Raw genomic sequence first — 72,089 nt, 5'->3', positions numbered from 1 at the left:
TTCGACAGTTTGGTGCCTTCCCACTCAGATAGACTGACACAGTGTCAGTCAGATGACAATGCCGTGGTCCCAGGGCCAGAGAGTCCATTTGTCTTTGATGCACACTGCTTTTTTTGGACTTCATTCCTGCAGACCCAGATGAAGGACTCTCTGGAACCCCATCAATACATGTGAACGTATCAGCTGTATGTGGACAACAGAGTTGAATTGCCTATCAGACACTTGCAGTAGCCGTGGACCAGGTAAGGGCAAAGAGATTGGGTTTTACAGTCTAGGAGGGAAACTGGGTTTCTTCTCCAGATGTGGGAGAATCATAGAACTGGGAATCTGTGTTTGATCTAGGGTAGGACCATTAGACCAAAAAGGCCTTATTTTTGTTTAATAGAGACACGGTCTCTGTAAAAAGTAAATTGACATTTTTTGTGTGACAAACGTTTTTTGAAAATGTTGAGTAAACTGTTTTGTTGAGGATCTAAATGTAGAAAACCTAGGAGTCTAGATAAAAGTCAACCCGTACTGGAGCCTGGGACTCCGGCTTGGTTAGTGGTGAAGAAAAAGGGGTACAATATGGCAATGTTTTTAGATAAATGACAACAACTGACTTGTGAAGACCCGTTCAGGCAATGGCTGAAAGGAGGCATGTTTGAGAAAGGCAAGTTGGATTATTTAGAAGAATGTCTCAGAGCAAGTGAGAAGAAAAGCAAGAAGGTGAGGTTCTTAGAATGGGATACCTATAATGCATGGAGAAACTATACACTAGATAGACAATGGATGGAGCCAAAAAATATTAATTGGAAATTGGTGAAATATGAGAGAGAGAAACAGAATGGGAGATATGATACAGCATGTAGAAAGAATGAAATGGAAGTAGGGACATGTTTTGTTTCAAAAGTAAAAAGAAGAGAAACAGATTTATCTATCTGCTCCACCCCCTGTTGAACAAGGGGAGGATCAGGTTATGGAACAAATACTCCTAAATCATCTGCAACCTCCACCGTACACTGGGGCTGGCATACTACATAGGGAGACAGGTGACTCTGGGGTAGTCAAAACTTGTGAGAGAACAAGATAAGATGAACAGGAACATGAATTGATTACATTACAGGACATCATGGACAATGCATGGAGAGCAACTAGACAGCAAATGCAGCTGAGTTATAGAAAAGAAGCGACAGTAGATAAGACATGTGCTTATAATTTACTAGGATTGGACCTCCTAAAAAGATTAAATGTCACAATTCGGTGCACACCAGATGGGGATTTATTTGAGATAGATGAAAACTGCATTGAAGCTGCTTTTATGTACATTATCAGGGTGGGAAAAGACACAATTCCAGTACATAATCAACAGTTAATAGACAGTAGGATATGGGCTACACATAAAAATGATGTAGAGAAATGCACATTGACCCAGTATATAGTAGTGCGCCAAAATACTCCAATACCACACATACCCTAGTACAAAATATCAGCAGAAGGATTGCAGGGCTTACAAGGATCTCTTGAAGGAAGGGATAGTAAAAGAAATAACAGGGAGCCCATGTAATAGTCCTATACTTCCGGTTTTAAAGAATTCAAGTGACAAGGAAGATTTCACATCCTGGAGATTCATATTTCAGGTTAATAAAATAGTGGTACCACAATTTCCTGTAGTCCCCAACATAGTGAATATCCTATCTACTTTGGCACCTGATATGGCATATTTTTCTGTGACTGACCTGAAGAATTTCTTTTCTATCCCTGGCCATGAAGATAGGATGTATTTCTTTAGCTTCTCAGTGGCTGGGTGGAGCTATTGTTTTCAAAGGACTCCTCAAGGGTATTGTGAGTCCTCGTCTATTTATAATCATGTCCTAAAGAAGGAAGTGAATGACTACCAATGCCATCAAAACAACACTATTGATTCAATATATTGACAAGGTATTGTTGTCAAGCACTACTGAAGAACAGTGCACAACAGATACCGTCAATCTATTGAATTGTTTGGCTGCCAGGGGACATAAAAGGCCTCATTATGACCCTGGCGGGCGGCGGTAAGCTGGCGGTGACATCGCCAACAGGCTGGCCGTGTTCCGCCAGCCATTATGATCGTGGTGCAATAGCCATGGCGATTCCGCCGGCCCCTCCACTATACCGCCAGGCTTTCCCCTGGAAGTCATAAACCCAAGGGCAGCGGTGCAAGCACCGCTGCCCTGAGGATTATGAGTCCCCGACCGCCAGCCTGGCCACGGCAGTAAACACCGCAATGGAAAGGCTGGTGGTAAGGGGAACTCGGGGTGCCCCTGGGGCCCCTGCACTGCCCATGCACTTGGCATGGGCAGTGCAGAGGCCCCCAGGCACAGCCCCATCATGCATTTCACTGCCCGAATTTCGGGCAGTGAAATGCGCAACGGGTGCTACTGCACCCACTGCACATCAGCACTCTATTACGAGCCGGCAGCAATGTTGATGTGACTTTTCCGCTGGGCCAGCAGACAGAAAACACTGTTACCGTCCGCTGGCCCAGCGGCAAAGTCGTAAGAGGGAGCCAGAAATACCTTCAGCACTGGCAATTTAATGGCACCCGCAGCCTCGGCGGTCTTTGGAGGCCGAGGTTTTAATGAGGGCCAAAGTGTCTCCTTATAAGATACAATTTTTGCAACAAGAAGTTTCCTACCTAGGGCACCTCTTGTCAAAAGTGTGGAGACAATTGGATACAGAGCATTTAAAATTAATTTTGACCATACCACCTCCAAGCACGCAAAAACAGGTGCTGCATTCCTAGGAATGGCTGGCTACTATCAACATTGGATTCCTATCTTTCATTATTGGCAAAGCCCTTATTGTTTCTAACCTGCAACGACACACCTGGGCCACTGGTGTGGACATCAGAACATAAACACAGCTTTCTTGCCATTCGGCAAGCTCTCTGCAAATCTCCTGCCTTGGGGCTCCATGACCATTCTAAAGACTTTAAACTTTTTGTTCATGAATGTGAAGGGTGTGCACTAGCGGTGCTCTATCAGTAATACAGCAATTACCAACAACCATGCGCTTATTTCTCTGCCACACTTAATAACGTGGCCAAAGCGTTTGCCAAGTTGCCTTACAGTTGTTGTGGCAGCTGCAGTGTCATTGCAACAAGCAGAAAGTTCGATAATGGGACACACTGTTCATTTATATGTCCTACACTCAGTTGATTTAATACTCAATAAAACATGCACCCAACATCTCACAAATTCTATGTTGACACATTATGAGGCCTGTCTGTTTAATCCACATGTGCATATACATAGATGTAACGTTCTCAATCCAGCAACCTTACTGCCTCACCTTGAGCGTGAGCAGCAACACTGATGATCACGATTGCATTAACCGATCAGAGGACCAGACAAATGGAAGAATAGACAAGCAGGATACACCATTTGATGATGATGAAGGGGAGCTATGGGTGGATGGCTCACGTCTTAGAACAGAGGGTGGAACAACATCTGCAGCATATGCAGTTACAACATTACACACTGGGGTTGAAAGTTGCAGAATAGTGGAACAATCTGCGCAAGCAGCTGAAATCATTGCTTTAACTAGAGCATGTGATTTAGCCACAGGCAGGACAGTTAACATATACCCAGACAGACAGAATGCATTCAGTGTCACTCACAAGTTCAGTAGATCGTGGAAGGAAAGGGGGCTCATTACATCTCAAGGGGCCAAAGTACAGCATAGTGTGCTAATAACAAGGTTGCTGAATACTCGATAGTGAGGTGCAAGGCCCACAAAAGGGTAACTGATAAGGTGGGCCAAGGGAATGCTTCTGCAGACAAAATAGCCAAGGAAACAGTAAGAGACACTTCTAGCCTCATGTATGTTACACAGGTACACATGGAACAAATGACTGCTCATGTGACATTGGAAGGTATGTGAGACATGGAAAAGGATGCTTCTGAGGAAGAACAAAAATAATGGTCTCTGACTGGCACACATTTAAATGGGTGCTGAATGGACAAAACAGGAACAGGGTATATTCTTCCGGATAAGTATCTTTACTCAATGACTATGACCATGCACAGCCCTGCAATTATTGGCAGCGAGGACTAGTAAACTGCATGAAAATGTTTTGGATCAACAAGAACATCAGAAAATATGCAACAGAGATATGTCAGAGTTGTATGGTGTGTGCTCAGCATAATATAAGAATATCCACTCCAGTACCTAAAGGACACTTTGAGCAACTAGCAAATGCCATTTAAAACCCTCCAGATTGACTGCATCAAAATGCCTTCCACTAACAAATGTAGATATGTACTGATGGCGGCCTGTGTGTACTCTAAGTGGGTAGAGGGATACCCAGTAAAAAGTAATGCTTGGTGAAGGACCTTGCACCCCTATTTAGCTTGCCTAACTCAATTTGGTCCGACAACGGAAGTAATGTCTCTAATAAGCTGATGGAGTTAATATGCTTTGCTCTGGGGTAAATCAGACGCTCCACTGTGCCCATCATCCAGAAGCAGCAGGTGCGGTGAAAAGGAAGAATGTCGTGCTTAAAAATAAGATTGCAAAAATATGTGCAGAAACAAAATTGACACGGATGGACACTTTGCCGATTGCTCTGGTGAGCATGAGAAATACTCCAGATGCAAAAACAGAATTGATCCCCCACAAAATAGTGATAAGGCGAACAATGGCAGCCTGGGGTGTTCCAGAAAAAGAATTGACAACAGCCATGTCAAATGAACTGATAAGAGACTATTGTTTTGCCTTGACTAAACGTCTTGCTTCTATTTATCAGCAGATGAAGGAGGCATTGCCAGAACCCCTGCAAGGCAGTGGGCACCATTTCCAAACAGGTGACTGGGTGCTGATTCGTAGCTTCCAGAGGTCCAACTATCTTCATTCCCGGTGGAACAGTCCTGAGCAAGTCCTGCTGGCCACAAAGACTGCTGTCAAATGTACCAACAACAAAAACTGGATTCATGCTTCCCATCTAAAGAGGGCACCACCACAAGCAATGCTGCCACCGCCTACTACAACCACAGTGGAGGAAGCTCAACAACACCCACAAACCCTCAGCAACAATGAAGCACCATACACCCGGAGATCACAGAAGAGGAACATCGGAGAGATTTGGAGGAAATCTTTGGGCTAATATCTGAAGAGCAAACTGATCCAGTAGCCACTGCTCTTGCTCAGTCTGAACAAGAAGTGACTATCTACTCTTACAACAGACAAGTACATACTTGGTCTACACTTACTGCTGCTAGACTAAAGACATTAGAGATTGATGAAAGTGATGAACAAGTACTGAATGAAATAGTAAGTGCATTTGGGATTAACTCAGACTGTAGTACATATCTAAATATTGACAAAAATCTCTAGACAGCCTAAGCTGCTACACACTGCCTACATTTCACTAAGGTGTGGATCACTAGACGTGGCATAAGGCGAAAGTAACTCTGGTACCCACTACAAGACAGGTAAGCTTCTCACATTGGTATCAGCGGTGGGATAAGAACTTGCACTTGCCTTATAACTTTGTCATGGGTGCTTTCCACAAGAAAGTGTACTCTAATACTTAGAGATATATACAATTGTACCTAGCAGTCTCAATTTCACTCTAAAGAAATTTTTTCTTAACATTTTTTCTTTCTCTCTAAAACTTTAGGTGAAATAGTTTTGCTTACTTCTTACTCTTTTTTCCCAACTTGTCTATCACTATATCTTCTATTGAGGCTACCCCCAGGGTTATCAAGACAACCTATGAGAACCTTAACTTTAAATGTTTGAGGGGGCTTTGCTTAGAGAGAAATCTAGGGATTGGAAAGAACCCTAACAAAGATTTCCTTTTGAACCTCCTTCTCCAGGATGACCAAGAACAGTCTGGTCACCAGGTAGAAGAGGAAGTAGAGGAGGATTCTGACCAGGTACTTTGGTTGTCCTTCTCTGACAAAGGGAGGGACAAACTCCTCACTATTAGGGAGGAGGATGCAGACAACTACAACATTCTCAAAAATGCACTCATTGATGGTTTGGGGCTCACCACAGAGCAATACAGAAGTCCGTTCAGGAAAGCCAAGAAAGAATCTTCACAAGATTGAGTGGACGCTGTGAACTGTTCTGTGAAAGCTTTAGAAGGTTGGTTACATGGCAATAAAGTATCTGATTACCAGGGTCTGTATAATCTAATTTTGAGGGAGCATATATTGAATAGTTGTGTGTCTGACTTGTTACACCAGTATCTTGTGGACTCAGATCTGACCTTTCCCCAAAAATTAGGAAAGAAGGCAGACAAATGGGTCAGAACAAGGGTGAGCAGAAAAGCTCATACAGGGGGTGACAAAGAAAAGAAGAAAGATGTTGAAAAAGCTCAGGATAAGTATGGGGATAAAATAAACATAAAGATCCTTCTTCAGGTCCACAACACTCCTCTGGGGGTGGGGATGAATCATCTTCCTCTTCTCATACTCTACACACAATAAAAGCCCTGGTGCTGTGTGTGCAGAGATAAAGGCCATAGGCCAGGGGATAAGTCATGCCCAGGTAAAGCTCCTGAGCCTACCACCACTAATGCATCCACTTCAAACTCTAGTGCCCCTAACAGTAGTAGTAATAGTGGTGGGACTACTGGCAATAGTCAAACAAAAGGTGTAGTTGGATTCAATTTTGGGTCCATTATAGAAACTGGGGTAGGTTTAGAAACTCCCAAGACAGTTTCTGTCACACCTGGTGGCATTGGCCTTGCCACCTTGGCTGCTTGTCCCCTTACATGGACAAGTACAAGCAGTCAATTTTAATAAATACTTTTGAGGCCCAGGGCTACAGGGACACAGGGGCAGGCATCACTTTGGTGACTGAAAACATGATGTCACCTGCACAATACCTCCTTGGACAGAAGTACCAAGTTGCTGAAGTCAAAAACTCCACTCAGTCCTCCCCTTAATTGTAGTGCAACTTAGTTGGGGTGGAGTTACTGGCCCAATGCAGGTGGTGGTATTACCTAGCTTACCTGTAGACTGTCTCTTAGGTAATGACCTAGAGGCCTCGGGTTGGGCTTCGGTAGAGTTTAGGACACATCCATCCATGCTGGGTATCCCTGAGGAATTCCTTCCTCTCATTTCCAATTAAATGAAAAAGCAAAGAAGAGAAGGAGCCCTGAAGCCTCAGGATTATCTTCATCCCACAGGTATAAAGGGTATCAAAGTATCTCTTCCTCATCCTACCACTAAGGGTACCATTCCTGTGGTGGGAGAAACCTCTCCTGGGGTGGAACCTGAATCAAGGGAGCCCACAGCTGCCACAGCTGAACTCCCAGAGGTAAATGTCCCTCTCTGTGGAACCACTTACCCAGAAAGGCAAAACTGCACCGTTTTAGTACATTTGGAGTAACCCTCCAGCCCTCCCAGAGAATCTTTAGTGCAGCAGCCCTTCACTACCTCTAAATACATAGGACAGCAGCCCTGTCCTTGTGTGGAGCCTATAGGACAGCAGCCCTGCCCTGCTTCAAACCAAGCGAAAGAACAATCCCATTCGCTCTTTCAGACATTTGGACAAACTTTTTGCCCAGCTATGGCCTTGCTGAGACAGCATCCCTGTCTAGCATTCTCATCCTTAGGACAGCAGCCCTGTCTTGACATATGATCAGGGAACAGTACCACTGCCCCACTTTACACCTTACAAATAGAGAATCTGAGAATATGCACGTGGACTGTTTTCTAGTTAAAAATCTCCGAACAGGGTGGTTTACATCCCCATAGGGAAGTAACCATATGGTGGATGATAAAGGGAGTAACCTCTCTATTGCAGATCTACTCTCCACATGTAGACAATAAAGTCTCAACTCGCCAAGGTTAGCCTTATTGTCCTTTGTTTGGGGGGGTTATGAGAGAAAGTAGCTTCTTTCTAACATGGTTACCCCCATTTTTGTCTTGTTGGTCAGTGTCTGTCAGGGTGTTTTTACTGTCTCACTGGGATCCTGCTAGTCAGGAACCCAGTCCTCATAGTTTGTGGCCTATATGTCAGTATGTTTTACTGTGTTGTCAATAGGCTTGACTGTGTCACTGGAGTCCTGCTTCCCAGAACTCCGGTGTTTATGCTCTCTCTGTTCCAAATTTGTCACTATAGTCTAGTGACTCCATATCCCAATCCAGATTGGCACAATGAACCCCCCTTCTAAGTCCCTAGTGTATGGTACCTAGGTACCCAGGCCTTTAGGGTTTCCTGGAGATCCTTATGGGCTGCTGCATTTCTTTTGCCACCCATGAGAAGCTCATATAAACATTTTTTCAGGACTGTCATTGCAGCCTGAGTGAAATAGTGCAAGCACTATTTCACAGCCATTTTCACTGCACAAGGTAACTTATCAGTCGCCTATATGTCTAACCTTCAGTTACTGAAGGCTAGGTGCAAAGTTACTGTGTGTGAGGGCACCCTTGTGCTAGCAAAGGTGCCCCCACGTTTTCCAGGACCAATTTCCCGGACTTCGTGAGTGCAGGGACACCATTATAAGCGTGCACTACATATTTGTCAATACATATATGTAGCTTCACAATAGTAACTCCGAATATGGCCATGTGAAGTGTCTAAAATTGAGACATTGTACCCCCAATCTGATTCTGGTGTTGTGGGGCCAATTCCATGCACCCTGGGGACTCCACCATGGATCCCTAGTTCTGCCAAACCAACTCTCAGAGGTTTCCACTGCAGCCCCAGCTGCTGCCACCTCACATACAGGTTTCTTCCCTCCTGGGGATTGAGCAGCTCAATCCCAGGAAGGCAGAGCAATTCATTTTCTTTAGGAGAGGAGTGTTACACCCTCTCCCATTGGAAATAGGTGTTACAGGCATGGGAGGGGTTCTGCCCTGATCCTCTGAAAATATTTTGAATGGCACAAACTGTGCCCTCCTTGCATAATCCAGTCAACACCTGTTTAGGGACCCCCAGTCCCTGCTCTGGTGTGAAACTGGACAAAGGAAAGGGGAGTGGCCACTCCCCGGTCCATCACCACCCCAGGGGTGGTGCCCAGAGCTCTTCCAGAGTGTCTCTGGCTTTAGCCATCTTGGATTCCAAGGTGTGGGGACCCTCTGGGAGCATCTGAGTGGCCAGTGCCAGCAGGTGAAGTCAGATACCCCTCTTGATAGGCCCATACCTAGTTAGGTAGCCAATCCCCCTCTCAGGGCTATTTAGGGTCTCTCCTCCGGGTGTTTCCTCAAATTCGGTTTGCAAGACTCCACAAGGACTCCTCTGCATCCTCTGCTTCAGCTTCTGTCCATCAGATCAACCACAGACTGCTCCAGGGATGCTGTAACTGCAGCAAAGTATCCAAGAAGGCTACTGCAACTCTGCAACATCAGCTCCTGCCAGCAACTGCAACAGTTTACAAGTTGTGCATGCTCTGAGGACTGCCTGTCTTCATTCTGCATCAGAAGGACCGAAGGAATCTCTTGTGGAGTGACAGAGTCACTTCCCTGCTTCAGCAGGCACCTCTCTGCAATGACAATCAGTACTCTGGGACTCCTCTCCTGTCGACGAGCATGATCCCTGGAACACGGGTGGTGGACTGAAGTGATCCTGACTGTCCAAAGGTCCAGCTGTCCAAATTTGGTGGAAGTAAGGGCTTGCCTCCCCGAGCCAGACAGTATCCCTGTGTACTGCGTGTTCTGCAGCTCCTAGGGCTTCTGTGTGGTTCTTCCAGAAATCCTTTGTGCACATCATAGCCCACATCCCCAGCACTCTATCCTGCGATACTCAGCTCCCTGAGTTGCCCTCCAGCCGCATGGGATTCCTTTGTGTAGTGCTGCGACAACTGTGTTTTGCAACTCCTTTGTCCCCGTGTCCTGGGTCTCCTGTGGGTGCTGCCTGCTCTTCTGAGGGCTCTCTAAAGTGCTGAGAGCCCCCTCTGTCTCCTCAGTCTGAATTGAGGCACCCAGTTCCCTCCTGGACCCAGGTAGCTCCTTTTCCTGCCAACCACAACATTTGCGTGAGCCAAGGCTTGTTGGCGGAATCCAATGACGAAAACCAGCCTGCATCCAACGATTTGACGTTGGGACATCTCTTGCACCAAGCAGGAACCGCCAACCTTCTTCTTTTGTGCATTTCTGATTTTTCTTCCAACAAGAGCATCCACTTTTGCACCTTCATCCGGGTTAGCAGGGGCTCCTGTTCTTCCTGGACTCTTCCTTGACTTCTGGACTTGGTCTCCTCTCTCCACAGGTCTTCAGGTCCAGGAATCCATTGTTGGTGTCTTGCAGACTTGCTTGGTTTTTGCATAATCCTTTACCAATACTTATAGTGTGTCCTGAGGCTGTACTTTACTCCTGTTTTCCTGGCCTCTGGGGTGGGGTATTTTACCTACCTTTGGTGGTTTCTTACACTCCCAGTGCCCCTCTACACATTACACTTGCCTTGGGGGGAAACCAACATTCGCTTTACACTATTTTAGTATATGGTTTGTGTTGCCCCAGGCACTTGCAACCTATTGTGTTTTTCCATGTTTGCACTTTCATGTCCCTTACACGTTAGAGGGAGGTTCCGGCCAGAGAACCACAACTGTTTGCTGATTGCTGAATGCTTCGTTACAGATGCTAATGCAGACTTCAGGCCTTTGCTCAGGTATGGGGGATGATGTCTTCCCAGGGAAACCTGAAGGGCAGAATTAGAGCTTAACACAATGTGCTCTATTATAGCCTATGTAGGAATTAGTCTATTGATTCTAGTGACAACATGGTAGCGTTATTTCTATGCATTACTCTCCTAGTCACAATTTTAATCTTATTATGTTGTGTCGTTCTGGTTATTGCAGCTCACGCTTTATTATCAAGATGCAGTTGCTTCCTTAAAACCTTACTGAAACCTATACTGCCTCTGTTTGTTGTTATTTATATGAGACTAATGTAACTGAGAGAAACGGAGGAGACCAAAGTGACCACGGCTTCCCTGAGAAACCATTTATGTAATGGGCTTGGCTGCCTAATCATCTCTGCCCTTGGATAGAGATAGGGCACTGTTAGTTCGCCAGAGCAAAACCCAAATTGGAGTGACAGGTGTCACCTGCAGTGGGTCGGACTCAGTCTCCCACACTGCAGGCAATTCTGCCACTCGAAACCCAGTGGTCTCATTAGAATAATGAGAGCCTACATGACAAAGTAATATGAGATCATCCAACCAAGACAATTAATGAGCATATGTCAAGGAAACTGAAATTCAAAGGAAGGTAACTTAAAGTCCTAGGTCTTCTTCTCTAAAATATATTACTACCCATGCTAAAAAAACACAAGAAGATTTTTACCAATTCAGGAAACCTGAAAACTTTCCCGTTAGCTTATGCATTTTCTCCTTCTAGCTACAAAGTCCCCAGGTATAAATTGTTCTCTGTTCTTTGTTTAATTTTGCTGATCCAGCCTGATGCTTTGTATTACTGTGCCTTTTTTTGTCTAGTCTAGTCTACTCTCTCAGACCCTCCTATTTCATTTCTTTGCTCTTTTCCTCACTATTATAGTGCTCCGGAAGGGCTGCTTAGTGACATGAAAGCGTGTTATAAAGCTGCTTAGAAAAGTAATTTAAATAATAAATGTGTAAACCATTAAAATAATGATATTTAATTAATCAACTTGAGAACTTGAACCACCTCATTATAATTCTGCATTCTGCATATATTTTGCCTCAGTGTGACCTTCGTCAAACCGTTGTGTATCTTGTGGAGTGGTCAGTGATGTCAGTTGAGCATGAACACTATGGTGTAGTGAGGGCCTATCCCTCACGTATTTAGGCTGCATACACAGACCCCGCTCTGGTCCTCAGAGACAATACACACACTCAGTGTAGTATATTTGAGGGAAGGTCTCGAGCGGCCTCACCCCCGTTTATTTATAACCTGGTGGCCGAACCCGGCCTCCATGGTAAAAATGGTTGCAAAACATGGGAGAGCCCGAGTGGCTGTCTACATCTCTCCCTTGTTTTAATTCACAGACGAAACAAAGAACCCAAACATAGGAAAACAGTAAAGACAAAGGGAGAGAAAATAAAACATGGAATTTCAGTTACATTCAGCAGGCAAAGTCTCTGAGCAGTTTGCTGGGAGCTGGGTTGGGGTGAAGGCCATACTTTTGGTTCATCTCGGTCCTTAACGCTGAGCTCCTGGGATCTGGCTCATTGTAGCAGCCCCTGACCTGAGGGAAGGCTCGACTTGGTTCGACTGGAGGGAAGGGCCAACAGCCCCATTTTCCCCCTCCCACTCATAGGGAATGTTCTTGGCTTCACTGTTTTCAGCTGGCACCACTCGTTTGAACCACAAGATGTTTCTTGTCACCGATCTTCCATTCCTTCGAGCGGTGACCATGGTTCCTTCCACTCTTCCAACTTCCCACACCTCGGGTTCATATGGAGTCCAGCACTTCCACCCTGGATGTCGGTCTTTCGTGATGACCAAATCTCCAACTTGTAAATCTGAGTGCTTCGCTTGTCGTTTCTCGCTAGCTTTGGTGTTGTTCTTCTGTCTTCTCTTCTGTGTCCCTTCGATGTCCAGTGTCGCCAGTGGCCAGTTCACTTCTGCCGGAATGCAGTCTCACAGAGGCTTGTTGAACATCAGTGCGGTTGGGGAGCAACCTGTGGAGCTGTGGGGGGTTTGCCTGTATGACTGTAGGAATTTGTGCAGACACCCCCTTGATCCACTCCTATCCACATGTGTGGTTTATGTTAGTCATAAACCGCTCAACATCCCCGTTTGCTTGAGGCCAGTGAGGGGTGATCAGCGGGATTGTTGACTCCTGGGCAATAGATGACCTGAAAGTGGTACGGTTGAAGCAACACTGCCCATCGCTTGATTCTCAGTAGAGCGAGTCAGCTGTGCCAACTAAAAGGGAAAACAGCGGCATGTGGTCGGTGACCACTCAGAACACATGCCAGCAGAGGTACAAGTGGAAGTGCTGGCACACCCATCGGATTGCAACTGAGTGTAGCGTGTTTCTGTTGCTGAGAGAGCCCTGCTCGCATAGATTACTGGTGGCCATTCTTGATTCTTTCTTTCTTTCGTGCAGAAGGACTGCCCCCAGCCTGACCAGACTGGCATTCACCACGACTTCCGTTCTCCTCTGCAGTGGAAGTATGCCATTGTGACTTTGTCCAACAGGCGTCCTTAATAGATCAGAAGGCCTTGTCCGCCTCAGGACTCCTTTCCCTCCTAAAATCTGTCTGAGTGAGGTGCTGGAGGAGTTCCGTCATTGTGGCTAAAAGGGTGGATGAATCTCCCACAGTATGTTACCATCCCCAGGAAGCTCCTTTCTTCTGTGGTTTTGCAGAATCGGTGCACTTCGAATGGCTTCCACCTTCTTTTGGGTCTTACTGGAGCCCCTCTTGGAAGAATATATAGCTGATTAAATCAATTGGGTATTGGTAGAAAATACATTTTTTCTTGTGCAGCTGGAGACCAGCCTCAGAGAGTCTTTGGAGCGTTGCCCATAGTCCAGGGTTTCGGAAAAGATGAGGATGTTGTCGCTCAAGCTGAGAAAACAGACCAGACCAGAGAGTATTTTATGGATCGGGTTCTGGGAAACTTCTGCGGAAGAGGAGATCCTGAAGCTTAGCCACTTGTAGCACGTGAGGCCCACGTGGGTGGAGAACGTGATGATGTTGCGGCTTTCCAGGGGTAGCTCCAATTGATGGTTTCTGGAGTTGAGGTCTAACTTGGAAAACCACTTGGCCCCGTTGAGGTCAGCAACAATATCGTCCATGGTAGTGGTGATGTGACACTCCTGCTTGATGGCGCAGTTGGGGAGCCTCATGTCTACCCACAGGCAGATGGCACCCAGCTGTTTTGGCTTCGAGGTGAGCACCAGTGGTGATACCCACAGGGTGGGGCTAGTGACTTTCTCAATTATCCCTTGTTTCTCTGGGGTTTATAGCTCCTGCTCCACCTTAGGTGGAAGTGCAACCTCCTGTGCCAGAGAGCAGTTGGTCGGACCGCAGGGTCGATATGGAGCTGAAACAGTTTCTACTTCAGCTTGGCCAGTCCTTTGAAGATCTGCGGTAACTCCTTTAGCACAACCTCGGCATGTGAGTCACAGATCTGTTGTGCAAAGAACAGGAGCTCCAGGTCCTCTGCTGTGTGACACCCCAGCAGGGTGCCTTTGTCTCCCTCAGCAACGTGAAACTTTGTCTTTATTGAGCAGTCTTCACTCACAATGATTAGTTCGATCCCCCCTTGGAGGGACAGTGGTTCTGTGCCTCCATAGGTGTAGATCTTTGTGTTGCTCTGTAGAAGGGGAGGCAGAGGCAACAGTTTGTTGTACTGTTCAGTGTCCATGACGTTCACTGAAGCAACAGTGTCTATGAGCACTGTTTCCTGAATACCGTTGATGTTTACAGTGTGCATCGGGAATGGCCGCCTTTTCTGCTGTGGTCTCCCAGTGAAGGATATGACGTAGATATCTTCGTCCTCTTCATCCTCGTACTGGTCTCCTCTGGGGCAGACCTCTGGGACTGTCGCTGCTGGGCTGTTATCCGAAGCTATTTGCTGTACCATTGCCGCTGCTTTCCTGGCTTGCCCTGTGTTGTTCTGGGATTTCCCACCTCTGCAGTTTTTGATGAAGTGGTTTGGCTTTCCGCACCTTGAGCAGGTCTCCCCCTTTTCTGGATAGATTCCTAGGACCCTGTGTTTGAGGCTGCAGTTTCCGCAACCCTTGTCATCTGGCTTTTGGGTGTACATCAGACGCTGATGAGTCTGGCACTCATGGATGGCATCCAGGTGCTACTTCTTTATCACAGCTTGTTTCTCTGTCCCCACCATCGTGGAGGACTGGCACAAGGCTGTCACCATGTCTTCAGCGCAGCTCTTTGACAGCTCATCCTATCTGGAGAGAATTAGGATCTCGTCCAGAGAGATACTGGGCTGTTTCAGAATCAGATTGTGCAGCAGGTTGGATCGACATCCCTGATTGTACCGGGTGAGGCGGGCACCGCCGTGTCAAAGTCATCATTGTTGCCTGTGTTTGGCAGTGTCACAAATAGCTTGTACACTTCCTCGCCATCAAAGTGCATCAGTGACCTTTGAACAGCACCAACCACCTCCCTTATGGTACCTCAGTCTTCCCAGGCAGTGACACCATCACGGCACTGCCGTGGTGGGATCCGCCAGTTGGCTGAATGGTGGTAGCACTGTGACGGATGAGTGGACCCTTGGGTGGGCGCTGAGCATGGCTGGTCATGCTGAGGCGATGAGCTCATGGTGCCGTGGTGGGGCGGTCAGAATCGCTCTTCTGGGATGTGTCCTTATGTGGGATGTGTAGTACCTCGGGACCGCCTTTTTTGTTGTGTTATCTTTCTTCTTCTTTTTTTTTTATTACTGCCTGTGACAGAGCAAAGGGTCCTGGGAGTCTGTCCCCTTATGGCAGAGGGCATTGCAAGTCTCTCAGGTTAGTCCAATGTTTGCCTGACATTTTTTCAGTGGTGCATGAACTGATGACCTCTTGTCCCCTGAGAGACCCAAGTGTACCTTCAAGATGCCCCTTTCTCTGTTTTTTTGGGATCTATTGCTGGCTGCCCAGTCGTGCAAGGCCCACTCTGAGGGAAGTCATTGGTGATGTAGGAGGTGAAGGAGCCACACGTCGCCGTTTGGAGGAAGCATGGATGCAGGGTACTTGAACGCCATGCGAGGTACGCAGCAAGCCTGGCGGGCTACGTGGCACGTTGCTAGAAGACAGTGAGTCGCCTTACCACCGGGGCACGGTTGCTGGTTGGGGCCTCTCCTACCGGGAAGGCTAGATGGTCAGTTTGGCAGCCAAACGCCCCTTTGCGACTGGCGAGGCCTTCCTTGTGAGCGTCTTCTGCCAGGAGTGAGCATGCCACTCTTCCTGCGATGCTATGGGTGCAGGCAAAGCAGCGTGGCACAGGTGACCGCTGATGCAGGTGACTGGTGTCGGAGCGGCATTGCGGGTGCTCTGCCTTCGTGGCCAGTGTAGTGAGAGCCTGTCCCTCACATACACAGACCCCACTCTGGTCCCCTGAGACAACACACACTCGTGTAGTATATTAGAGGGAAGGTCTCAAGCGGCATCACCCCCGTTTATGTATAACCTGGCAGCTGAACCCGGCCTCCAGGTTGAAAATGGTTACAATGTTTCGGAGAGCCCGAGTGACTCTCTAGATATTGGACTCTCCTTACATTACAATGGCATTGAACTTGTTATTTTCTTGTGTTATATAAGTTACGAAACACCCAAATCAGTTCAGTGGCACAAATAATACCAGTGGCAAGAATAAGTCAGCTCATTGAAAATAATACTCTAACCATGAAATTCCCCTTTTCATATGGCAAGAAATTGTTGTCCTTAACATATAGGCATTAAAACGTTAAGCATCTTTGATTGTTCTTGGGGCTAAAAAAAATGTAAAATGTAAAAGGAATCCTAAGTAAAAAACAAAATTTCAAAAAAGAATTTAATGACATCAAACAGAATTATTTGTTGAAATGATGGAAAATGTAAATGCTGGAAGTCTGCTTTTACTGCACCACAGTAAATTACGGTCCACCCCACCTCTCCCAAAATTTGCCATGTTCCCAATTTGTAATTGAGCCAACCAAGGTCACAGGGGTGTAGAGAGGGCATCAGTGTGGGTAGTAAATACGGGGAAGAGTGAATCGCTCACATTTGTTTGAAGCTGCAGCTGTTCTTTGAGCAATTAATTACTATGCTCCAGGCATGAAAAATATTTTGTTGTAAAAAAGGGAGAGTTAGAAAATCATTTTCAGAAAATAGCACTATTATACTGCGATAATATGATGTGCGGACCAAGCAGAAAAGGCAATGCTGTGCTTAATAGCAACTTCACAGCAGCAAATGTTACTGCTCACAAAATTATCAGAGATTTGTTATTTGGGAATGAATCCTCAAATCACGCATTTTTCCTTGTAGGGAAGGAAATTATGGACACAAATGAGAGGGTTAAGCTGCTTCATTTATGTAGTTCACATTTTTGCTAGGCCTCTGAATGCTGACTTTTTACGTTTCATTAAAATGCGGCTGGAGGCTATCACATTTGTTCTAATTAGTCATTTTTACAATTTCTGCCAATATGTCTTGTTACATTGCTGGTCATTTAGCTCCTCTTTCTATCCTGATGTACTTGCACTTTAAATGCCAACTCTTCTTTTGCTGCTACAGAAAATGGGCTCTCGGTCTACACCGAAATATCACTACCGGGCATAGAAAGAGGAGTGTGCCGCTGTATGCCACATTAAAATAATGTGTTGGAAAAATTGATTTAAATCACTTATCGGTAGCACAAGCAAGGGTAAAGGTAGCTCTAGAGACAAAATCGCTCCTTACAGAACTGCTGACTTTAAACTGGCGTCTGCTCAACATTCTGTGTTTCTGAACAAAATCACCTAATCTCCCAGTGCCTAACAAAAGGAAAACAAACATTGGCAAAGCCAGTAGGTCTTCCCTATGGACGAGCTCTTAGCTTTGCAATCGGGTGGGTGGATAACAGCATGATTTTCAAAAGTGATATAAAGCAGTCAGTGCTTGCCACTTCTTTCTCTCTGGAAGGGGATTAATAAACAAAGATAGGGCTGGTGGGAGTGGGGAGAAATAATGGAGGGGGGGAGTGGGAGTGAGGAGAATCAACAGAGACAGAGTGGGAAGAAGGTTAAACAAGCATTTGCAGTGCAATGGGTCGCGTTGGCTCAAGTTAGAGCTATTAGCATTGTAAACTCCTAACCGGACTTTTCTTGCCACATAAATTGAAAATGAAAAGTAAAACAGTTTCACATAACTAACTGGACTTTTCTTGCCATATAAACTGAAAAGTAAAAGTTTCACAGAAGCGAGCTAACGGCTGCAATCAGCAAAAACAGACACACAGGGGAAAATAAAAGTTTGCTCGCAGTGAAACCTATCAGCAAAAGTGCATTTATCCATGTAACCAGCAAAAGTGCAGTTATCTATATAACCGTCAAAAGTGCAATTACCTATGTAACAGGATCGATGTGATGCAAAGCGCTCGACTATTGCCCAGCGGGAACATGCTGCGAAATAAAGAGAAAAAGTAGTCCAGAAACCACACAGAAAACATTGAGCCTAATAAGATTTCAGTAGTTGGTTGGTGCACTCGAGAAGGGCTAAACACCGGAAAAGGCATGACGTATGCATGCCTTTCACTAATGAAAGCAAGCAGATTTTAAAAGGCAAGCCCACAAACCAATGAAAGTGACTGACGTGACATGGGTATGGTTAGAAGCCCAAAGAGAGATTACAAGGGACAGAGTGCTTTGCTCTCGCCACCAAGAAAAGCACTGTGAGGTGGCACTTTTTTCAGATCAAATAGTACCTAAATCACAGCGTGAGCAGAAGAAGGCCAGAGGAGGGACACAAATCAAACATATTAATCTATGCTTGGTCCATGCATAACTGAAAGATACGCAGTGACGCATGACAAGTGCTATCGAATTAGAAGACAGCAAAGAAGAGTGACAATGATGTCAATGAGTGGTAAGCAATTTGCGGGGTTCAAGACCATTATTAAACACAAGAGTCTCGCAAGCGAGAGCACATGCACTAGTGCATGCTTATGCAGGCAAGACCTAACAAAAAATCAGGATTCATGTGACATTTTATGTGCAAGAACTCAGCTAATGTTTATGCTTCTAGAGCCAAGCCAGACCACTAGCTTGGTTCTAGCTGGTCCCTTTTCTGAATTCTCTGGCTTGGCCTTCTCTAAAGGACACAGACATACCCCACCTTGATGCCCCCCAAAAAATACCCGCAGGTTGCCTTCCGACACCAGTTCATCGCTGGTGCCCAACTGCCCAACTTACCAATCCAACCTTGCTTCACAGTGTAACCATGGTAACTGCTGGCCGTGATCTTACAGAGACAGTGAGAGGACAAATATTTTGCCACATGATAGATGCCACTATATGCCACACACTTTTTGTTTAGCTCAACTCTCAACAATGCACCCACACACACCAACTCAACTGCATATACCTTAGTGTCACAAATTGGATTGCTAATTTGTGCCATCATGTTCTACCTTTAACTAAACAAAATGTGTGTGGCATATAGTGGCATTTATTATGTGGCAAAGTATTTGCCCTCTCTGTCATGACAGGCACCTAGTTTGGTTTCGATTGTGTGTGCTTTGTTAAACAGCAGCAGTAGTGGAAACATATGTATGCACTAGGGTCTCCATTACGAGCAGGTGTGAGTTTGTTTAACCCCTTAGAGTTTTTTGCTGGTAAATATCTGCAGCAAAATCCTGCAGCTATTTAACAGGGTAAAAGACCCAGAAAATACCAAGGCATGCGGATTTTGATGCAGTAAGCACGAAAACCTCAAGCTGTTCTCTACTGCAGCAGAAACACTTGTAATCGGTGCTATCCCCAGCATATAGTTTTTGATCAATTGGGAAAACTAAGGCACCAGTACTAGGCCACTTGTAAATGAGGCCTAAGTGGATGCTGGAGTGCACGTTAAAATGTGTGCAAGTACTACTTTTGGAAACAATAGGATACTCTGTACTCAGGGTTACTTCAGTAACTCATTGAGAAACTCAACAGGTTGATGTTTTGACATTTATAAAATGATCATGTTAGACTCATAGTACTGATGCATAAAAACTGCTTGAAGATGCAGCCTGTGCTATTTTGGCACTATTTGTTTTACATTTTCAGACATACATTATATGGCTGAAGTAGATGCCTATCCACATTATAACACAGAATGTGGTAAATGTCTTTGGGAATTCATTTGCAAGCTGTTAAAATATGCTTTTATATTTTCAGGGACAATGCCAAAAACACAGTTGAAACATGTAAAGCGATCACGGAACTAACTAATGGATTGTATATATTCCGTAATTCCCTATTTCAATTCTGCAAAGCTTTATTTTACTTTGGCAACACCCCCTAGGAATTAATCCTTTTCAACTACGATTAGATAGCTCTAGGGTAAACTGCTGCGTTTGACATGATTAATCGTCATCTGGTCCCTCCAATTTTTAAAAATATTTAATCTTAGAAGTACAGAATAAGGAAACAGCCACAACGTTCATTTAAAAGCAAAGACAACTCTCGGTTCATGGGCTGTGCCACAGACACCAAGCAGAAGGCTGCGTGGGTCAAAACAGGTTCAGACCTAAAAAGGGCCAAGTCAGCCTTTCATCGTTATGAAGTAGAAAAAATCCTGTCATCATTAATTGGATAAGAACCCCAATTATCCTCGGACCAGGAGCCAATTCATTTTGTGGTGTGCACTTTATAAACTGTAAATCCCAATCGCTGTTAATATTAAAAATACTACCCCCGGGCGGACGTTTGATTTTCGGGTGATATTCAATGTGTACTTTTGCCTGCTGTTCTTTCAAGATAAATGTAAGATAAAGAGAGAACGGGGGAGATGCAAAGTTCAGTGTAATGATGGCTTCATCTGCGCCAGGGATGACGAGTTGCAACCTACCCTTGCAGTAGTGCTGTAACTGGAAATATATAAATGCAGGTGCTCACTTTTTCGAGTACTTGTTTGCTCCTGAGAAGTGCCAGTACTATCCCTTTTAAACGTATGGCAGAAGTGCTGATATGTATAGTTACTCTCCCTTGGAAATTAAAAAAGCGTATGTACTCAATACCGGACAGTATTGTCCCATTTGAAGCACTGACTTACAGTGGTATCATACTTGCATCACTCTCTGCCCTTTTAGGTCACGTGAAATATTCTCTACAAGACTGCAAGTCTGTCAAAATGCAAACATGCTTGAGACTTAGGCCCTTATTTATACTTTTGTTGCGCCGCATTTGCGTCATTTTTTGATGTTAAAGTGGCGCAAACTTAGAAAATACAATTAGGGCCATATTTATACTTTTTGATGCAAAAATGCGCCGGCGCAGTTTTGCGTAAAAAATAATACCGCAGGTTAATGCCATTTTGGTGCGCCATGTGGGCGTCAAATTTATACTTTGACGCACGGCGGCGCAAACCACAGGTGTGAGTCATTTTTTTTACGCACACCGCAGCGTCAAGTCGTAAAGCAAAATAACGTTAACGGGGCGGAAATGACTGTGGGTCGATTTACGACCCGCAAACCAGATATGTGGCGTTTTCTGATGCAATTGCATCAAAAATCCCCGTGAACACAGCCATGACAGCAGAGGAGAGCCAAAATGGATCCCAGATGCCTCTACAGACCCCAGGAAGATGACAACAGACCAGGAACCAGCCAGGAGGACCCACACAAGAACCAGGACACTTTTAAGAAGAAAAAAAAGTGTCGCTTTAGTGCAGAGGAACAAGAAATTCTGGTTGAAGAGGTGACGGAACACCAGCACCAACTGTTTGTCACCTCAAAATTGCCAATTAGTAGGAGAGAGGTTATATGGCAACAAATTGTCGACAAGATCAACAGTGTGTCAGAAGTACGCAGAACAGTCATTGAGTGCAAGAAACGCTGGCATGACTGCAAGCGCAGGACCAAGGAAAAGATGGCCAGGAACAGGAAGGCAGCACTGCAGACTGGAGGTGGGAGTCCAGCACACCAGGAGGCCCTGGACCACATGGAGGAGATGGTCGCAGCCGTCATCCCTGAGGAGATCGTCACAGGGATTCAAGGACAGGACAGCGCAGACTACCAGGAGACAACGCACATGCAGGGTAAGTCGCATGGAGAATTAAAATGCACTAATGTCAACTACAACTGGGGGTGGGATACTGACCACAAAATGCATGGAAGTCATCATATACATGGAGTGGCCTGGGTAAAGGGGGGTGGCATGGGGGCATGGCCTGCACAGACAGAAGCTGGGGCACACCATTACACTACAACAACAACAGTCCCATGGGGGCATGCTGCCATGCCAACGATGGAGCAAAGGTGAAGCCACGCCAGGAGGGAAGGGCACAACGTCAAACTGACATCCTGGCACACGTCAGCCACTATACCCCCTACATTAACTAGGGCCCTATTAACAACCTCTAGCCATACCGACAACTGGAATGTAACTGCGACAACAGTTACCACTACCACCTCCGCTCTGTGTGCAGCTCAAGTAGCCAATGGCAGTAACTTCCCCATGGATCATACACACCTAAATTAGAGGGTTGAGGATGACAGCTCCTGTAATCCCCTGAAAAAAGACAAAGGCCCCAGTACTGTCAAATTTCAATGCCCATAGTTGTCGCAAACATCAGCCAATGTCAACAACAATAGGAGCTACACAGCACTAAGGACATACCCATGCAGCATATGTCAGGGTCCATCCTGTGCCTGGGTCACAATGTAACATCCCAAATGTCATACTGCTCATACAACAGCATTGAGGGGGAGGACACATGTAACTGGTCACTGAAATACACCTGCACAGTTAAAGGAGGAAATAGGACACTGATACGATTATCAGGGCAATCCAATGTACCACACATTTCCAACATCAGCTGTACACATTACCAATGCCAACATCCATATCGTGCCATAACAATGCTATGCATAGGATATGCTACATGTCAACTACATTTAAGTGAATGTGAAAGATCAGAGACTGGGGCAGGTCCAGATTGTCAAGTGTGCTGCCATTGCCAATAGAACACCCACAGCCAGTGAAAGGCCTCACCATGAGAATGGATGTAGACGGAGGGTTGAGTAGGATAAGAAGGTGGCAATTCACTATTTGGCCTAAAACAATACTAGAGGAGATGATGCAGAGAAGTCCAATAACTTAATACTATACATGTGACATGCAGGTGGGCCATAGGCCTCGGAGAATGCCCATCTGAAAGACTGGAGCAATGAACACGAAACAAGATCACAATGGGAATTCATCACCAGGCAGGCATGTCACATCACTAACACCACAACACAGACCCACTAATTGTACCCCGTTTCATTGCAGAGGAAGATGGATCTCCTGCACATATGCCTGTCCCAGAATACCCTGATGACATGGATGACGAGCTGACAAACATTCTCCAGGAGACCATTCAAGAGGTCCTTGGAACCCTCCAGACCCCACCTTCAGTCACAAGGAGGAGCACAGAACAAGCAGCCATCACAGAGGACCCACCCACCACCCCAATTGTAAGACCTGCCAGCTCCAATACAGCTGAGGACTCAGACGACACAGGCACCAGCTTTGAGAGAACTGTAGTTGGGGTGCAGCGGGAGCTCGCCAATGAGGTGCGGTTAGGGATGCAAACTATGGCAGCCAGCCTTGAGGGGGTGCGTTTGTGCATGATGTCATCTGCAGAGCAGGCAGCAGCTATGCAAGCGCTAACATCTATCTTACAGGAACAGCAAAAAAGCCTGAAGGAAATCAGCACAGCTGTAATACAGTTGACCCAACACCTACAACAGAAATCCTGTCAACGCGTGCACAAATTCAACATTGAACCCCTCAGGGCCGACCTGGCTGCCTACCATCGTGATGTGGCTGCTATTCTTACGAATCAGCAGATCCTCCTTGCTGCAGTACTGCCCTTAAGACCTTCACAGGTAGCAGTCACCGGGATGTCTGACTCCACGTCTTCTAACACTGAGGTGTGTGATGCCCCTTCACAACCACCACCAACAAGGACAGAGGAGGCAACACACACATCAGAAGAAGAAGACATGGAACAGATCACATACACACGGAAAAGTACCCGGAAGCACTAGTCCCTGCCACATGGCCAACTATTACCAAGGTCCTGCGTTTTGTAACATGCCAGTCTTACAACAACTCTACTCAATGACTGTTCTGCTAACCACTGTATATCTTGTCAGTCTGCCCAGTGATTGTCTCTCTCTTACTCATTGGCAAATCCTGTCCCTCTGCACTGTCTGAAACATCACCCCAGCATGTCAAAAGCATTTCCTTAACCCCTTGTGTAGGATCACAATGCAAGATGTCACTATAATGGACTCACAATCATGGACAATGTACATATAGCACTACAGCACTTTTCAATAAATAGCACTTACACAACAAATCTGTCTCTGGGTAATGTGACACATCAACTGTGCAGTAGATAACTGAAATGTGCCTACTGTCAAATTACGTAGCTTTTCAATACAACTGTCCTGATATTATGTAGTCAGATAAATCTGCACAGTGTCCAGGATTACATCATACTCTGCCCTTCCTGAGGGTAATATCTGATGAAGTGAGAAACCATACACCATCATGCTGTGTTGGACAGAATAATGCTTCCTCAAGGGATATCTAAGTCATAAAATAGTGGCAGCAAAATGTTGTCACCATGCAATACTAACACATTTAACAGTGCACACAAATCTAAGCTAACACTACAAAAACTGCATGAATGAAGCTGTCTGGGTTTACATCCAAATAGGTAATCATGCTGAACAGTGTCACAAATGATCTATGTGAGTCATGAAGACAAGACTACAAGAGTGCTTACGACAACTCATCTTATAAGGGTGTCCTTGAACATCACACTGCAGTCAGACCTAAAACTGTTCCCCCAATACCAAGTCTGGAAGCACTGTTTGTGATGTAGAAAACATACTTATCGACAGAAAACACGCTGGGATCCATATTACCTGTGATTGGTGGTTGTAACGAATGGTGGAATCTTTGCAAGGTAGCTCTGGGGTAGCTGCCAATCTTACAGCTCAGTTTGGATTTGTTCGTAGCATAGGACACAAATGTAATAGAACAAAATTCATGTGCACTAGTGCCAAGGCCATGATCAAGCAGCATTTAACACATACTGTATAGGGTTAGCTATATATTTATTAAATGGTAATCACAGAAGAGGAAACTGAGGGAAAAGTCTTACCTACCCTAATCTACCCTGACTACTCATTACCCACATCTGTCCCTAACTCACCTAAGCTAAACTTACTTATCACATGTAACAAACGTTCTAAACATCAACCCCCCTTATGAGACGGGACACATGGAGGACAACACATACTAACCTAAACACATACTATACTATCCTAAACAAATATATATATATCTTTTTTTTTATTAAACACACAAGAACCCCAACATAGCCCCCCACCCACCCACACACTTAATAAGTAAAAATAGAAAGAATCAGGACCCCCTAACCCCCACCCACTAACACTAACTAAACTAAGAGACTATACTAACCTAACACTAAGCCCACTAGGTATGAGAACAAGGAAAGAGGAGGGAGGGAATCATGTCCATTGGCACCAAAGTCTAGAGGTTGGCCCTCCGGAGGGTCCGCTTTATGGACTTCACATGCCTGTTAATATGGCGAACATCCCGGCTCAGATTACTTATCTTCCTCAAGACACGGTCCATCTTCCGTTCCATTTCGTGGAATGCTGCAGGGTCAACTGTTGGAGCTGGGGCAGTCTGTGGAGCTGGGGCAGTCTGGGTACCGGTGGAGGAGGTTTGTGGGCGTGTGGAGCCAAGGCCAGTGGGCTGTCCTGAAGCTGTTGCAATGCTGGGGCCTAAAACTACAGCAGACGTAGGGACAACAGTCCCAGCTGTGGGTGGGGCCACCTGGGTAGAATTGGTGGTTGTGCTGGTGGTGGCTGTGGTGGGCAAAGTAGGGCCACCCTGTGGGAAAGTCCTCCATGTCCCGGAGGCCCGTTCATGGCGGTATCGACCGGCCATCCTCCTGAACCCCGACTCTACTAGCAGGATATGCTGGTATCTCATGGCCCACCGCTGGAACTCACGGACCTGGATGGGAGTCATGTTTGCAGCTGTGAAGACAAATGCAAATAATTTACATTAGGAACTGCATTGTGTGAAATCGCACAAGATGTCAATCAGACAATACATCTACTGTACTTGTAACAGCTCATATCACCATACAGATCATTGAATGTCCATGAGGAAGTACTTGGCAGGCCAGCCTACAAAGGTCACATCACACATAGCACATCCAAAACGTACAAGATGGGTAACAACTGGCATTGACTTGCCATCTGAGTTCTGCCAGTTATCAGCTAACAATCATGCTGCATATCCTCCGCCAATACCTGGGCTACAAATGTCAGTGTACGGAACGCAAAACTAAAGCCACATGGTCTGCAAGTTGTAACTGGACTTGCCAGTATAGTACCCATGTGTATATCTGAGTGTGTATACTAGGTTCCGACCAAACAGTCACTTATTCACATGTATGTGTAACATACTGGTAGCATCAGTCCTAGGTACCCTATTCACAAACCCATGCCTGTGTTTGGGGGGGGGGTGGAGAAACAACTAACAATTCCAAACAACATGGACACCGAGGAGTGTATAGAAAACTCCACACGTGTTTGGCTCTACACACACACCACAGGTAAGGTCTATCAACAATTAGGAGTCTGCAAAACCTTGACCAATCATAGCGCCACACATGTCAGGACATGCAGAGCTTGGTACACAACATATACTTCCAGTAAGGCATGACTTACACCAGACACAGAGTTGCAAGAACACCCATGATCATGGTTAGCATGCACACCTAAGCCATTGCACTCAAGTTCCACATACCTGTAGCACGACATGTGGGAGTACATGCTGCTAGGAAGTTCGACCTACAGTTTAATAAGTACTTTGGTGAATAGGGAAGCAGAAGTCTGTTGGGAAGCGATTTGCGGTACCAATCTTGGAGAATGTGGGTCTGACAGGCAGACTAAATCTGAGCTGACTTCCAGTGCGACTCTTGTTGATACAAGTGTCATCCACATGACTCACCCCAGTACTCATTGTGGGGCCTACAGGAATGACCTACAATCCCTAGATAATACAATAGGATAAGCATTGGCCAACTCAAAACTTTTGAGAAACTGAAATTCCACTCATGGAACAAGACAAATGATTGGCGAGCGCATCACACAGTGCTATGTGTTCAACACACACGAGTCCATCACACATCACCAGCAAACACAACACATAACAGACATATCAACACTTACTGGAGTGGTCGGGGTCCTCAAATGTAGCCACCTCTCCCACAGTGTAGGTTGCCGGTCCACCTGTAAGGCATGGAAGGAAGAAATGTGCTCAAAATCTGTGCACTGACCAACAATTTCAAAGACATATACAATGTGTAAGCTGAATAACGAAATGCCATTCAGACATGATAATACTGCATCTGATATATCACGGCCAACATGTACATAGCATGGGTCTCCTGTGACAGTTACACACATATCTGAACACATGCAGTGGCCCTAACTATCATGTGGTGGCAAACATGCACCGTCATTTGTGATCAGAAATAATAATGGAGTGTAATCGTCTCATCATGTGCATCCAAGAGAGACATCCAAAGCCTGGTTACTTGAGGACTGCATTACCAGTCAAAAAGCCTATGTGGCCATGACACATTTCATACACATAGGTACAATGTACAGAGGGGCAGGGACTTTTGTAAGCCCTCCTGTTGTTACAGTTTCTTCATTTGATGTGGCCCTGCAATGGTGATTTGCACCAACCATGGAGATGTGAAGCCATGTGCATACCTTTGGACTACCATCCCTAATTGGAATGTGGCACAACTAACTCCAAATACCAGTCTAAGATGTTAGGTGAGGGCACCTTACACCTTTTCACGATGTTTTCAAATCCTGATCTGACATGTATCCAAAAAGATGAAGGACCACAATAATCCCTAACATTCATAGAACTTCAGTGAATGCTTTCCTTCCACACTCACCAGACTCACATGAGACATATGTCTGGGCCACTTTGCTATCATCAATTGACGTTAAGCCAGCACTCATTTTCTGCATCATGTAGTGTTTCTAAAGTCAGTCTAGCTATTGTGTCAACAAAGTTAGCCAATATTTTAGTACATCTTTACTTCTCTGGCAAATGTGACCTATATAGACATGATTGGCTCCTATTTCTTTTGGTTGTCTGACACAAAGGCAGCACCAATTTACTTAACAGAAAAGTATCCTGTAAGTTTTCAGGGCATGTGCTTCCTGACAGCTAGCAATTGTGATCCTTCACATAGTGCATCAAGTACCCTGTATGATTCCACAGCATTACACACAGTCAGCAAGTTAGCTGGCAGATATTGTACAAATCATCTGATGTCACTACAGAGCATTTAATTGTGCACATTTACATGATTAGTACTCACCAACAGGGCCACCAATCACGATTCCCAGGTGGTCAAAGAGTTCCTGCTCCCTGGTGAAGAGGTCAGCCCACCGGTGCTTCAGCTGGTGGTCACTCCTCTGGCTGGCATACATGCGCTGCAGGTGATGCAGCACCTTTCCCCACCGGATTCTGCGCGCCTCAGTGTGATACCCCTGTATCACCCTGCCTCGATCATCAGTGGTAGGAAATGGCTCACAAGCCATATAAAGCCCCCCAACTCCTCTTCACCCATCCTGCCAAGACGTGGCCTACCAGATATCTTGCAAATGAAAAGGGGCATAGGGGTTAAAGAAGTAGAAAGGGGAAAAGGGGGAAAGTAGGGGTACAAAAACAGATGAAAAGTAATCTTAACCACTAAAAGAGCCTAACTATCCCCAAACTAGCACTACCCACAACAGACTCCCACAAACAACAAAAACACTAGAATACTGGACAAATGTAAACAAAACACAGTAGGACACTATACACTAACAATATTTATTTCACAAAATGACAATTGAGATAGCACACAGGACACAAAAGCACAAAATCACTGGACACCACTCAGAAAAAAGCCACACAGTCTAGAAGATTCACAGACTGCAAAGTGAAAGTGAAAGTACACCCACTGTACATAATTTGTAAACAGGATATCCTATTACATCACTTCCTGCATAAAATGGCCGCCGTTTTTCGCGTTATGCGTCATATTTTTTCACGCATACAGTTTGTGCGTCATATTTTTCGATGCACAGGAGTGAAAATTAGCCCGCATCTAAATATTAGTAAATAGTCTGTACAATTATTTGGATGTGGCCTAATTTTCACTCCTGTGTGTCAAGAAATATGATGCACAATCTGTATTTGTGGAAAAAAATGACGCATAACGCTGGCAACGTCAAAATTTCAGTGCATGAACTGGTTTTGGGCATTTGTTCTGTTTTTATGTTATGTTACATTTGGGACACATCAGAGATAGGCTGATGGCAACCACTATGGTGTTGATGGTTTATGTTCACATGTGAGACATCATACTGCAGCGGAGCATGACCCGCTACTTCCTTAACAGGATTTTGACGGTTGGCTGACGCACTAGATGGCCATATGTGTGGCCTACATATATGTATTGCACAATTTGGGCATGTTTGGCATCAGGAGAGGATAGCAATGTGACACACATATGTACAATACCTCAATGCCTATGGTTCAACGTGTGTGCAGTGGCAACTAATGTAGTTGTTGACTGAGTGTGTGTGCATCACATGATGCATTATTGAACATATACTTGTATGAATGTGAAGTCAATGTGTCCAAACCTTAGATGCAAGTCATTGTGGAAATGAGAGAGGACATGTGTTAGTCATTCATGTAGCAACATCTGTTATGTGCACTTCCAAGATTTTGGGCAACGTAGACACCACAGATGACAAAGCATGCACCAGATAGATGGCAGATGCTTTTTATATGTCAATGCTCGACATTTTCACCATCCTATGTCCTAGATTTTTGGTAACAGCTTCCTAGGCACTTGTTGGTGAATCACACAGTGAGTCAGACACATGCATTGAGGAAGTGGGTACCATGTAGTTGGCCCAGACAGCCAAAGGTGAACCACAAATGTATGATGACGCCACAGTTGAGGTCATATAACTGAGCCACAACTCTCTAGTGGCTGTGGTGGACCAGCAGACGAGGCAGCACGTGTCCACATATTTCCAGTGATCATTTGCACAGAGGTGTCTTGTCCATGTGTGTGGTCCAATGTTGAGCCTGTATATTTTTAGGGGTTTAATTTGTCACAGTTAGGTCCAGGTCTCATCATGAGTCAGTGACAGCTATTCCTGTATCTACTGAGTATCCTTTGTTGATCAATGTGAGTAAAGTGGATGTGGACATGAGAACCTACATGAGGATGGTCCCACCCTGTCACTGAAGATGTATAATGAGACTGTCAACAGGGCAACCTTCGTGTGCTGAGTGAGATAATGTCTCAGGTGTCATGTTCCGGCAGGTGTCATTACAACACTTGTACACAGGTTAGCCTATGCAATTCCCACTGCATCTGGGAACATCATAGCCTCTGTGCTGATTATTCTTGCAGCTATTCACCACACATGGCCCATCAAAATGTTGTGAGCAATGTAATTCTGTGTGTGAACTGTCAGGGTCCTGACATGTGTGGATTTTTCATGGTCATTATCTTAGGTTGCTGGTTCTGCTGAAAGCCCCGTACCCAATCCCTGCAGTGGGCCCTGGGACACTGTCACACTTTGTCGTTCATGCATAAATGAAACCCAGACAAGGGATGGGCCATGAATTTTGTTATTCACAGAGGATTTAACTAATATGGTACAATTAAAAGGCAGATGATACTATACAATGTATTTGGGTATGCTTTGATGAAGTACATGCCCAAATACCCTCTGAGGAATGCGAGGTTTGCTTATGCAAGTGTGGTACATATGTGGCCACAGGGAAACTTTAGGGTGACGCACAGACAGATGCCAGTCAGGCTGACAGGATGCAGGGTGTATCAGGATCCAGCAATTTAACAAGTTACATAATCAGTGGTCTGACTAAGACTGTTTGGAGGACGAACTAGACAGTTGACATGAAAAACTGTGTATGTCATGTGTTTTTGAAGGTGACAAATGAACCCAAGGGCTGTGTTTAACGGCTTAATTAGTAGCAATGCTTAATGGTGTATTTGACAAAATGGCAACTCCTATGCTGTTCCAGGCATCAGCAGGGGCAGTGCTTGTTGAAATGGGTGGTGTGCATGGAGGTGATCACAGGTGTGGGCTGCATCAGTTTCTCACAAGTCCTATAGGTGAGATTTGCATTCTAATGGCCAACAGACATTTTCACACGGGAAGCAATCTGCAGGTGCTAACAGGGCTTGGAAACTATAAGCCAGTGTATTAATTGACCTGACGTCCATGCAGTCAGATGTTCTATGACAATGGTATACCATAGGAAAGGGTGTAGCACACTGGATTGCTATTGACAAGCTGTGTGTGTAGAGGAGGGAACATCGGGGTACACATCTTACTATTCCAGGGACCTCTTCAGACAGGTGGGTTGTGAACAGGTGCATGGGTGTTTCAGGAGTTAGGAAATGGGCTGACATGTACATGGAATGTCATGTGCGCAATGCTGCTCATATGTGTGGCACTTGTGTTGTTTATGTTCTGCTTATATGGAACTCTAGTCACAGATAGTCCTTGCAAAGATTGGATGCAGTTGGACTTACTGCTGTCAAGGGTCTGGTCAGACATACCTGTTATTGATGCAATAGCACATCCACTGCCTCATGTATGAGGCTTGTTTTCCCCTTATTGAGTGATGGTGTCTTAGTTGTTAGCCATATGCTGCGATGAACCATGTTTCCAACATGTATGTGTGAAATAGGTGTGGTCCTCTGCTATTGCCCTTCAAAGGTGAAATGTACAGGATATATGTCATTTACAGTGTGTGTGTATGTGACCGTTGTATCGTACGCATCAGATTTACTCTGGGATTTTCAGTGTCCTAATCGGTATATTAGCAATGCTCCATGAGGCAACACTCTTAATCTGATAGTTAGAGATAAAGGTGTGCAAAAATGAATAGCCAAACCATGATATGGTGATTATTATAGGTGTTTATTTAAATTAGTTCATAAAGTGGTGAAGGTGATTATATTTGAAAGAAATTGTTCACGATATGTTGCCGCCTACGTAAACCAGCGGCCGTGTTTTGTTGTTCCCCCTCATGTTGCAGGCCACCATCATTCTCTTCCTCCTCTTCAGGCATGTGTGACTCGGGTTCCAGGAGGGGAATGTCCCTTTTTATGCAAATGTTGTGCAGAATAGCACATGTTAGAATGATCTTACAGACCATTTCGGGGAATATAGGAGGCTACCACCAGTGATGGTGAGGCACCGGAACCTCGACTTGATGATGCCGAAGGTCCTCTCGACTATGGTGCGTGTCCTCCTATGTGCGTCATTGTAGGCACGCTCTGCTGCAGTACTCGGGTTGCCAATAGGTGTCTTTATCCATGGCTGGATGCCATACCCCTGATCAGCTGCAAGAGAAAATGAATGGGATCATGTTGATGTAGCTAGCCCCATTGAAATCACCTTGCATGGCAGTAGTTGTGTTGTGTTGTCTGTGACTCTTTTGTGTTATTATGTCGCATCCTAGGCTTGTAGGATGTACCATCTACATTGTGTTGTTTCCTTGGCTGAACGAATGTTTGGCTGCTAACCAGTTGTCAGCAGTATGTTTTGGGATTTGCAGTACAGTGTGCCCTCCCTAGCATTGTGACTTGTGATACAGGTGTCTCTGTGTCTTCATTGGGGGTGATGATGATAGTTCCATACACAGGTTAAAATTGACAGTGTTGTTAACACGTTCATGTCAATGTATCCTGGACATCCCATACCTTTAGACTTATGCAATGGATTAATGTAAACATAATTGAGACGCTTACAATTTGCAAGGTGACATTTAGGCAACCCACTCTAAACGTTGTGATCATTGACGTCTTAACATTAGGCTGTACAGTAATTTCAGATGTGTGACAGGTTCAATGGTGACCTAAGAAACATGGCTAGCGGTGTCACAACCTCAGTGTGTTCCTGTCGACATGTTGATGTTGTGGTGTATGTGTTGTGTGTCCTAGAGGGTTCCTGTGCAGTGTGTATATAAGTAGGTTTTTGTACTTACCAACAAGTAGTCCATTGCCATACCGTCCATCCTGGAAGTGTTGATTGATGGTGCTGTGATGGAAGATGAATGAGGCATGAACACTCCCAGGATATTTGGCCACAATGTTGGTGATCAATCCTTGCTGATCGACAATGGCCTGCACATTGATGGAATGTGTGTGCTTCCTGTTTCGGTAGAGGTGTTCAGTTGCAGCAGGAGGCACAAGGCGTACATGTGTGCAGTCGATTGCACCAAGGATGTGTGGGAAGCCACTAATGAGGTAGAACTCCAGTTTTGTTTCCTGCTGCTTCTGCAGTGTGTTAGGGAAGCAGATGTGGCGGGGTGTGAGTCCAATGATGGCATCCAGTACTTTAGGCAAAAAGGCAGAGAATGACGGCTGTGATATTGCGGCAACCAGGGCACCAGTTGTTTGAAAAGAGTCACTTGCCAGCATGTGAAGTACGGCAAGCAGCTTGGTTTCTGTTGGGATGGTGCGGGGTGTCAGCAAGGTGGGTGCCAACTGTGGCTCAATGTTGCGCAGCAGATGCTGAATGGCCTGCCAGTTCAACCTGTACCTCTGGATGATGTCATGGTCCCTGAGGCCATGAAGGGTTGTTCTGGGGCAGAATATCCTCTCCTGCCTTCTGCGCTGCCTTTGGGGTCCCTACTGGTGTTGTGGTAGGTGCTGTTGTTGCTGCTGGGCTCTGCGTCTGCGTGCACGCTGGATGAGAAGCACCTCCATGTCTCCCTTTTGCTGCTCTGCTGCTCTGCTGTTGCTTCTGTGTGTTCTGATTAAATACAGGTGTGTTTGCCCTATTTCAATGCCTGCCCTGACCCATGCGTTAAATTTTGATGCAAATCGGGCTGTGCGTCATTTTCCGGCTCGGACTGCCGGCCGTGCGTCTTTTTTGCCCAAAAGCATAAATACGACGCATGGCCGTTGCCGCATCCAACAAATGACGCACACGTCAATTCCCTCCCAAGGTAATCCACTGGCCCTCCCAAAGCCCATTCAGAAGCAGAGGAATGTTGGTTTGTGTTTTGTTTTTTACTGTTTAATGTGTGCATGCAACTGGTCCTCTGCGCTTAGTGTCTCATTTGCATGAGAGCCGAGGAGAAAGCACTTTTGTTGCGGCTACAAATGTAACCCTTAGGTTAGTTGCTCACAAGGATGTGGCACTTTTAATGTCTGTTAGAGGCAGATTTTTCCTTCTCAAGACTTGACACAGGGTTTGTAGTTGAAGGGTTGTATCTTTTTTTCTGAGAAAATTACACTATTTGTTTCCCTTAAGAGATTCTGCAATGGGCTTAAGGTAGTGTCTGCATATAATGTGAAAATTCTCTGCATTACCTTTTCAATCTGGCAATTCTCCACTGTATGGTTTAAAAATCACTTTGGGCTTTGACCCCTGATATTGCGGTAGCTATGTTACTAGGTTAGATGCCTCTTGTGTTTCTCACCTAGTGGTTTTTGCAGCACAAGCACTACATTATATCTATTTCTATGGGTGGGCCACTAGGCACGAGTTGCACAGGCATTGAAGCAGTAGCTATCAGAGAGCACCTTATGCATGAGTTAATGTGGAATGGCGAGGTCTGCTCACCAGTACAGAACTTTTTAGCTAATGGCATGAGGTGGTCTGTTTAGGTCTCAGTCTCTTTAAGAAACAAATGGTTCGACATGGACTACTGGAACACTCCCTCAAGTCCTGGTTGTGCACAATGGTTCTGAAGCTTTACAGAACTATGGCCCTCATTACAACCCTAGCGGTCAGTGATAAAGCGGCGATGATACCACCAACAGGCCGGTGGTAACAAAAATGGAATTATGACCACGGCGGAAACTGCTCACACAGAAAGCCACATTAACACACCGACCGCCATGGCGGTATCAACAAGCACCACGGCGGTAACCGCCAACAGCCAGGCAGAAGACAATGTACTGCCCACACTATTACAACAGGCCTATCCGCCACCTTTTCCGGGGCGGTACCAACAACATAAAAAGCATGGCAGAAACACTGCAAAGAAGGAAAACGACTCACCTCTGGAGACTCAGGGAACAACCACAATGCCATGGAGCCCAAGCTGCACATATTTCCGATGCTCATCTACCTTTTTCTGCCTTATGAACATCAACGCCGGCACACACAACACGCAACACCCCCACCTCAACACCATACACACAACCAGATGCACAAACATTACATATTCACCCCGTACCCCTCAGGAATAATGCAAGGACAAAATGGTTTGAAGAAAGTGAATGTAATGCGATAAAATAACATGAATAAGTGCATCAAAATACAAACGTATATACATATTTACAAATGTAGGTACACTGCCCAGTCCTCAATGTCCGTGGGCCACAGGGCCACAACACAAACGCCAAGGCCCCACATCACTCCTGCAACAACACGGATAAAACACTGCAGGGGCATCAGGTCAAAAATACACAGGCACCTCAGAGGAACAGGGAACGGGGGGCACCTTCGCCGGAAGATGGTCCAACACCACTGGTCCTGGAGGGGGCTACATGCCCTGTGCGATGTCCTAGGGAGTGTAAGGCCACAGTCTCTCTAGTGGGTGGGTTGCCCACTGTTTGGTCCTGGGGAGTGCAAGGCCACAGTCTCTTAAGTGGGTGGTTTGCCCACTGCTTCGTCCTAGGGAGTGCAAGGCCAAAGTCACTGTAGTGGGTGGGTTGCCCACTGCTTGGTCCTGGGGAGTGCAAGGCCACAGTCTCTCTAGTGGGTGGGTTGCCCACTGCTTAGTCCTGGGGAGTGCGAGGCCACAGTCTCTCAAGTGGGTGGTTTGCCCACTGCTTGGTCCTGGGGAGTGCAAGGCCACAGTCACTCTAGTGGGTGGTTTGCCCACTGCTTGGTCCTGGGGAGTGCAAGGCCACAGTCTCTCTAGTGGGTGGGTCGCCCACTGGTTCTGGAGGGGGCATTGTGCCCAGTATGCTTCATCCTGGGAAGGATGGGGTGAGTGGATGGCTTCTCCACTGGTTCTGGAGGGGGCCTTGTGCCCAGTGAGATTCATGCTGGGAAGGATGGGGTGAGTGAATGGCTTCTTCCACTGGTTCTAGAGGGGGCATTGTGCTCAGTGTGCTTCATCCTGGGAAGGATGGGGTGAGCGGATGGCTTCTTCCACTGTTTCTGGAGGGGGCCTTGTGCCCAGTCTGCTTCATCCTGGGAAGGATGGGGTGAGTGGGTGGCTTCTTCCACTGGTTCTGGAGGGGGAATTGTGCCCTGTGATGTAGATCTTGGGGAGTGCAAGGTCACAGTCTCTCATCTGGGTGTCAGACCCACAAGACTTGCAGGGGCCAGGACGCACAACAGCCCATGGACGCAGGACTACACACTGTCTGCCGGAGGTGACGGTTGCTCATTGGTGGCAGTGGCAGGGCTGGTGTCGGTGCTGGCAGTAGTGGGGGGAAGCTCCAGCTCATCCCCTGCAGTCTTGGATGGCTGCCCACTGGGGCTCAGAACGAGTCCCAGCACAAGGCCTCCTGTCCTCCCTGCCTGCTGGTGCAGGCCCCTTGCCCTTCCTGGCAGCAGCTGGGGATTACCCCTTGCCCTTCCCTCCTGCAGCTGGTGGTGCCTCCTTGCCCTTCCCTCCTGCAGCTGGTGATGCCTCCTTGCCCTTCCCTCCAGCAGCTGGTGGTGCCTCCTTGCCCTTCCTATATGCTGCTGGTGGTGCCTACTTGCCCTTCCTAGACGCTGCTGGTGGTGCCTCCTTGCCCTTCCTTGATGCACCTGGTGCAGGCACCCTTTCAGTGTTGCTGCCTGGTGTCCGGGATCCTCTCCCACCTGCAGTAGCTGTTGACACTACTGTGGCCGTGGACTGGATGGCTTAGGTGCTCGCCTGGGTTCTGACCACCCTGGCCTGATGGGGGGGCGGAGTGGTAGGGAAGAGGTCAACGGTGGAGAGGAAAAGCTTCTTAGGGACATTGGGGTGGGAAGAGGGTGAAGGTTTGGGAGTGGAGGAAAAGGAATTTGTTGTAGGAGGAGTCTGCTGTGTTTGGGAGAAGGTGCATGGGCTGGATGCTGTTGTGAGGCAGATGTCTCTTGGGTGTCTGAGTGCTTGCATTTGTGTACTTTGGGAGAAGGGGGCACAGACACAGTGGGAGAGGGCACAGGGGATGTGTGCATGGATGTGGGGGTGGTGACTGCCAGTGAGGGGGGTGTAGTGATAGGCGTGATGGTGGTAGTGGATGAGGATGTAGTGCATGCAGGTGTGAGTGTAGATGCTACTGGGAGAGAGGTGGACGAGGAGGAGGAGGGGGACACAGTGGAGGCAGTGGATGTTGGCATGTGTGCATCTGGATGGTGTTTTCGTGAGTGCCTGTGGGATGATGTGTGGTGCTTGTGTTTGCCTGAACCACTCCTGTGTGTTGTCCTGGGTGCATTGTGGTCTGCCTGTGTGCTTGGGATAGGTTGAGTTGGTGGGAATGAGATTGGGTAGAGGAAGTTGGAGGGGGGAGGTTAGAAACAGGGACAATGGCTGCCATCAGGGAGGAGGCCAGAGCCTGGATTGATCTCTGTTGGGCCTCCATGCCAGAGTGAATGCCCTCCAGGAATGCATTTGTTTGTTGCAAATGGGCTGCCAGCCCCTGGATGGCATTCACAATGGTTGACTGCCCAACAGAGATGGATCGCAGGAGGTCAATAGCCTCCTCACTCAGGGCAGCAGGGCTGACTGGGGCAGGGCCTGAGGTGCCTAGGGCGAAGGAGATGCCCACCCTCCTAGGTGAGCGGGCATGGAAAACACGCTGAGGGGCTGCTGGGAGGACAGTGCTGGTACGGAGGTGGCTGCTGTACCTGTAGTTGGAATGGTCACAGAGGTGTCCTCCACCACCAGGGAGCTTCCATCGGAGGAGGTATCACTGTCAGAACTCTCCCCTCCAGTCTCCGCCATGGTGCTCCCCTCTCCCTTCGTCCAACTGGTGTCCTCACCATTGGTGGATTCGGCCTCCTGGGCCTGCGGGATGCAGCTCCCCCCGTCGCCGGTGCCCCTGCTCGTCTGCCAGATGATACTAATGCTCATAAGGACAGGGTGGCAAAACAAAAAGGGGGGGGAGACAAAGGATACACTTAGTCAATGGCGCCAACAACACCACCGTTGGCTTACACCACACACACACACACAGGGAACAGCCCTACGCACTAGGCAATGCACTACCAGTCACAATGCTAGTCACCAGCCCATGGACAGGGATACCTAACGCCAATTGCAGCATACCTGAGACCCACAGACCTCTGCCCAATAGTGGATGCTCCCCGTGCCATAGACACCCAGGGTCCGCACATCCTTGGCGATGGGACGCCATGTACCCTTTTTTTGATGGGCGCTGACCTGCAGAGAAATACACAGAGGAAAAGGTATCAGTCAGACCGTCCTGCCTGTTACATTTATGGCCCACCATAGCCCTCACAACCCCTTACGCACAGACATTGACCACCATACATGCAGCACGCTGTCCAGGGCCCTTCCACCAACCCCCCCCACTACACGGGCCCTCACACACACCACTCCATGCATTCATGCCCCATGCATTGTGCTCACAGTGTACAAACCTGTTGGTCTGGAGGCCCATACAGCATTCAGTACTGGGGTAGGACCCCATCCACCAGTCTCTCTAACTCCACAGCGGTGAAGGCAGCGGCCCTTTCCGAGTGACACAAGCCATGGTCGTTTCCAGACACAGGTCACAGCAGCACTTGCGGTCAGGTAGCAAGTGAGTGAACAGATAGAAAATGGCGGTCACGTCTGCAACGGTGCGTACCGTCACCGCCGGTGTACATTACCATTGGCCACTGGAACCCATAGGGCCCAATGGTATCCAATGAGGAGTTGCACGGCGGTTCTCGATTGCCTCCCACAACGGCACACGTCAGCGGAATTACCTCATTTCCACATGTCCCTCCATATAGGACAGGTAGACGCCATTTCAGGGGGGCAGGCCATGGCACCTAACTGCGTCACAGTACACATAGGCACCATTGGGCCTAGCCAACTATCTACTGTTACAGTTACAACATACAATGCAGTGTAGTGTTTGGAAATATGGAATATTGACCAGCTGCTCGCCATTTTCCCCCTAGATTGCAACCGCTGCAGATAAATAATAGATGGAGACATCCCCCCATGTACAGGCCCCTGGTGAACTTGGCAACAATGGAGGACAGACACATTATCCTCACCTGTAGTCTGGACAGGGCCACAATCACAGAGCTGTGTGTCTAATTGGAACCTTACCTGATATCTGCTATCCGTCAGCCCACCAGGATCCCCCCTCTTGTGCAAGCCCTTTCAATTCTCCATTTCCTGGCAACTGGCTCCTTCCAGGTGACAGTGGGCTTGGCAGCAGGAATGTCTCAGCCAATTTTCTCAATAGTGCTGACCAGAGTGTTGTCTGCCCTGATTAAACACATGTGCAGCTACATTGTTTTCCCTCAGGTGGAAGATTTGGCTACAGTGAAAGCTGATTTCTATGCAATGAGACATATCCCCAACATTATTGGGACCATTGATGGTACACATATTGAATTTGTCCCCCCCCCCCGGAGAAATGAACAGGTGTTCAGAAATCGAAAGATCTTTCACTCCATGAATGTGCAGATGGTGTGCTTGGCAGACCAGTACATCTCCCATGTCAATGCAAAGTATCCTGGGTCTGTGCATGATACCTTTATCTTGAGGAATATCAGCATCCCATATGTGATGGCTCAACTCCAGAGGCACAGGGTGTGGCTTATAGGTGAGCCCTGGTTCCCACCCAGTGGATGTTGGTGTATGGGTATGGTGTGGACCCTAAGGGTTAGTGTGTGTTTAACAGTTGTCCCTCGATATTTGCAGGTGACTCTGGTTACTCCAACCTCTCATGGCGACTGACCCCTGTGAGGAATCCCAGGACAAGGGCAGAGGAATGTTACAATGAGGCACATGGGTGAACAAGAAGAATTATAGAAAGGACATTTGGCCTCCTGAAGACCAGGTTTCGTTGCCTCCATCTAACAGGTGGATCACTGTACTACTCACCAAAGAAGGTGTGCCAGATCATCGTGGTATGCTGTATGTTGCACAACCTTGTCTTACGTCGCAAGGTGCCTTTTCTGCAGGAGGATGAGGTTGGAGATGGGCGTGTGGCAGCAGTGGACCCTCTGGACAGTGAAGATGAGGAGGCAGAGGATGAGGATGAGGACAACAGAAGTGAAATAATATGACAATACTTCCGATGACACACAGGTAAGACACTGTAAATTCACTTTACATTGACAGTTTTGTGTTTGACATTCCCACTTCTATGGCCACTTACTGTACCCTTTGGCATCTCTATTTTCAGATATTTGTGCCCCAATATTGCTCATGGTGTGTTGACTGCAGCCAACTACAGGTCATTCCTAGGTATACATTACTGTACAGTTGTACTGCAGTGTTTAAATCTTGTTAAACTAATACATAGTTCAATCATTTGACAGACTCCATACTTGTATTTATTCAAATTATGTTTATTTAAGTGCTAATAAGCAGAGGGGGATGTGCAATGGGCTGGGGTGATGGTGAAGGAATGTCCAAGGTAGAGTCCAGTCTATTTGTATCACAGGTGCATTGTCCAAGGGGGCATAGGAAGTGGAGCAATGGTAGTTCAAGGTGGACAGGGTGGCAGAGTGGGACACAAGGGTGACAATCAGGAGAGTCTTATATCCTGTCGGGGGTATTAGCAATAGTCTCTGGCTTCTGCAGGACTGCCATTGCAGCCTGCGTGAAAAGGTGCAAGCACCCTTTCATTGCCATTTTCACTGCACCAGGTCACCTTTAAGTCACCCCTATAGCATGACCTCCAGCCCTGAGGGCATGGTGCAAAGTACTTGTGTGTGAAGGCATCCCTGCACTAGCAGAGGTGTCCCCACGACCTTCAGGACCATTTTCCCGAACTTCGTGAGTGCAGGGATGCCATTTTGCATGTGTACTGGACATAGCTCCTAAAAGAGGCATGTTTGGTATCAAACATGTTGGAATCATACCCTAATGCTTTTGCAAGCATTGGTTGTATGATTACATGCACTCTGGGGGCTCCTTAGAGGACCCCTAGTATTGCCATTCCAGCCTTCTGAGGTTTTCCAGGCAGCCCCAGCTGTTGCCACCTCACAGACAGGTTTATGCCCCCCTGTTGCTTGTAAAGCTTGAGCCCAGGAAGGCAAAAGAAAGGATTTCCTTTGGAAGAGGGGTGTTACACACTCTCCCTTTGGAAATAGGTGTTACAGGCCTGGAAGGGGTAGCCTCCCCAAGCCACTGGAAATCCTTTGAAGGGCATATTTGGTGCCCTCCTTGCATAAACCAGTCTACACCTGTTCAGGGACACCCAGTCCCTGCTCTGGCGCAGAACTAGAGAAAGGAAAAGGGAGTTACAACTCCCCTGTCCATCACTACCACATGGGTGGTATTTAGAGCTCCTCTAGAGGATCCCTGGGTTTTGCGATCTTGGATTTAAGGTTGGCAGGGAACTCTGGGAGCATCTGAGTGGCCAGTGCCAGCATGTGACGTCAAAGCCCTCATCTGATAAGTGCTTACTGGGTTAAGTGGCCAATCCCCCCTTCAGGGTTATTCAGGGTCTCTCCTTTGGGTGGTTCCTCAGATTCGCATTGCAAGACTCCAGCAGGAGTCCTCTGCATCGTCCACTTTAACTTCTCACTGAAGAAACTGCATCTGGACCCTCCAGGAACTCTACAAGCTGCAACAAAGAAGCAAGACGCTTTCTGCAACATTATGGCCCTCATTCCGACCCTGGCGGTTTCAAACCGCCAGGGTGGAGGACCGCGGGAGCACCGCCGACAGGCCGGCGGTGCTCCAATGGGCATTCCGACCGCGGCGGTAAAGCCGCGGTCGGACCGGCAACACTGGCGGTCTCCCGCCAGTGTACCGCCGCCCATAGGAATCCTCCAAGGCGGCGCAGCTAGCTGCGCCGCCGAGGGGATTCCGACCCCCCCTACCGCCATCCAGTTCCCGGCGGTTCTCCCGCCGGGAACCGGATGGCGGTAGGGGGGGTCGCGGGGCCCCTGGGGGCCCCTGCAGTGCCCATGCCACTGGCATGGGCACTGCAGGGGCCCCCGTAAGAGGGCCCCTAAATGTATTTCACTGTCTGCTTCGCAGACAGTGAAATACGCGACGGGTGCAACTGCACCCGTCGCACAGCTTCCACTCCGCCGGCTCGATTCCGAGCCGGCTTCATCGTGGAAGCCTCTTTCCCGCTGGGCTGGCGGGCGGCCTGAAGGCGGCCGCCCGCCAGCCCAGCGGGAAAGTCAGAATCACCGCCGCGGTCTTTCGACCGCAGAACGGTATTCTGGCGGCCCCCGACAGGCCGGCGGCGACCGCCGCCGGCCAATGTCGGAATGAGGGCCTATATCTCCAGCTCCTGCCAGCAACTGCAACTGTTTTCAGTCGTGCATCCTCTGAAGACAACGCATCTTCAGCCTGCGTCAGAAGAGTGAAGGAATCTCCCTTGGGGTGAAGAAGTCACTCCCTTGCTTCTGCAGGTGCCAACTGTGACGATGACTGGCTGCGTGGATCTCCTCTCCTGCTGAGCTGCATGGATCCTGCATCAAGGGAGGTAGACTGAAGTGGTCCCGACGGTCCTCTCTTCCAGTTGATCCACTTTGGTGGACGTAAGACCTTGCCTTCCCATGCAAGAGAGTAGCCCTGTGCACAGAGTCTTTTGCAGCTGCAGAGGCTTGTCGGCATCCTTCCTCCAAGTCCTTCGTGCACTTGTAGCTCCAGTCCCCAGCACTCTATCCTGCGACACACAGCTTCCTGAGTGGTTCTCTAGCAGTGTGGGAGCCTTTGTTGTAGTGCTGCTTGGGCCTCTTTTGCAACTTTCTTGTATCCATGCTGTGGTACTCCTGTGTGCACTGCCTGGTCTTCTGTGGGATCTCTGAGTTCCGAGGGCCCCCTCTGACTCCCCCTCCTGGGTAGAGTCCACCTGGTCCTTCCTGGTCCAGGGCAGTGCCATTTTTGACTAACCGCAAGCTTTGCATGTAACAAGGCTTGTTGGCAGACTCCAACGACGCAAACCCGACTGCAATCCTCCATCTGGCATGGGAAATCACTTGCACCCTCCAGGGTTATCCTTTTGCACCTTCATCTGGGTTATCCTGTTGCTCCTGTTCTTCCTGCACTCGTCTGTGCTTCTTGGACTTGGTCCCCTTCTTCCACAGGTCTTCTTGTCCAGGAATCCACTGTTGTAGTTTTGCTGTTGCTTCTAGATTTTGCATAATTCCTCTTCTCGTTTCCGTGTGTGTTCTGGGAAAGTTACTGTGATTTACCCCTGCTTTCCTGGACACTGGGGTGGTGTGTGGTAGTTACCTTTGGGGTTTTCTAGTACTCCCAGCTCCACTCTACACACTACACTTGCCTAGGTGGGGGACCGACTTTCGCATTCCACTTTCTTAGTATATAGTTTGTGCTCTCCCTAGGCCCAATTCTAACGATTGTGATTTTCACTGATTGCACAGTTTTCTAACTGTTTTTATACCTATTTCTACATACAAGTGTATATAGTTTGTGTATTACTTACCTCGTAAAGGAGTATAGTCTCTGGTATTTTTGGTATTTGTGTCACCAAAATAAAGTACCTGTATTTTTGTAACACTGAATGATTTCTTTCTTGTGTGTAAGTACTGTGTGACTACAGTGGTATTGTATGAGCTTTGCATGTCTCCTAGATACGCCTTCCACATCCACAGCTACCTCTAGAGAGCCTGGCTTCTAGACACTGCCTACACTACACTAATAAGGGATAACTGGACCTGGTATAAGGTGTAAGTACCATAGGTACCCACCACACACCAGGCCAGCCTCCTACAGGGGGACCCTTAGCAACTGTGTTTTCTGCTTCTGTTTACAAACTTTGATAATATACGGGGTGAACAAGTGGTCATAGACCAGGCCGACGTCCTATATAGTTGCGAATAAACCAGCAGTGTGTCAGTACAGCATCAAGAGTTATTCCTTTTTCTTGAGAAAAAGTACACAACACTGGTTTAAAATTCTGAGCACATTCCCCAACCCTCATAATGCTTTTTGTTGGCTTGCAAAAGGAATAAAGGGGCATCACCTTTATAGCTGAGATCTTTTCATTGCATTTCAGTATAAAGAAACCAGCAAACATTGAGCGACACAGCAGTCCTGATTATAACCAAATAAATAATATTGCAACATACATTCCAACAATCTACACCCCTTCCTTGCCCTCTCCCTGGAGTATCATAGCTAATGTCCTCAGAAAGGTGAGAACCTAAATACTATTTGTGGGTTCGTCCTGATCAGCCTTCTTGGTCTTGGTCCCTGTGGTTGTATCAGCATCTGTCTAATGCAGCAAGCATAAATCTCTAGGCCATGTGAGTTCTCGAAATTCCTTGGATAGGAGAGCTATGTAAGGGCACCAGAGCTCCCTGTAGGAGTTGCCGTGAGCTGTTAGGACTAAGGTGAGCTCCTCCATTCCCAGAACATGACATAGGCAATGGATCCAATTGAGGTGCTTCGGGAGTTTGTCAGTGCCCCAGTGTGAAAGGATGTTCCGGACGGCTGCTTCTAGAGCAAGACCAATGTGTCGCCCTCCATGTGATTTAAGCGGGAAGGCGTTTTTAGTCCAAAGATAGTGTAGATGGGGAATCAAGGTAGTTGTGTGTTAAAGTGGGCGTCTATGTCAATTAGGATCACGTCCCAGTATTGCGCAAGTTTGAGGCAGTCCCATAGCAAATGAAGTAACATCCCTAGGGACAGTTTCTCCAGCAGTCCGCATTACATGCAGGGTTACCCCTGTGCAAGCGCCCCGATGTGAGGAACCAATAAGTGACTATTTTAGTAGTAGCCTCAGTGCTGGCTGTGTTACACACTGTGTGGGGTGCTCTATAGTACACCTCCTCTGATTATTTTTGTGTCCATTGTAAACTCAGTTCTACTTCCCACAATTTCTGCCCCAAGATCTTAGTTAGCGGGGAGGAATGTTGCAAGATACCATAAAGTTTTGTAATAAGGTGTTTAGCTGAGGTCTTAGTTACCAACCACTTCTCAAACAAAGTGAGGGGGCATTGTTCGTTAGCCAATGTCGGACCTGTATGTAATGCATTCTCTTCAATTCTGGCAGTGCGTAATTTGCTTGCAGCAGTTCAAAGGGGAGAGATTCCCTTCTTATGAAAGAGATGGGCGAGAGATTGGCATCAGGTGCATTGCCATTGTTGTAACACAGCCAAGTCCAGTCCTGGTGTAAAGTCAGTATTGCCCACGATCGGCGTTAGCGGGGAGTAGAACGATGAAAGGCTCTTGCGCGTCGCCACTCGATCCCACATTTCCAGGGTGGCTTTGGTGACTGGGGAGGAGTAGAGGTCCCCACGCTCTCTGTGAGAGTTTCAGGAATGAGACCTTCCATAAGTGTGACCCAGCGACCGCCAAGCCCATAAATGGCCAGTGTTTCTCGGATTCCTTCTGAGACCACTCCATCACGTATTGGAGCTGAGCCGCTTGGTAGTATTGTAATAGGTTTGAAAACCCCCTTCATTTGGAGGACTGTAGCTCTGATCTTGAATCTTAAGATTTGAGATCAGAGCTGCAGAACAAAGCAGATCATCTCTCCTTGCAAGGTCCGAGTCATACCTACGGGGGTTCAAATCTGATGTCAGAAAGAGGAAGGGCATTTTCAGTGTTTCTTCCCCAAAACAACAACTTGGTTACTTGATCCCCAAGTAACCAGGCCCTTCAGCACCTCTATAGGTCCCCAGTAAATGGCACCCCTGGTACCTAGGGCAAGGGTACTGAAGAGGGCCCCTCAGCGCTGCACCACCACTTGTGCCATTCTCAGGGACCCATCACCAACCTTTTGTAGGCTGCCATTGCAGGCTGCGTGAATAGGTGCTCCCAAAATTGAAAACACGACATGACATGCACTTTTGTGCCATGTTCCCTAAAACCACTGCTTGTAACATCTGTAAGTCACCCCTACAGCAAGCCTTCAGCCCTAAGGTAGGGCCCATTATGTTACAAGTGAGGGCATTTATGCATGAGCAGGTATGCCCCACTATGAAAGTGTCGATTCTTAGACATAGTGAGTTTGAAGGGAAGCCATATTAAAGAAATGTGCTGGGCACTGGTCAGTATGAGTTCCCCAGCTACATGATGGCTTCATTGAAAATAGGGATGCTTGGTAGCAACCATCTCTTATTATTAAACCCTTACTGATTCAAGTGATATTGGGTGCTACAGACACAGATTTTATCTTCAATTCAGTTTGGTTTTAGACTCGGTTTGGGCACAGTTGAGCAAGTATTAAACTTGAATCTTATTCTCAGTAAATATGTAACTGCCAAAAGGGAGTCAATTCATATGGCTTTTATTGACTTATCCAGTGCATTTGACTTGGTAAATAGGGAGAAGTTGAGGCAAATCATGGAAACTTTGGGGTGTGACGTGACTCTATTGGAACTTATAAAGCGCCTTCATATGGATTTAAAGGTTTCAGCTCAGTTTGGCCCTTCGGGACAGAGAACTGCCCCCATTCCCTCTTCTAGGGGAGTAAGACAGGGATGTATTCTGGCTCACTTTCTTTTTTCAATATATATAAACGGACTTTTGATAAAAAATGGGAAGGACGTGCCAAAGATGGGTCAGAGATAGCTTCCAGTTTTGTTATATGTAGATGATGCTGTACTTATTGCACATACTGCAAACAGTTTACAAGGCCTGTTGGACCTATTTCTGAACTTTATGTTGGACCTCGATTTGAAAGTCAATTATTCTAAGACATTTGTTATGATAGGTGGCCCCCGAAATACAAAATCTAAACAATTTACTATGAGGGGCAACAATATTAACAAGGTGAGAGATTTCTTCTACCTAGGAATGCATTTAAGTTCTTCCATGCTTTGGAATACCCACCTTAAATTTAAGACCCAAAAAATGGCAAGGAACATGGAAGCGATTTTTCGATTCGCCTGTAAACTGGGTCATAGACCGTCTTCTCAGATTATGACGCTATATAATTCCAAGTGTGCCTCAGCAGCCCTATACGGGGCTGGTGTCTGGGGCCACATCAAAGTACCTACTCTCGAATGTATTGAGAATAAATGTATGCGCAGACTGTTGATGGTACCCAAGTGTATAGCAAACATCATTATCCACGAGGAGGTGGGTCAATGTTTCTTAGAGGACACAGGCCCATATTTATACTTTTTTAGCGCAGCATTTGCGCCGCTTTTTGACGCAAAAACTGCGCAAACTTACAAAATACAATTGTATTTTGCAAGTTTGCGCCGTTTTTGCTTAAAAAAATTACGCAAATGCGGCGCTAAAAAAGTATAAATATGGGCCACAGTCTCTATTGCTCCTCTTTTGTTGTGGATTAGATGTTGGACGAATCCAGCGGCAAGTCTTGTACAGGAATGTATTACTGAATGCATTCAGCTGGCCAACTCGAACAGGATCCCCTGGCTCTCATATCTGTGATCATCTTTTGATAAATTGGGGCTTAAGTATATGTTTGATGAACCACAACTGCTAACCACAACCGCTAGGTCCCTGCTGAAATCACGATACTTTGAGCATACCTTAGACATAAGACTTCATAGCTGTTTGTAATTGAAACCATTAGATTCTTATACCCAGATTGTCACTGCCTTACATATAGAACCCTATTTGACCTGGTTTTCATGTCCAAAAATATACTCTCTGTTAACCTTTTTTAGACTGAACTTGATTCATTTTAAGGTGGCCTTTCCGAATCAGTGTATTTGGCAAAAAGACTTATCACCTTGTCCCTGTGATGCTTGTTCAAAGCAAAGTACTTCCCACTTTTTTATTTTTTATTCCCTTTATGCCACCCCGAGGAATGCTTTTATCTTACCTATTTTACGTACATTAAGACCGATCCATTACAAGGAAGCTTTGATATACCTTCAGAAATTATCAAATGTCAAAATTTGTTTTCAGGTATTAAATTTTATAAGATCATCTATTGCTATTAGGAATCGATACTAATAACTTTTGCAATTTATTAATCTATTTATGCTGATTTTTAAAACTTATTTCTATTTTAAAACTTTAGATTTTATATTTGGTATAGGATAGATCCTCCCACAGGGAGAAAGGCTTTTACTATATTTTAGGGTAGCTAAAAAGCTTCTGATTTTATATTGTATGATAGTAGTTAATGTTCTGATAAGAATACTGAAATACTTGCTAAAGAGGAACTTGGACTAGATTATTTTGCCTTCTTTTTTGTAATATATGTAAGATATGATCTTATGAGCTGTGTTTTAGTCCTTTTGTTTGTTTGTTTGTTTACTTGGATATGTGATGTTAATTTGTACTTTTATGGCAATTGCTGAATAAAGATCTTTGACTGACTGACTGATTCCAGTGATGGATTTATTAGTACATGCACCCAGAGAGGCCCCCTAAAAAACCTACCAACTGTTGGTGAGGTCACTGACCTGTTCTGGCCAGTCTGACACCAGCAGACGAGAATCTGACCTCCCAGGGGGAGAGCCACTGTTCTTGAGAGGTCAAAGACAAAAGCATTTCTGGGCTGGGGTGTTACCCGCCCCTCTCCACAGGATGACCTGAATTCCAAGGCAGGAGTTTGAAAGAATCCCACCCCATTTGGTACACAGATCTGGTGTTCCTCAGAGGAGGATGCCAACCCCCCCTGCCCCAGGTGGGAAAATTAGCCATTCAGGAGGCGTGTTACGCTTCCAGACTGGGAACACCCCTGGTGTGGCCAGCCTGATGTGGACATGACTTAGGAAATTCCACCATCTTGTGTGTGGTCAAATTTAGGAATTCTGGACAGGGTGATGCACCTTCCCCAGAGGACGTGGTCATCTAGGGGGTGTAATGACCCCAAGGGTAAGTAGCCCATTGGCTACTACCCTTCACTCTCCTTAACACCCCTTAAGTATTTAGGGGACCCCCTGATACCAGATCCTCAGATCTTCGCTGGACACAAAAGAAGGAGTGGACAAGAAACCTGCTGAACCCAAGAGGAGCACGACTATCTTGGCACTAACCCTGCTGGCCTGCCTGCTGCACCTCATCCTCGAGGAGCAACTGACCTGTCCTGCCACTGCAGTGTTGAAGAAACTGGGAGAACTGCCAGTGCTTCGCTAATCGCCAGGAGGAACTCCCTTGGAGTAGTGGAGCTGCTCCGCTGCATCTGCCAACACCCAAGAAAGAACTGAGAGGACCAGGACTGCCAGAAACCCGACGCCGGACATCACCACTGCACCCGACCTAGCCCATCCCATGTTGAAGTGGGCTAACAGTATCAGCGTGGTGCCCAGGCCCTCCAGAAAAGAAACCCACTCTGTGCTCACCCACTGTGGAACTCTCGGTGGCGTTTGAAGACTATTTCTGCTGACCCCCACACAACCGTGAGTGACCAGGAGACAAAGATCCGATGTCCTAGGACACCTCTGCACCCATCTACCCCTACCCAGGAGAAGAGAACCAAGAGTATCCTCATATCTCCCCTTCCCATGAAACCTGAGGCCACCTGTGGCTCCTTAGTCCACACCTGCAGAGTGTTTCTGTGGGCCCCCCTGCAACCACAAGGAACTCCAATGCTGGACCTGACACCATAAGACAATCCTGCACCCGTGGAGTTATGGAGGAGGGTGACAAGTCTGACAATGAGCCAGTCATCATGGATGTTAGCCCAGCCCCAGTGGAGTCAAACATTACCCCATCTTCTCAACCTGCTCCGAGAGATGTGGCAGCAATACCACCAACTTCACCAGCTTCCAGATTTAGAAGGCCCCAGGTGCAACCTACATTCACACCCACCAGAGAGGCAAACGTCATCAAAACAACATCCACCTACCACCACTTCTTTAGACATTGGCAGTGGCACCAGTGTTAGAAAGTTGACCTCCCCATTTTGGGACTTCTTTATGGTTAGTGAAAAGGAGCCAAACATTGCCATATGCTCAATTTGCCGAGCAAGTGTTAGTTGGGGTAAGATTGGTACAAACTATGGAATTGGAGGCCAAACAACCCTATTGGAGGTGCTCCTTAGTGTCCAAAAGGAAAAGCCTGCAAGTGGTGCTGGAGGCACTAGGGCTTGGCTGGGGCCCTGAGTACCGGTGACTACTGCCTTCTCCTTTTCTTCCTTGAGGACCACCAGCCTCTGGTACTAGGCCCATATGGCCTCCAGATTTGTCTGCCGCAGACAGGCTGCTATTTCCTGCCGTGATGGTGGAACAGCAGGAATAGCTATATCAAGAAAGTAGAAAGAAAAATTGTAAACCATGCTCTGAGCAAAGCACTTGTTTAAAATCTAGTGTAGTAGCACAGTAGCAGTATGTTTCTGCTCTACTGTTGTAAATTTACAGTGGCATTGCTAGCTCAGCTGGCGCCATAGTCGTACTCGTTACTGTCTGCAGCTGAGGCAGCTGTACGAGAAAATTATTTTCTTCCAATAAAATGTTCTTCTTTGTATCTGGACTACAAGGCTAATTAATAATAAGAATGAAATACACCACATAATATATTTAATCATGCAGACATCCTTTCTGCCATACGTAGGCGGTCGGAGAAACGATGCACTGCAGTACAGGGAAAGGATTAAGGAATGGGATTTAGATTGTATGTGGCACATTTGCATCATCACAGACGATTCCATTCAGGAAAATCGAGGCACTTACTTATTGACCACTTTACTCACTGTCCTGATGCCCCTCCTCCACCACACATTGTAAAAACTACTTTTTTGGAAAAATATAAATTTGCTTTGCAGTAAGGAAAGGAATCTTCTTTTTGTATTTAACTGCAGGGTAGGGTAGAGTGGATTGGGATGGGAAGGTTGAGTACACAGTTTACAGATCAATCAATTCCTTATCATTGTCATCATCATGTGCCTAAGGTTTGGTTAGTAGTGTGACTCACTGTGGTTAGCAAATGTTGAAAGGGAAAACTGAGGACAGAAGTAAATCTATTATGGAAGACATAATAATTATATTTATCACTTGGCTTGAAAACTGTGGCTCAACCAAAGACAGTATTTATTCAGAAGTCTGGGGTGGAACTTAAGAAAGATTAAAGGAGTGAAGAACCTGGAATTAACTGACACAGTGAGCACATCTTTATAAGCATTGCTATGCATTGCAAAGTGTTTGACACATTAACTTAACTTAATCTGACAGGTGCACATTGCACAGCCAACATTGCAGTGCAGATTCTGCCAAATTGAACCATACAGCTGTTAGGTCATCATGGGTGGCACTGGTGAAAGGCCATAGCAAGGGAGGCGATGGTAAATTGATTCTGGGATACATATTACCTGTCTTGCTTGAAAAATACTGTGAGTCAAGGGAATATTCTGAAATACCATCCAAACCTTTGCATCAAACCTTTTATAAAAAACATTCCAACCAAGTAAAGTAGGTGAGAAAAATGTCCCTATCCAAGAGAGCTCCCTTGTTTCTTCATTCCAAGCATTTATCTATTCATCGTTGCAAATGTGTTCTTCTAGTACTTTTATACTTCTTCACCCTTGACTTTGATACACACCATTTAAGCTAAGCAGTACATTCTCTCATCCAGTCCTTCACCATTTAAAACTATCCAAATTCCAAACATGGCTCTCTACTAACCTTTAACCAATATACATTTACCCAATAACCACTCATGCATCCTTTCACCCATTGGCCCATCCGAAAGATCTAATCCACCCAAGGAGTCCATTCACCCATCCAGGCATGGAATCCTTTTACCCATATCCTTTCATCCACCTGAGCTGGCATCCTTTATCCGTGTACCCTTTAATCCATCCTTCATCCACACATGCATCCTATCCTCCTCCTCATCACCTACCTATATGATTATTATTATTATTATTATGCACCCTTTCATTCACACGCACACACACACATTATTTCCTTTCACTCATATTATATTTCACACATCCATTATACTTCCATCCTTTTTTGAATTTTCCAAAATACATCAAAGTTCAAGTTAATTTTATGAACCTTAGTCTGCTGAGTTGCAGATAGAAGAGCCCAATACTTACTTAACTCCCACTGCATATGCAAAAGCAGATTGTTCGTGAGTGTATCAACAACTCTACTACACTTTTGTAGTGACTATGGCCCTCATCATGACATTGGTGGTAAATCCCACTTCACGCCGCGATGACGGCCGCCAACATACCACCGCAGTGGCGAATCTCTGTTCTCCATATTATGACACACACACACACACCAATCCGACAGAATACTGCCACATACACAAATCTACCAGCCCAAACGTCAGTGCTAAAGTGGCGGTACCAACACCCATACCATTACACCAACAGAACAATGTCCACCACATCATGACCCAAGAATCACCATGCGGACAGTCAATGGCGGTAAACTATTGGCAGTACACACCAGCGCACTCAGAATGGCCACCCAAATAGTAAACTACACAACATTGGCCAATACCAAATACACACACCTGACACTGATACACACACCACACCCACCCACAGCAATATAAAACACCCACCCACATTACCCACAACCCTTTACGAATACAAATAATTGCCACCAGGCTGACACCAATACCACTGCGACAACTAGGCACACACACCACATACATCCATACATCCCTCTCGCACCCCACTTCACACTCCCAACCACAGTACCCAACACCCACACACTTACACACACCACACAACACCCATGTCGCCACAAAGGCACCCCCGTTTCAGAGATGAGGAGTTGCGGGTCACGGTGGAGGAAATAGTCAGGGTAGAGCCACAGCTGTTTGGAGCACAGGTACAAAAAATATCAATTGCCAGGAAGATGGAGCTATAGCGGAGAATCGTGGACATGGTGAACGCCGTGGGACAGCATCCAAGAACAAGGGACGAAATCAGGAAGAGGTGGAACGACCTAAGGGGGAAGGTACGTTCCATGGCAGCAAGGCACCAGCTCGCCATACAGAGGACTGGTGGAAGACCCCCACCTCCTCCCCAACAGCTCACAGCATGGAAGGAGCAAGTCTTGGCATTACTGCATCCTGAGGGACTCACTGGATTTGCTGGAGGACTGGACACTGGTGAGTCAACATTTACTACTTATCATCCCATATAGCTGCATGCCATCTCACACCCTTTCCCTCACTCCTATCACTCCATTCCATCCCACACACTGCACCTACACATATGACAAACCCCAATGCCAAGCTCTGCATGCAATATCAATGCATGGACAGCCCACCCAGCCCTTCATAGACACCCATCACAAAAGCATGCACAGCATGGAGAACTAACAATCCCACAATACATCACCATACACAAAGATGGCAGGGCAACAGCAACGATGGAGGGGAAGCTAGAGGTGTACAATATGTCAAGGACATGAATCATAATACATCACTTACGTCCCCACAGGCGTCCCAGCCAATCTCAGCGGAGTGGAGGTACCACGACTAACCAGTCCCCCAACAGAAGATGCACCCAGTGATGACAGTAACTCTAGACTTCAGGATCTGGATGAACTACCTGGCCCATCAGGGACCACTGATCAGTCGGTCATCCCAGCCCACTCCCAGTCAACCACAGAGCTCCCCCATCAGTATCTAACACCACAGCACCCACCCAGCGTTCCCACACCTTTGCCCCCAGGACATGTCAATCAGCAGTGTGCTCACCTGTACAGGGACCCCAGTCCACACCTCACACCCAAGACAATCAGGGACCTGGGGTCAGTGGCAGTGGGCACACTGTTCAGGGGACACAGGCACAGGGCAACAGGGACACTGGGAGGGCCGCTGTGCGCCAGGGGAAGGACAGGCCCAGGGAACCAACTCTCCAGGAGGCACTCACCAATGTCCTGGGGGCCTACCAACAATCCCAGGACACAATGGTCCAGATCCTTAACAACATGCAGGAGAACAAGCGGCTGCAGGAGGAACACTATCAGGAGATCAGGGAGGACTTGCAGGGTCTCAACACCACCATGATCACCATAGCAGGGGTGCTGACAGACATGGCCAACATCATGAGGGAATCAACAGCACACCAGTGGGCCCCTACCACTAGCCAGTCCATTGACCAGCCCTCCACATCCACGGAAGCTAGTGGGCAGGAGTCCCCAACACAGGACCCACAGGCCACCAGCACCCCTCCCCCTGCAGAAGGTGAACCACCCCACAAACGTTTCCTGCGACCCAGACAGAAGCCAGAGACACTTGCCAAGACCACCACCAGAAAATGAGATTCGCTTGAATGTTCCCCTTCTGTCCCACCCTGTCAACTTGTCCACTTTGATCTGCCTTTGCTCCCCTTCCTATAGCCCCTTGGACACTGGACCTGTCCTACAAACAGACTGGAACAATACCCCGGAATTTCCTCTACCATCACCCCATTCCATTGCACTTTTCAGTCATTTATTTGCACTACAATAAACACCATTGAACACAACTTGAGTGACACAGTTTTATGTGCTGAAAATGTGCATTTATGGGAACATTCACATCTAGTGCACACAATCTGAACACTGTGATAGCATACAAATAATGACCTGTAGCTGTCTGCAGTAAACACATCAGGACACTGTTGTCATATCACCAACATCTGTAAAAAGAAAAGCCATAGGTTACAGTAAGTTGAGATGCAAAGGACGTGAATACCTTCATACTACCGCCACACAGAAAACATCAATAGTCAGAGTAATGGTCAGTTGCACTGTCTCACCTGTGTGTCATTGGAACTATTGATCTATAACTGATGTTCTGTTGTCCACATCCTCATCCTCTGCCTCCTCATCCTCACTGTCCTCAAGGTCCACTGCTGCCACAGGGACATCTCCAGTCCCCTCCTTCTGCAGAAAAGGCACATATCGTCTAAGGGCCAGGTTGTGCAACATGCAGCATGCCACTACTATCTGACAGACCTTCTCAGGTGAGTAGCATAGGGATCCACCTGTTAGATGCAGGCATCTGAACCTGGCCTTCAGGAGGCCGAAGGTACTCTTGATTATTTTCCTGGTTCGCCCATGTGCATAATTATAACGGGTCTCAGACCCTGTCCTGGCATTCCTCACAGGGGTCAGCAGCCACAATATGTTTGGGTAGCCAGAGTCACCTGCAGATATTGAGGTACAAAATGTAGCCTTACACAATCCTATGGGAATAACATTTGAAGGCATACATTGACATACAGTGGGTGGGGACTCTGGCTCACCGATTAGTCACACCCTGTGCCTCTGTAGTTGTGCCATCATATTTGGGATGCCGCTATTCCTCAGAAGGCGTCATGCACCGACCTAGGATACTTGGCAGTGACGTGGGAGATGTACTGGTGCGCACACCATTTGCACATTCAGTGAGTGGAAACTCTTCTGATTCCTGAACACCTGTTCATTCTGGTGCGGGGGGGCAAACGCAATATGTGTATCGTCAGTGGCCCCAGTAATATTGGGTATATGTCCCATAGCATAGAATCCGGCCTTCACAGTGGCCAAATCTTCTACCTGAGGGAAAGAAATGTAGCTGCACATGTGTTTCACAAAGGCAGACAATACCCTTTCCAGCACGATTGAGAACATTAGCTGTGACATTACTGCTGCCAAGCCCACTGTCACTTGGAAATAACCAGTTGCCAGGAAATGGAGCACTGATAGACCCTGAACAAGAGTGGGGATCCCAGTGGGATGACGGATAGCTGATGTGAGGTCAGGTTCTGATTGTGCACACAGCTCTGTGATTGTGGCCCTGTCCAGTCTATAGGTGAGTAGAATGTGCCTGTCCTCCAGTGTAGCCAGGTCTGTACATGGAGGTTTGTCTCCTCCTCCTATTCATCCACAGTGGTAGGTTTCTAAGGGACACAAGAGTGAGTAGGCCGTCACAATTTGAACAATGGAACCACCACCTCATTGTGCATACAGCATTAATGTGATGGGACAGTGGGAATGGCAATGTACGTGCAATTTTCAGCAATGACGTAGTTAGGGAAGATCTGTAAGTAGTCCACAACCATAAAATGGCGACCGCCTGTCCGGTAACTTCGCTGAAGTTGGGTGTCATAGAGGAAGGCGGTCTTGCACTGCCATGCAATTCCTCATTGGGTAATATGGGGCTCTATGGAGTACAGTGGGCAATGGGGATCAGCAGCAGTGGTGACCGATTTGACCGCCACAGATGTGACTGCCATTTTTTGTCTATAGTCTCACTTGATTCCTGACTTTCCACAGGAGAATACCTACACTGTGTGTGCTGATGCGACCTGTGTCTGGAACCTACCATGGCCCGTGTGACCGGGGAAAAGGCCCCTGCCTTCACTTCGGAGGAGTTGGAGTGCTTGGTGGATGGGGACCTACAACACTATGGACAGATGGATCCGCCTCCAGACCAACAGGTGAGGCACAATGCATGTGGGAAGGTTGCATGGAGATGTGTGTGGAGGAATCGTGTCATTTGGGGGGTCTGTTGGTAGTGTACATGGTGGGCACCAGGCAATGTGTGTGCCAATGGAGTTGGAAACAGGATTTGTGGGCCATATGTGTGAGAGGCTGGATTGTATGTGTAATGGTGTCTTCCTATTGGTATTGCCTCTGTAAGTCAGCGCCCATCAAAAGAAGGGATTGTGGCGTGCCGTCGCCAAGGACGTGCGGATCCTGGGGGTCTACAGCAGGCGGAGCACCCACTGCAGGAAACGGTGGGAGGACCTGAGAGGCTGGGCACGGAAGTCCGTGGAGGCCCATCTCGGGATGGCCTCCCAATGAGGAAGGGGTGTCCATCGGAACCTGACCCCCCTGATGGCCCGCATACTGGCAGTGGACTACCCAGAGATGGATGGGCGCCTGAGGGCATCACAGCAGCCACAAGGGGGTGAGTGCAGTGGGCATTACTACAATAATTGGCAGGTGGCATGGGATCCGGGTGGTGGGTGTGAGTTAGTGGGTGCCCCTTAATGCCAAGTCAGAGTTTACAGCGTGATGCAGGTCAAGGGTAATGGGTGTCTAGCAAATTCGGGTAACCTAGCTCGGTTGCATTCCATGTCGGTCAGGGCTTTGTGGGTCCCAGGAGGTGTGCAGTTGGTGGTGGTTGGCCCTCATCTTGCTGTGGCATCAAGCCAATTGAATGCCAATGCAATGCATAGTGTTCATTCCTGATCCCTGTGTGCGATGGTACTGTGTAAGCCAACTGTGGGGTTGGTGCTGTAACTTACACAGTGCTCCCTTTCTCTCCCTCTCCCCCTTTCTCCTTCTGTATTCCTGTTCATATGTGCATTAGAATTATCTGGCAGAGGAGCAGGGGCGCCGGCCACACAGGGAGCTGCATCCCACAGGGTGAAAGGAGGTGACACCACTGACTATGATTCTTCCTCTGATGGAGGCTCCCTGGTGGTGGTGGACACATCTGTGACTACCCCAGCTGTAAGTACAGCTGCCACCCCGTACCAGCACTGCCCTAACAGTAGCCCCTCACCGAGTTGCCTGTGCCCGCTCACCCAGAAGGGTGGACATCTCCTTTGCCCCAGGCACCTCAGGCCATACCCCAGTGAACCCTGCTGCCCTGAGTGAGGAGGCAATTGACCTCCTGAGATTCATCTCTGTAGGGCAGTCAACCATTGTGAATGCCATCCAGGGGCTGGCATCCCAGATGCAGCAATGCAATTCATTCCTGAAGGGCATCCACAGTGGATTGGCAGCCCACCAAAGATCGATTCAGGCTCTGGCCTCCTCTCTGATGGCATCCATTGTCCCTGTTTCTACCATCCCCCCTCCAACTACCACTTCCCAGTCTCATCAACCCCAACCCATCCCATGCACACATACAAACAAGCATGCATGCAAGACATCATAGAAGAGTGGCACAGGCAAACACAGGCAACACACTTCAGTCCACAAGCACTGACACAAACACCAGACAGTTGGACATACATCCACATTTACTGCCTCCACTGTCTCCACCTCCTCCTCCACCTCCCTCACAGTCACGTCCATACTCACACCTGCATGCACTGTTTCAACAGCTCCAACCAGTATCACTACACCAAGCAGCACACACACCTCACTAGCAGGCACCTCCACAATAACCATCCACATTTCTCCTGCCGGTTCCCTCCCAAAGGTCTCAAACGCAGGCACTCAGACACCCAACAGCCATCCACCTCACATCAGCACACTGCCCATGCACCTGCACCCAAGTCTAGCAGACGTACTCCTCCAACAACCTCTCCCTCAACCTCCACTCCAATCCCTCCTCCCTCATCCCTCCCCACTGTCCCTAAGAAGATCTACTTTCCCCTCCCCCTCCTGCCCGTAAGAGCAGGGTCCCAACGACTCAGCCCAGCACCTCAGCCAAACAGTCAATGGGGACAGTGGAGGCACCTCCTAGTTGTGGAGGTAAGACAGTGAAGGATCCTACTCCACCAGCCAGGAAAGGGAAGGATCCCACTCCACCAGCTAGGAGAGGGAAGGATCACACTCCAACAGCCAGGAGGGGTGAGGATCCCCCTCAACCACCAATGCAAGAAAAGGTTCCCACTCAACCACCAATGACAGAAGAGGTTCTGATTCAACCACCAATGACAGGCAAGAAGCCCTCACCTCCTGCTGGGACACAGCAGCCCTCACCTCCAGCAGAGGCTGCTCAGGAGACACCTCCCCCAGCAGAGATAATGCAGCCCTCACCTCCAGCAGAGGCCCAGGAAGCACCTTCCCCAGCTGAGACACAGCAGCCCTCACCTCCAGCAGAGGCAGGCAGGGCACCACCACCACCACCAATGGTCACAGAACCCTCACCTCCAGCTGAGACACAGAAGCCCTCTAGAATAGGGCATGTAGGCCACCATCCAGGGACTGTTGTACGAGGAGCCCCCTCCAGGATTTTTGGACAAGTTCCCCAACTCAGAGACTGTGACCTTGCACTCCCCAGTATTGGGAATTGGGCATGGAGCCCCCCTCCAGAACCAGTGGGCAAGTTCCCCACCTCAGAGACTGTGACCTTGCACTCCCCAGCATTGGGAAGTGGGCATGGACTACCCTCCAGAACCAGCAGGCAAGTTCCCCACCTCAGAGACTGTGACCTTGCACTCCCCAGCATTGGGAAATGGGCATGGAGCACCCTCCAGAACCAGCCAGCAGGTTCACCACCTCAGAGACTGTGACCTTGCACTCCTCAAAATTGGGAAATGGGCATGGAGCCCCCTCCAGGATCAGTCGGCAGGTTCCCCACCTCAGAGACTGTGACCTTGCACTCCTCAGCATTGGGAATTCCAAGTTGTAACCGCGGTGCCCATTATGACATCCCCGCTGGGCCAGCGGGTGGAAACAGAGTTTCCGGCGGTGTTGCGGCCGTGCAACGGGTGCAGTTGCACCCGTCGCGCTTTTCACTGTCTGCTATGCAGACAGTGAAAAGCTGCACGGGGCCCTGTCAGGGGGCCCCTGCACTGCCCATGCCAGTGGCATGGGCACTACAGGGGCCCCGCGACTCCCCGTACCGCCAGCCTTTTCCTGGCAGTTCAAACCACCAGGAAAAGGCTGGCGGTAGGGGGACTCGTAATCCCCTGGGCAGCGCTGCCCTGGTGGATTATTACTGCGGTCGTAATCCCCTCTGAAGCACCGCCAGCCTGTTGGCGGTGCTTCAGCCAAAACAGCCCTGGCGGTCTTGGACCGCCAGGGTTGTAAGGAGGGCCTTGGTCTTAGTTGGGTAATGCAATGGGGCCATCCTCCTTTCCTCATACTTCCAACCATGGTGCACAGTCATCAACTACAATTATACTAATAATACATACACCACATTCGAGGGTACAAACAATTACATGACCTTGTTCAAAAACACTTTTTGAACTTTTGTTAATGATTGAGCTGAAGCAAGAAGAAGAAAGCCTTCCCACAAGACAGGTGCAGAATACCTTACATGGGCATGCAATCTTCAGTGCATGTGTTCTCTGAGCCTCTCCACCACTCTTCAAGATAAGATACATGGGGAGAGGAAAAGCTCACTGACAAAGTAGAAGACAAGAAGCTACAGACTATCATAGCCAGACAGTTCGAAGTAAAGAAACTTGAAGAATAGAAAATAAGTAAATAGGATAACGCAGGGATAAGAAGATTTTACGAAACAGATAAATCGAAGTGGAGTTGGAAAACAAATTAGGAGACAGGCACAGTAAAAGGGTAGAAAATAATTCTAAGTGTGGAGTGGTAAAAGTTAGGGAAATAAATATTAATATTAACAATAACAGGAGGACTTACTGGGGCCAGCAGAGCCATCTGCCCAGGCACTTGTGGAGGGTCCACCTTCAGCTGCCTCGCCCACCTCAACAACAGCCCTCCTCCTGCCCCTGGATGCTGGATGATAGAAGAAAACACATTAGAGAAGATTAGCGGTACTGTCAATAAATAATCTCTAAGAAAATATTTTTGTTTTGAGGGAAAAGGGAACACAGTAACATTTCTACATCAGAGGTTCAGGGGACTGAATAATAATAATATTAGTATCAAGGACCATCCTACTTCAAATTTCATAAACTACATTGTGGAATTACTATAACTTGCAATGAATGATTTTTACATTCTCATTCTCAATCTCTCAATGGATAGATTGGATGCATGCAAAACTGCTACACATCACTGAGAAATTGGCACTGTACGAGCTACAAAAAAAGAAAGGCACAGAAAAGTGAGAGAACATGCAAAATCACTAATACTAATATATTAACAATGACTATCCTTGACAGGACAAAGGAGGAGTCTCTGCATTACTTCTTAATCAGCCCAAGCAAGCACCAAAAAGAAGTACATTTAGGTAGCGCAGAGCACCTGTCTACATAACGATCACATAATATTATACTTGCAACATAAATTTAACTTACCTGTGTGTGAGCAGCATGCTTGCTATTTGTGAAGAAACTATTAGCATAGAGCACAACTAGTAATTAAGTTTTACTCACTGAGCCCTGCAACTTTGATGCCTAGCAGGTTGAGCAGGTCTGTCTCCTGATCGAGGATGTTTACCCACAGGTGTGCCAGCTGTTGCTGCGGCGCAGAGCCTGGTGCACGTTCTTCCAGCACTGCTTGCATTTCCGGAGGCGCACCCAGACCCGGGCCTGCCACCTGCTGCCAAGGTGGAGGAGAGGTAGGGCTGCACATGGAACACCAAGGCTACCACCTCCACCTCAGAAAATAAGGAGCGGGATGCCACCCTTTGATGTTGCAGCCATCTACAAGGGAGGTGGCTGACAGATGGGGTCCTGGCGCTGCCGCCCCCCTGCTGTGCTATGGTGCTGGGGACTTCGGGTGGGGAGGGAAGAGACAAGGAAGGACGGATTAGGAAAAAGGAAGGGAAAAAAAAGTAAAGAAAAAGTTCAAAAAGTCACAAAAAACACAAACAAATTAGGAGAAAAGTTAAAATATAAAAAGAGAAAAGGTAATATAATAAAAAGAAACTAGGGGAAAATATGTTTTAAACAGAGGGATGGGAGGGATATAGACGGATAGAAAAGTAGGCCCCAGCACCAAAAGCAAAAAAAAACAAGATTGCCACGCCGATGTGAGCCGCGTGGTGCCGTTCGCACAACAATTCCAGCGCGAGGTACAACTTTGTGTTGCCAGTGACGTTAAATGTCACATGAATGGATGTGGCAAGAAACTCCACCCGCTAGCGGAATTCTGCATAGCGTGACAGAGTTTTTCTTGATTCTGCGTAGTTCCGGCTAGCGCTGCTACGCGAACTCCGCACAGGCCTACCACAAAACTCACAATAATAAATATGTTAATAAACTGGAGCCCAGCTTCTCTGGAATTATAAAAGGGGTGAAATTGGTTGATGTCCAAAGATGACAGCACTGTAGCTTTTCTACATTGTACCTGGAGGTGTTATTTCCAAACACACACACTGCCAGCACAATCACTCACCATGTGCATGCTACTCAACACTTCACCCTTAATGTACTTACTTCTCACAAGCACACATTCCTCACAGGCATATATACACTCAGTACATGGACTAACCATTCATGTACTACACAGTACTTCTCTACTGCTGTACTGTACTCTTCACAGGCACACATGCATTCAGCACAGCATCATTACTCCACATCTACCTGATGGAGGGCAAGGGTGAGATGAGCAGGCAGCAGCAGAACTTTAATAAAGGAGAGAGCCTGTAGGCTTCATTCCAGTGCCACATGGTCAAAAGGACATATTCACTCTACTGACTATTAAACAGTATACTACTACCACTGCACTAATGATGCTTAGCTCCGGGTGAAGGCAGTAGCCTTCCACCACTATTAGGGTATTGCTTTGGGCGCCCATCACAGTCCAACAAGACCGCAATCCATGAGACAGGCCTATGTCATGGTGCACTAGCATGATCTGTATTGCCTATGATAACAAAAATCAGCATCAGGGATCCAGACAACAGTACAGTTGAGAACTCAGAGCAGGGGTACATGTCCCTTATCATGCAGAGGACTTTCCCATCCTAACACCCGCCATTCCCTGATCACTGCTATTGCCTCGAGCTCTTTAAATGCACCATGCTTTTTCGTAAGTAATTCTTTGAGGGAAACTACAAGTCTCATGTAAAACTATATTTAATTCCTATCGTTTTAAGATGTGTTGCTGGCCCAGTATGCGTAACAATGCACCATTCACTGTTTTTCCACCAAATTTCTTGAGGCAAGTAAATCTCCCTCCTAACTAATAATCATCATGTGTTCTTATCAATTTTATTTGCCCACATTTTGTTTAAAAACTCAATTGTTAGGCTTTCCTGATAATGCAAAAGGTGAGAATTTTATCAGTTTGATGGATGGATTTATGAACTCTGAGGTGAAGAAGACCATATTCGTGTGATAACTGATTTGTCTGCCTAATTGGTTTGAATCCTCGAAGATAGACTCATCAGTGTGTGATTCTTGGCAAGTCACTAAATCTCCCTGTGCCTAAATGCGTGTAAAATGTATTTTTTGAAATTCCCACTGAAAGTATACCATCATTGTGAGAAGTTTCAGAGTGAAGTTACAAACTTACTAAATTAATCTCAGCTTGACCCGTTGGTAGTTACAGGCTTAACTTGGGGCAAAGTGTAAAGTATTTATTCAGTACCAAAACAGTAATAAAGTTAAAACAGCAAGCAAATAAAAATCCCAAAATGAATTTAAAAAATAGAGACATTTCTAATTAATAAATGGCACTGAAACAACCGAAATCAAATAAGGGGAGCCGGAAGTATGAATTTAAAAAGATTTAAGTTTAAGGCAATATAGCACCAAAAAGTGCAAAGTGGCAATAGTGGTCAATGCTCGCAGCAGATTGGGACACAAATCAAATAAGAAGAACCAGAGATATGAATGTTTAAAGATTTGGGGCATATTTATCAAGGGTTTGCCTCATCCTTGCACCACACTAGTGGGCGCAAGGACGAAGTAAAACCTAAGTGAGATTTATCAAGCCACGCTACCCCACTTTGCTTGGCCCTGAGTGGCTTGATAAATCTGGAATAACACAAGGCATTACAAATCGCAGCCTTGCGTTACTCTGCACCAGGGAAGCATTCCATGGGTGGAGTGTGGATGTTCCTACTCACCCATCCATGGATTTTGGTGCATTTCCAAATTTACCAATACTAGTAAACCTGGGAATGTGTCAAAATGCTACACCTTCCCAGGAAAAACACAAGGAATCCTCTTTCTAACTGTATAGCATTCTTCATTCTGCAGCACACTTAGAAAGAGAAAAATGCCTCTGAGTATTATTTGTGTGCAGGAAAATGCCGTTCCCTGCACAAAAACAACCTTGCCTGCAACACAGGCACCCTGGTGCCATGGTGCTAGGGTGCCTGCTTTGGTGAAAGGGAGCACATTGTGCTGCAGCGCAAGGAAAGTGTAGAAAGTTTCCATATGATGTTAAATACTTTATATTCCTGCCCTTTCAAGCAGCACAGCAAGGTGACTTGCTGCATTGCACTCCATCAAACAATAATATATCTTCCCCAAATAGCACCAAAAAGAACAAAGTACCAATGGAAGTCAATGGTCACAGTAGACCGGGACCATAGCGGAATTTGAGAGTGATTTGAGGGTGAGGGTGTGGGTCGGATACAGCCTGCAACGTAGAGGCTGAACAAGAGAAGGTTGAGCGCACAGCCATGTTTGAACACTTTATTAAGATAGATCCTAGGGAATAAAGCTGAGGCACTTCTAAGCTTTATTTGACCTGAGGTTCTATGATAGTGCTGCTGGTTAGCTTGTAACAGTATGGAATTCCCTAGCTATTAAATTTAATTGACAGCAAGTTCCTAGCAACTCCAACAAAGGTGTTTCGAACGCCACAATGCAAGCATATAGTAGTTCCCCAGCATTAAATATTTGCAAATATAGATATTGCTAAAATGTTCTCTGATGTGCTTTTCAAGGATCCTTTTTAAAGAATCACAAAACATTTAGGTTTGTATTTGATGTCATAACTTCAACATCAAGTAGTGCTATTTGTAAGTAGTTTGATGGGTCCGGGCGTAAGGCTGCTTTATGTAGCAGGCGCAGCATTGCCCCCTCTTCAATGTATCCAGTAAATCTTTGTCGATTTTTGCTTGATTCCCTCCATGCATCTTCATGGCCCACTCAGGGGTTTATTGTGGCCTTCCCAGGTTGAAAATCCTGGAGCCGGCCTGATTGGCGATATTGGTGGTATTATCACAAATGTACAGGAAGTCTATTTCTTGCCTTGACTCTCATAGTGTGACATTTGGCTGGCAGCATGGCATCTCTCAGTCTCTTATTCTTCCGCCCTCAGTCTCTCATTCCTCCAGCCTCTCTGCCCTTTGTCCTTGTGACGGGGGAGTAATCCTTGAGAGTGACTAATCGCTCTTGATACCTCCCAGAAAAATGACCTGCTGCACAATCTGAAATAAAAAGACTTTGTAACAGACAATCTGTCTGGGGCTGGTATGCATGGAGGGGTGGCTGGCCCTCATCAAGTGGGACACGGGAGGAGGTATTCTTAAAGTTAGGCACTGCTACCGGGCTTGCTAAATATGTCATCTTTCACTGACAGTGTTTACTCTAAACAGGATGGCACAAAAGCACATGGCCAAACCTTCATGAACAGCTGATGCCCATAACTGCAACTTAGACAGAAACAACTGCAAACCTCAATAATCACACAGATCTCTACAGGTGCAGCCTGGGCTGGACTGCGCTCGACCTTGTCCCGTTGGAAGGCCGAAGCATGAGAAGAGACTATGGGGGTCATTCCGACCCCGGCGGTCAAGGACCGCCGGGGCCGGGGTTGGCGGGAGCACCGCCAACAGTCTGGCGGTGCCCCGCAGGGCATTCTGACCGCGGCGGTTTGGCCGCGGTCAGACCAGGAAAACCGGCGGTCTCCCGCCGGTTTTCCGCTGCCCTGCTGCACCGCCATGGGGGATTCCGACCCCCTCACTGCCATCCTGTTCCTGGCGGTTCCGCCCGCCAGGAACAGGATGGCGGTGAGGGGTGTCGTGGGGCCCCTGGGGGCCCCTGCAGTGCCCATGCCAGTGGCATGGGCACTGCAGGGGCCCCTGTAAGAGGGCCCCACTTTGTATTTCAGTGTCTGCTTTGCAGACACTGAAATACGCGACGGGTGCCACTGCACCCGTCGCACATCCTCCACTCCGCCGGCTCCATTCGGAGCCGGCATCCTCATGGAGGGGTGTTTCCCACTGGGCTGGCGGGCGGCCTTTTGGCGGTCGCCCGCCAGCCCAGTGGGAAACCCAGAATACCCGCGGCAGTCTTTTGACCGCGCAGCGGTATTCTGGCGGTTCCCTCCAGGCGGGCGGCTCCCGCCGCCCGCCGGGGTCAGAATGACCCCCTATGCTTCTTGCTCCTCCAGATGCATATTATAGGGAATTTCAAGGCACTTAGTGGGATTAATGTCCCACCACCTACAGGCCCTCTACATGTGCTATGCGTTTGCTCTTTGTAAGGTATTACTTGCTGGCTTCAGCTATTGCAGGATTGGCATATGGCATTTCCTTTTGTCATTGGTTTGTGATGTTAAAGAAATCTGGGTTCTTAAAGCGGACACAATGTTGTCAGGAACTAATGGATCTGCTTGGAAGGTAAGAACTAAATATCGGCTAACAGCCTTGACTGATGTTGATGTGAACGTTTTTGCCTCCCGATTGTTGGTGTGCTCAATGGCACAGCATTTAATTCTAATCAACTTATTAGGATTTTATAAAGGCCAATCTACAATTAACAATCTATTGTCCTTAACTAACTGGCAGAATGGGCTATCTTGAAAAAGCAAAATTTATACATCTGCTTTGTTGACCTAAAAGCAGCATTTGATGTTTCCCTCGATCTTTTTTATGGAAAACACTTGCAGGAAGAGGTGTCCCCTGCAAATGATTGGATTCAATTATCTGTTTATATGCAAATACATGGGTCCAGGCCAAGGTAGGGGATGGTTCCAATCTGGCTTGGCAAATCAAAACCTGTAATGATCTAAAATAAGGATGTGTGCTTGCTCCTTGTTTATTCAATCTTTTCATGGCAGATTTGTATCAGCACTTTGATAACGTCAATGCCCATCCTCCGAAATTTGCAAATTGCTACTTAAAGTATCTACAATATGGGAATGACACAATAATTCTTAGTCAGATCCCTATAGAACTACAATGATTTATTGAGTCATTTGATGAATACACTTTAACTGTCTGGTATTGAATCTCAAGGCAACTAAGATAATGACAATAGGACCAAGGAACACTAAACCCCCAGCGTGGCATTCAAGAGGAAGGTCTATTGAAGTTGTATGGAATTATAAGTACTTGGGAACTTTATTTGATGATAAAGTTTCTTTTAAAGGTAATTTAGGCCCTCATTATGACCCTGGCAGTCAATCCCACTTACCGCCACGTTGACGGCCGCCAACTTACCGCAGCAGTGGCGGATATCCGTTCACCATATTATGATGCACACACACACCAATCCGACAGAATTCAGCCACAGTCACAAATCTGCCAGACCAAAGGTCAGTGATAAACTGGTGGTATCAAAACCCACACCGTTACACCAACAGAACAACGCCCACCACATTATGACACACAAATCACCATGGCGGACATTCAACAGCAGTAAACCATTGGCGGTACGTACCGCCGCTCACAATAGACACCCACAGACGAAACAACACCACATTGGACAGTTCCAACAACACACACCTGACACCCATACACACACCACACCCACACCACTATAAAACACATACCCACATTACCCACAACCCTTTACGATTACAAATCATTGGCACACGACTGACACCAAGACCACTGACACAACTACATACACACACCACATACACCCATACATCCCTCACTCACCCTACTTCACACACCCCAACACATTACCCAACCCACCCTCACCAACACACATCACACAACACCCATGGCACCACAAAGGTACCCTCGTTTCACTGAGGAGGAGTTAATGATCATGGTGGATGAAATTGTCAGGGTAGACCCACAGCTCTTTGAAGCACAGGTGCAGCAGATATCAATAGCAAGGAAGATGGAGCTATGGCAGAGAATCGTGGACAGGGTCAACGCCGTGGGACAGCACCCCAGAACAAGGGACGACATCAGTAAGAGGTGTTACGACCTGTGGGGGATGGTACGTTCCATTACAGCAAGACACCAGCTGCTATACAGAGGACTGGCGGTGGACCACCAACTCCTCCCCCACAACTCACAGCATGGGAGGAGCAAGTCTTGGCAATACTGCATCCTGAGGGCCTGGCCGGAGTAGGAGGAGGACTGGACTCTGGTAAGTCAACTTTCAACAATTTTCACCCCGACCTGCACGCCATCACATACCCTCACCCTCACTCCCATCACTCCACTACATCCCATACACCCCACCATCACATCTCACTAATCCCAATGCCAAGCCCTGCATGCCATACCAATGCATGGACACCCCGCACAGCCCTGCATGGACACTCATCACTAAAGCATGCACAACATAGAGAACTAACAATCCCACCATACACCAACATACACAATTCAAAGCTGGCAGGGCAACAACAACCATAGAGGGGAAGTCAGGGATGTACAATATGTCATACACATTAATCATAACACATCATTTACATCCCCACAAGTACCCCAGACAATGTCACCGTAGAGGAGGTGCCAGCACTATACAGTCCCCCAACTGAAGAGGCACACAGTGATGACAGTAGCCTCGGGACTTCAGGATCTGGACGATCAACCTGGCCAATCAAGGATCACTGGACAGCCCAGTCACAGACCACCACAGAGCCTCCCCCATCAGGAAACAACACCACAGCACCCATCCAGTGTACCCAAACCTCTGTCCCCAGGACATGTCAATCAGCAGTGTGCCCACCTGCACTGGGACCCCAGGCCACACCTCGCACCCAAGACAATCAGGGACCTGGGGTCAGTGACAGTGGGCACACGGTTCAGGGGACAGAGGCACAGGCCACCAGGGTCACTGGGAGGACCGCTGTACCCCAGGGGGAGGACAGGAGCAGGGAACCGACTCTCCAGGAGGCGCTCCCTGAGATCTTGGGAGCCTATCAACATTCCCAGGACACGATGGGCCAGATCTTAGACCACATGCAGGAGAACAGGTGGCTGCAGGAGGGACAGTACCAGGGGATCAGGGAGGACGTGCAGGCCATCAACAACACCCTGATCTCCATAGCAGGGGTGCTGGCAGACATGACCAACATTATGAGGGAGGCAGTCTCACACCTGCGTGCCCCTCCATTAGCCTGTCATCTGAACAGCCTTCTACTTCTGCTGCCGCTAGTGGCCAGGAGGCCCTGCCACAGGTCTCACAGGCCACTAGCACCCCTCCCCCTGCAGAAGGTAAACCACCCATTTGCCAGGACCATCGCCAGCAAATGAGACTCTCCTGATTGTCCCCCTTGTGTCCCACTCAGTCACCTTGTCCACCTTGAACTGCCATTGCTCCCCTTCCTATGTCCCATTGGACAATCGACCTGTGCTACAAACAGACTGGAACAATACCCTGGACTTTCCTCCATCATCACCCCATCTCATTGCACCTTCCCCTCTATATATTAGCACTTCAATAAACACCCTTTGATAGAAGTCGATTTCGAGTATGTCATGTATTTCAAATATGTAATGATTGAAACAGGTACAAACATTGCAAATTAACTGTACATAGAATGAGCATAGAATTAATGACCGGTAGCTGGCTGTTGTGATTACACCAGGAGAATTTGTCAAATCACCAACATCTGCTAAATGAATAGCCAGAGGGAACAGTAAGTGGGCATAGAAGTGGGAAATACCAGCATGCCAATGCCATACAGAATACAACCAAAGTCATTGATATGTAAAGTTACACTGTCTCACCTGTGTGTCATTGGAAGTACTGACGGATTACCGATGTTCTGTTGTTCTCATCCTCATCCTCTGCCTCCTCATCCTCACTGTCCACAGGGTCCACTGCTGCCAGAGGGGCATCTCCAGTCTCCTCCTTCTGCAGAAAAGGACATGGCGTCTGAGGGCCAGGTTGTGTAACATGCAGCATGCCACTACTATCTGGCAGACCTTCTTGGGTGAGTAGCACAGGGATCCATCTGTTAGATGGAGGCACCGGAACCTGGCCTTCAGGAGGCCAAAGGTTCTCTCAATTATCCTTATGGTTCGCCCATGTGCCTCATTATAATGTTCTTCTGCCCTTGTCTTGGCATTCCTCACAGGGGTTAGCAGCCATGATAGGTATGGGTAAACAGAATCACCTGCAAATATTGAGAGACAATATTTAGCCACACACTATCCTGTATGGCCAACACCATAGCCATACACCAACATATACTGGGTGGGACCCATGGCTCACCTATTAGCCACACCCTGTGCCTCTGTAGTTGGGCCATCACATTTGGGATGCTGCTATTCCTCAGGACAAAGGCATCATGCACTGACCTAGGATACTTAGTATTGCCGTGGGAGATGTACTGGTCCACCAAGCACACCAACTGCACATTCATGGAGTGGAAACTCTTACGATTCCTGAACACCTGTTCATTCTGGCGGGGGGGACAAATGCAATATGTGTTCCATCAATCGCACCAATTATATTGGGCATATGTCCCATTGTATTAAACTCTGCCTTCACAGTGGCCAAATCCTCAACCTGGGGGAATGCAATGTAGCTGCCCATGTGTTTTATCAGGGCAGACAACACTCTTGTCAGCACTATTGAGAAAATTGGCTGTGACATTCCTGCTGCCAAGCCCACAGTCACTTGGAAAGAACCAGTTGCCAGGAAATAGAGAACTGATAGCACTTGCACAAGAGCGGGGATCCCAGTGGGGTGACGGATAGCAGATATCAGGTCAGGCTCCAGTTGGGCACACAGCTCTGTTATTGTGGCCCTGTCCAGTCTATAGGTGAGTATTATATGCCTGTCCTCCAGTGTAGCCAAGTGCACCAGGGGTCCATACACGGGGGTATGTCTCCATCTTCTATTCATCCGCAGCGGTAGGAATCTAAGGGACAAAAGAGTGAGGAGGCTGACACAAACTGAACAATGGAGCCACAACAGTCGTCTGCAATCTGTAAACATGTAATGTGTCAGTGTGATTTGTCCAGTATGTGCCTATTTTTCCTGTGATGCAGTATTATTCCATAGTCCTCCCCCCACCCTGAAATGGCGTCCGCCTGTCCTGTGTGGAGGGACAGGTGGAAGTGAGGTAATGCCGCTGATGTTGTGTGTCGTGGCGGGAGGCAGTCGGGCACCGCCGTGCAATTCATCATTGGTTAAAATTGGCCTCTCTGGGGTACAGTGGCCAATAGTGATCTACGCCAGCGGTGACGGTATGCACAGTCGCGGACGTGACCGATATTTTCTATCTGATTCCTCACTTGTTACCTGACCTTCCATAGGAGAGGACCTACACTGCATGTGCTGCTGTGACCTGTGTCTGGAACCTACCATGGCCCATGTGACCGGAGAAAGGGCCCCAGCCTTCACTTCAGAGGAATTGGAGAGACTGGTGGATGTGGTCCTACTCTAGTACGGACTCCTGTATGGGCCTTCAGACCAAAAGGTGAGTACACTGTGGGCACCATGCACGTGGCATGAATGTATGGAGGTGTGTGTGAAGGCCTTGTGTAAGGGGGGAGGGATGTCCTCTTGGCTGGGTACAAGTTGAGTACTGGGCTATGTGTGTGCCAATAGTGATGGAAACAGGTATGGTGGTCCATTTGTGTTACTGGCTGGACTGTTTGTCCAATGGTGTTCTCCTGTCTGTATTGCCTCTGCAGGTCAGTGCCCAGCAAAAGAAGGGTATATGGCGTGCCATCATCAAGGAGGTGGGGACCCTTGGGGTCTATGGCAGGCGGAGCACCCACTGTCGCAAACGGTGGGAGGACCTGAGATGCTGGGCACGGAAGACCGTGGAGGCCCAGCTTGGGATGGCCTCCCAGCAAGGAAGGGGTGCCCGTCAAACCCTGACCCCCCTGATGGCCCGCATACTGGCGGTGGCCTATCCAGAGCTGGATGGGCGCTTGAGGGCATTGCAGCAGCCACAAGGGGGTGAGTTACGTGGCCATCATTGAAAAAAACGGCTGGAGGGGTGGTATCCGGGTGGTGGTTGTGTGTCAGTGGGTGCCCCTAGGCCAGGACAGACATAGCAGCGTAGGTCATCTGGTGGCTAAGGGTCAGAAGGGGAAATACTGCCTACCTAGCTGGTTAGCATCCACTACTGATCAGGGCTGCATGGGTCCCAGGTGTGCTGCAGTTGGCGGTGTGTGCTTCAGTTCATGCCTTGGTGGCTAACAATATCACTGGTAGTGCAATGCATAGTGTGTAGGCCTGTCCCCTATGTGTGAGGGTGCTGGGTATGCCAATGGTGGTGTTGGTGCAGTCATTGACCCAGTGTATCCTTTGTATCTCTCCACCCCTTTTCTTGTTTTGTCTTCCTGTCCTTATGTGCATTAGCATCATCTGGTGGAGGAGCAGGGATGGAGGGAGCTGCAGCCCACAGGTCCCAGGAAGCAGAGTCCACCGATGCTGAGGGCAGCAGTGGGACAGATGGCGAGGGGAGCACCACGGCAGAGACTGGAGGGGACAATGCATACTCTAATACCACCTCTGATGGGAGCTCCCTGGTGGTGGCAGGCACCTCTGTGACTACCCCAGCTACAGGTACAGCCGCCACCCCCGTACCAGCACCGCCCTCCCAGCAGCCCCTCAGCGAGTTGCCTCGCTGGAGGGAGGGCATCTTCTTCACCCCAGCCACCGCAGGCCCTGCCCCAGTCAGCCCTGCTGCCCTGAGTGAGGTGGCTATTGACCTCCTGAGATCTATCTCTGTAGGGCAATCAACCATTGTGA

Source organism: Pleurodeles waltl, chromosome 11 (assembly GCF_031143425.1).
Source record: "Pleurodeles waltl isolate 20211129_DDA chromosome 11, aPleWal1.hap1.20221129, whole genome shotgun sequence".
Taxonomy (NCBI): Eukaryota; Metazoa; Chordata; class Amphibia; order Caudata; family Salamandridae; genus Pleurodeles; species Pleurodeles waltl.
This window is presented reverse-complemented; position numbering follows the sequence as displayed.